General features: G+C 48.9%; 2 protein-coding genes across 2 annotated transcripts; both read left to right on the plus strand.

Annotated features, from left to right (window-relative positions):
* The first annotated feature begins 366 nt into the window (after positions 1-366).
* CAPN5 (calpain 5) lies at positions 367-53,002 on the plus strand. Its single transcript, XM_041414095.1, has 13 exons — positions 367-421; positions 15,868-16,044; positions 31,884-32,015; positions 40,557-40,765; positions 41,180-41,372; positions 42,345-42,538; positions 43,189-43,266; positions 43,825-44,020; positions 45,104-45,226; positions 45,893-46,089; positions 46,533-46,654; positions 49,262-49,398; positions 49,719-53,002. Exons 2-13 carry the CDS (start codon positions 15,883-15,885, stop codon positions 49,899-49,901), a joined length of 1,926 nt encoding a protein of 641 aa, XP_041270029.1. The 5' UTR covers positions 367-421; positions 15,868-15,882; the 3' UTR covers positions 49,902-53,002.
* Positions 35,259-35,738, plus strand: LOC121340978 (olfactory marker protein). The gene has a single exon (XM_041414096.1). It carries the CDS (start codon positions 35,259-35,261, stop codon positions 35,736-35,738), a length of 480 nt encoding a protein of 159 aa, XP_041270030.1.
* Positions 53,003-70,310: the final 17,308 nt, after the last annotated feature.

Here is a 70,310-nt window from a genome sequence, read left to right on the forward strand (position 1 = left end):
GGTAGTGCCAGTCCCCACTCCTAGTAGTGACCACAGTTCCCAGCAGTGGGAAGTGCCGGTTTCCGGTGCCTCTTCCCACTCCCAGTGAGAGTTCCCGGTGCCGGTTCGCTGTCCAGTTCCCGATCCCGTTCCCGGTTCCCATTCCCGATCGCAGCGCCGGTTCCCATTCCGGGTGCCGCTCCTCATCCCGGGTGCCATTCGCAGTCCCGGTGCCGGTTCCGTGGCGCGTCCCGGTGCCGCTGTCCCGGTGCCGGTTCCGTGGCGCGGGACCGGGCGCGGTGCCGGGCGCAGGCGCGGTCGGGGCCCGCCCGTCGGGGCGGTGCTTGCGGGAGGCGAAGCGCTGCGGGAGGCGAAGCGCTGCGGGCGGCGGCGCGCCCGGAGCGGCGGAACCGGCAGCGGGACCCGCGCCAGCCCCGGGCAGGTAAGGCGACCCCCGGCCCCGGGAGGGGGTGGCTTGTCCCTGCAGCCCCCGCCGCTGCTCTCTCCGCGGGGGGACGGCTCCGCGCCCCGCCCGGGGGTCCCGCCGCGCCCTCGGGGGATGCTCGGGGGCACCTGTGGCTTTGGGAACCGGGTAGAAGCTGCATTCCGGGCTGGGGGGCACTGTGTGTTTGTATGTCAGCGTGTATGTGCATAAAGGGTTTTTGGGGAAAACAAGCCCGAAGCAGGCACCCTGCTCCTCCCCTGCGCGGAGCACGCTGCAGCCCTTGCCTTAACAAGCGCTGCTGTGAACGCTGGCCTTTGGGGGTGCTGGAGTCGGGGTACTCGGCGTGGTGCATAGGAAAGTTGCATGCCCACAGCTTCCCCCCACTTCAGCTTGTGGAGCCAGGCTGGACTGAAACTTTGAGCACCGAGGCCTGGGCGCTGGCTGGAGAGCAGCAGGCTTTCTGCGCTGAGAAAAAATCCTGAGGTTTCAGTATTGTTCTTTGTTCCATTTTTTTGGGACGAACGCAGGGGCTTTTAGAAAGTCTCCTGGAAAGTTAAGACAAGAGCGAGCTCCTGTTCTCAAGAAAAGCAAACTTGCTGCTAGCCTGCAGGAGACTGATGGCTTTTGGCATTTCCAAGCAGTGATATGAGTCTGGATTTCCCAAATCCCAATCTTTCCTCCCTTCCCTGAAAAATGTTATTTTGAGCTTGAGACACCAGCTTGGTGCTTTCTAGTAGAGGGTGTCCCACTGGATGTGGCTCCGGTCTTCAGTCCCTCACCTCCCACGGTGCTAGCTGCAGGTGAGCGTGGGCAGCACGCTTGGCTCTGCAGATCCAGCCTGTGTCATGCTTGCCTATATTACCAGTTATTTATCTCCAGTTACCATTTCTGCCTGGATGCCGTGTTAGCGCTGAGCCTGGTGGGGAGTGCAACCACGGCAAATGGAAGCAGAGCAGGGAGCTCAGTGTGTGGTGAAGAATGCTCTTAAATCCTCAGCTGTTTATATTCTGCATCCATCAAAGACCATGCTGCAGGCTTTCCCCAGGGCACCTTTTATCTCCATCCCATCTCGTATCTTCGGGGAATCTGCCTGCCAGGGTCAGCCTGGGTTCCAAGCATGCTGTTATACAGGAGGGAAGGCAATACAGGGTCCCTGGAGCTGCATGTCTCACCCTTTTCTCTGCACATGGAAAGTGGGTAGCCCAAGGTGCAGGGAGTCTGGCTGGCCCTGCTGCTCAGGGTAGCAGTGAATTGAGGAGGAACAAATTTTGGGATACAGGTGAGAGCAGGTATCACCTGTTGGCAGCATCACTGGGGCAGCAAGTACTAGGGCAGGGAATAGCAGCAGAGTCAGGAATGGATGGAGGTGCAGAGCCTGATGCAAGTGCTTACCACTTACTCCTGCTTGGTGCAACATATTGCTACAGGCACATCTGTCCCAGTGGGTTCTATTTCCCCTGCTCTTCCCAGGAACATCAGCTGCCTCATGCTTATTTAAGCAATTCTTTCACGTGAATCACCTGGGGCTCAGCTCCAACCCATGACCCAGGCAGTGAGGTTATAAAACCCAAGAGGGGGTGAGAGATGCTCTTTCAGAAGCCCTTTCTCTACCCTTAGGAGTGGGATGTGAGGTCTGAACCCCTCCTGCAATGGGTGCATGTGTACAGGTGCTGCTGCGTGCACGGGGGCTGGCTCGCTCGGTGGCTGGTGCTTGCCAGCAGCCATGTGCTGGAACTGGTTGGGAAGAACTTTCTTGTTGGCACCAGAATTAAGGATCAAATCATGAGCAAAAGGAAAAGCAGGTTTTGAGGAAGCCAGCAGGGCTTGCTCTAGCAGGCCGTGCTGAGAGTAGAAACCAAGTCCCTTTGTCATGTTGTGAGGACACCATGATGACACGCAGAAGGCGTAATGCCATCTGCAAAGCAGTGGCGCATGAAATAGGGGCAAAGTGATGTGACCAAGGCACTCAGGTTTGTGGCAGACTCGAGCCTACCCTGCTCCCTGTCATCAGCACCCCAGTCCCTGCATGACTTAGGTGTGGCTTTGACATGGCCACAAGCCCGGGAAAATCCCTGCCCAGCTGCTGTGTCCACCATGGCATTTTCTGTTCAAGGGAGCTTTCAGCTGGTGATGGACAACTGCTGTGGGTAATCTCAAGCCTCTGAGGTGGGGGGAGATGGAAACCCAGAGCTATTACTGAAGGGGTCTGACCTGTGGCTGTGCTCTCGTTTTTAGGGGAAGGAGATGCTCCTTTACCTGGATGTGCTGGCAGTTTACATAGTGCATGTGGGAGTATGTCAGTGGAGAAGATTTCTGCGGGGGAGGGCTGGGGGAGGTGACAAAGGGCACTGCTGGACAGATTAAGCCCACGCAGCAGAGCTTAAATCTGCTTAAAGCCTTTAAGGGAGGATCTGAGCTCATTCTCATTTTTCCTGCTGGGATTTGCCTGTGAAACCAAGCTGAGAGGTGGATGAGGTGCTCAGCCAGAGGGCAACAGCTGACCTCGAGGAGGGGTTTCAGGCTGTGGGGCTGTCCCCTAAGTTGTATACCAACCTGGACAGTGGGGAGCACCGTGTCTGGACTTTGTGCTATGTTTAGAGATTGAATCATATTGGGATAGCTGAAACTGGGGGTTCAGGGCTGCTTTGGTCCCGGATGCCCCCAGGAGCATTGAAAAAAGGCGAAGGGAAATAGGCAAAGGGTGTTTGTGGGACATGGGTAGGGAAGAGTTAATGTGGAAGGACCAGGCTCTTCGATCTGGTGCTTGAGAGGGATTAACTCAGCCTGGAGCAGGTGCAGGGAAAAGGGCTCTGAAGCTGCTCAGAGGGATGGAGAGCTATTATACCAGGCTATAAAAGCCAAGCCCAGCGAAACAAAGGCAGGGAGAGGATGTGCTTGCTGACTCCAAATATATCCAAGGGGTGAACTCCAGGCAGGCAGAAAAGCAATTTAAACTGAGGGCAGTGTTGGTGCTGGGGTGTGAATTCATTCAGTTTAGCTTAAGAGGTTTGTCTAGAGGCTCTGCAACTGTGTCACATCAGAGGAGAGTAGGAGAGTGTGAATTAGAGCACATCGCCTCTCTTGCAAGGTGCTTGGCTGCGATATAAGGAAGTCTTAGCATCTGCCAGTGTGGGAGGCCAGGACTCTGTGGTCCAGACACCCTGTCCTGGTGTCTCCTTTGGGAAGGGCTGTGTAAGCCAAGCAGGTCTCACCATCTTCCTGATGTGGGACCAGACCAGCTATGAAGCAGATGACGCCCAGCTGAGATAATTTTTTGTCTTTGATTATACCTCAAAAAAAATGAATCCATCTCTCCCTTTCCTGGTTGCTGCACGGATTAATAATAAAGCATCCATGCTTTAAGAAAGGCTTTGGCTCTGATCCCAAGAGGAATTTAGACAGTATTCGTGCTGGGGTATGACAATACGAAGAACGGGTGCATCCTCTAAATCTGCTCACGCTTGTGCATTAATTATTGGATATTTTTGGCTGTCCAGAGATGCCGAGATTCTTCTCCTAATGCTTTCTCCAAGCAGGGCAGCATCAGGTTAATGCAGAGAGAAGGAGAAGGATGCAGCTGTGCTTGAAGGCTGGGATCAGGCTCTCTCTCTCTCTTCCTCCTCACTAATCTCCAGAGTTGTCCTTTCTCTGCAGATGTCCAGAGGTGAACCCCTGTCCACAGAGAAGCCTCCTCAGCCCACCCAGAGGTGTTTTTTGTCCTCTGCTCGTGCCGTGGTGGTGCAGGGCACACTTGGGCACTGTTTACTTACTTGTGTCTTCATGTCTTCACCTTCACCTGCTCTTCTGAGGGGCTGTGGGGCACAAAGCTGTGGCAGTGGCTTGTGCTGACCTGCTCCAGGCCGGATGGTGCTCCTGCATCTCCCAGCCCTGCGGGCAGTGTCATGGGTGGGGAATGGGGGCGGTGATGGCTCCGCTCTGCTCGCTTCCAGTTGATTAGCCAGGGAGAAAGGGCCAGGCTCTGGGCACTGCAGAAAATGGACACAGACCCAGTGGCTTCATGGAAGCTACGTTTTTCACCAGTCGAGCATTTGTCTGGCCGCATTAACCCTTTACCTGCTCTGAGCTCTCCCTTTCACACCATGGAGAATTTTCATCCATAGCTTATTCCTACTAAATTTGATTACACTGTAGGAAGCACCTCTTCAGCATAGTGGTGACTTCTTGAGGTCGTGGAGGGAAATAGGAATGGTTGTCATTGAGTTTTCACCCTCTCTGGGAAAAAGTCCTTTCTGCTCCACTCTGTGGCCAAGGAGACTTCACAATTTTTGCTTTTCTGCATGATGCACTGTTTTTTCAGCCAATATTGCAGATCCTCATGCTTTGGGGATCTTTCTGAACTGGAGATGTGACAGATGATACCCCTGCAAAGCCGTGCTGGGAGCCCGCGGGGTTTGCAGCATCTAGGTCAGAGCCTGGCTCCTTTGGGCCTGGTCCAGCCCTTCAGAGGGGCTGGACTGAGCTCCTAAGCCCCTGCCTGCAGCTTTTGTGTCCCAGTTCAATAACACTTTGATGCATTTTGCCTTAAAATACTCTTCTGGCAGAGAAAAGCTCTCCCCGCCCCTTGGTTTGCCCTTGTGCAGAAATGACCAGTTTTAGTCATTCCACCATCCATCTGAGCATCAGATGTTCCTTCCTGTCCTGTGACTTCCAACCATTGGGAACGAAGGTTAAAGGGAGAGGGGACTATAAAGCATCCCAATCACCTTAAGTCTGCCCCATTCTGGGGGGCTGGAAACCTTAATGTGGAGCTCTGAAATGATTTGTGGGAGAGGGCTCCTTCTCCATACCATGCAGGGACTTTCCCAGCTTATCACAGCCCCCAGCAGAAGACAGATGTGTTGGAAAGACACCAGAAGAGGCCATGAGGACAGTCAGAGGGCTGGAACACCTCCACTATGAAAAGAGGCTGAGGGAGTTGGAATTCTTCAGCCTGGAGAAGAGAAGGGCTCAATGAGACCTTAGAGTAGATTCTGGAACATAAAGGGGCTGCAAGAGAGCTGAGGCTTTTTACAAGGGCATGGGGGGATAGGACAAGGGGGAATGGCTTCAAACTGAGAGAGGGCAGGTTTAGATTAGATGGTAGGAAGAAATTCTTTCCTGTGGGAATGTTAAGGCACTGGCACAGGTCGCTCAGTGAAGCTTTACCTGCCCCATCCTTGGCAGTGTTCAAGGCTGGGTTTGATGGGGCTTTGAGCAACCTGGTCTAGGGAAAGATGTCTCATGGCAGAGAGGTTGGAACTAGATCATCTGTAACGTCTTTTCCAACCCAAACCATTCTGTGGTTCCATGATTCTATGAAATGTTCTCCTTGCCTGGCTGCAGCTCATCCTTACGTGAGGGAGATTGCAGCCCTTGCTGATTCCTTCGAGGTTTATCCTGTGACCTAGACGTAGCTATCAAACAAGGCTGTGGCAGACCAGGGCAGGGCCAAGCTTTTACCATCAGGAAAGGTACCCAGAATATTGCTCCCTATGTAGCTCAGCATGACAGGCAGCAGCAGGTCTCTCTGAGCTCCTGGTGAAAAGGGCAAAGCTCCAGCTCTGCTTCTGCATTGCCTTCCCTTAAACCATGGTGCACTGTGTTTTTGTGCTTGTTGCTGGAGTCTTTTTGTTACATCTCCAAATAATCCATAGAGTGATTTCTCTAGGTGACAAAAGGCATCCCTCTCTTGCAGCAAGCACCCTCCATCCTAGTTTTCATCACATTTCCAATGGTTTGAGCTCCCCTGACTCCAGGGTGCAGGATGCAGGTGGCTTTGCTTGACTCCATCCCTTCACAGCCCCTCCTGGGCTGTTCCACCATTTCCTCCATCCTATACAGAGACGAAGGATGCATGTCTGTTTGTCTCTCTGGGTTTGGGGTTCATTTGTTTTATTTTTACTGAGGCACACCCTGGTAATCAAAAGCTTCCTATGAAATGTTTGCAGGCTTGTTGCTCCCAAATCCTTGAAGAGCTGGTCCTACCAGTTGTCTGAGCATGTGTAAATACTGTGAGAATTGCTTAGGGGTGATTAAGGGAGGTGATTTCTCTGCTGAGCAAAGGGAAGCTCTGATTTGATAAAAGCTGCAGCTGCAAACTCTACCTTTTCAGAGCCAGACTGAGGTGATTTCTCTGCTGAGCAAAGGGAAGCTCTGATTTGATAAAAGCTGCTCTGATTTGATAAAAGCTGCATGAGTGCAGGATGGGGATGGTGGCTGCTGGCTGCCTGCCCAGCAAGTGTTGCCTTTGGATCCTGGCAGGTCTTCATGCAGGAGCAGGAGAGTGGTGATTTATTGCATCTAACACGGGGCTGTGTCAGGGTCCTGTCCCATGCAAGGGAGTGAAACTCCTCCCTCTGTCACAGGGTACATCTCTCTCGGGATCTCCTCTGGTCAGGATGATCCCGAGGTGTGTTAGAAGTCTCTTTTCCCCAAGACTCACTGCTCCAGCTTGGAGCTGCTGCAACATCAGAGTGTCTAAAGAGATGCAGATCAAGGGCTTGTGGCAACGTAGTGTCTGGGAGAGGAGGAGGAGGCTTAGTCCTGATCCCAGAGCACTGTGCTCAGCCCACACTTGCCTGCTTGCTGCTCAGCATGGGTTAGGAACATGCTCTGAGCCTCCTCCTGAAGACAAGCCAGGCTGTGCAGAGAATCCAGACAGTCCTCAGAGCAGTGGTGGGCATCTTTGTTTGGGTGAGAGCAGGGTGATAGATCTGGCTGCCAGCCATGGTAGCAGGAGCAAGCACCAGCCTTGCTGGCCTGCAGCAAAGCAATAGGTCTTCCTAAGAGGAGGAATCCTCATCTGGAAAGTGAGAGGTGTACCTGTCCATGGCAAAAGGTGTTGGACTTCATGACATTTAAGATCCCTTCCCACCCAAACCATTCCATTACTCTGTGATCTGGAACACAGAGTGGATGCAGTGCCCAGCATCCTGACCTGTATCCATCTCCCTGAAGGAGGGGGAAAACTTATGTCCAGTCCCTGCCAGGAGAAAGCAGCAGCCTTTCTGCTCCAAGGGTTGTATGGCAAACTCTTACCTCTGTATTTAGAGAAGGGCAGCACTGCTGAAATGAAGGAATAATGGGGGGAAAAGCTGGCTGGAGGTTGGGGGAGTAGCAGCATCCAAGGCAGAAACAGTTTGAAGAGCTCAAATTAAGACAGGGGGAACTTACATTCAGACCTTTCAGCTTGTAAGAACTGAGTGGATCCAGTAACAAGGATTTCTAATAAATCTCACTTATTTGAAGTGGTCCAATCTGCCTAAGAGAGACCTGTTCAAAAGCAGTAGCACTCTCAGCTGCTGCAAGCCTTTAAATATTACTTTTGTGCTCATGATGCTTTAGAATAGTCACAGAAAGAAAAATTCAGTTAAGACAGAGAAGGAAAAGGAGGCAAAATTAAATTTAAAACCAGCAGATTTTGCTGGGCGATCCTGAAAATTTTACAGACAAGGAGAATGTTCTTATCAGTCAGTACCGAGGTGTGGTCTGATATTTGCTGTTGTGACTTTGGAATTTATAGGATGTGGGTTTTGGGAAGTGACTGGCAAGGGGCTTGAGGGCCTATCAAAGGGAAAACTGAGCAGGGAGGACCAAGTCTGAAGTGACTTTGTGCCTTCTTGGACTTTTTCACAGAGTGCCTTGGTGCTTTTATTCAGGGTTGGGCCAGGCAAAGAGACAATCCTAAAATGGTTTACTAGCAAAAGCTGGGAGTCTTGGCAGAGGTTTGAGACCTGACTTGAGGCCAGCAGCTGTAGGATTGGGGTGAAACCTGTGGTGTGGAGCCTGTTGTCAGAAGCATTTGGGGTGCCCCCATCATTGCAGGAGATGTTCCTACCCTGCTTGAAGTGGAGCAGGTCAAGGGATACATTTCTGGGAATGGCCAGGAGCTCTCAAGAGGAGACCTAAAGGACTTGGTTGTACCTCTGGGCCTCTGTGGGTATGGAATTTTGGGCTCTGCCTGCAGCAAGGTGTGAAGGTGATGGGGAGAGAAGCAATCCATTGCCTTGGGGATGGTGTTATTATGGAGTCACAGAATGGTTTGGGTTGGAAGGGTCCTTGAAGACCATCTCATTCCAGTACTCTGCCATGAGCAAGGACAAGTCCCACACACCCCTTCCATCCTCTCCTTGAACGCTCCCATAGGGAGACAGGGCGTGCCATGAAGTGGTCAGGGCTGAAGCTGCAGGAAGGATGCCCTGGATCAGCCAGAAGGACAAACATCACAGCTAGCCTGGGAGGGATGATCTTGAAGGATCCAGCTGCCTCTCCTCACTCTCCTACAGAGTAGCTGCAGCTCCGTTATCTCTTCTGCTCCTCCCAAATGCGCAGTTTGAAGTTCAATTGCTTTAATCATCCCAGAGGCTGCAGAAGCTATTGAAGGCAGAGCATTTGCATGGAGGACATGCTGCATTTTAGCTGCACTAATGATGAGTTTTCTGAATGGATTTTCCAGTTCCTCAGCCTCTTAAATAAACATCTCTGTCACCCATAATGCCCAAGAAAAAGGCTCGCATGGCTACATCAAGCAATGCCCTCTTACTCTTCCGTCCTAGTCCTTCCCTCTTTCCACCTCACAAAGGTACAGGCCTGCCTTTAGACCACAATTTTTTGCCCAGCTGGCCAGAAAACCAGTGTGATTGTATTAATGTGGTGCAAGATTCCCAGTGGAGTCAGTGTGACTGGATTTAAAAGGAGCAGGTCTAGCTGTTCAATTAGAAATGCTGAATGAATAATACAAACACGTTCTCACTCCAAACATGCAAAGATAGCATCCTCGCCCCTCCCCTTCAAAATGGATCAAAATGGATGCTGAGAAGGGCACAGCATCTCTGTAACCTTATGGGGTGTGTGGTTTGTGTTCAGCATGATCCTCATGTGGGGTGACAGCACTCCTGGGCTGAGCAGGAGCCATGTGTCTGGATGACCATCAGTGCAGGTGGCTCAATTCTGTATGCGTGAGTCTGCTCTTCCTAGGTTGTGTTTTTCCAGAACCTGAAAACCTGCTCTGCGTGAGCAGTGTCATGTACTGGAGAAGGTTCCTGCCTTCTCCTGCACAAAGGTGGTTTTTTGGAAGCTGCATGGGCTGCTGAGTGAGCTTTGGTGTTGCTGGCCCGGTGCTGCTCCTTACAATTATTAACCAGGGTCAGGGTGTGCTGAGGCGTGAGGGGTCAGTGGAGTCATGGCTGTCTCCAGGGACTTGGCATTGGCAATGCCTATTAATTCACCTTTTGTTACTTGTCTTGCAACTCCTGGTGATCTCCAAGGGTTTTTAACCCTGCTGTGGCCTGGGAAACATGCCTGACATCACACAATCAGTAATGCTGGGTAAGGAACCAAACAGCATGTGCAAGGAACCCAAAACTTATCTTCTGCATTCTCCCCAAACCACAAGTGGATCGGGGTGAGCTGGACCCGAGTGGTGAATATATTCAGCATGTCTGCTTTCCCTCAGGCTGCCTGGTGGCATGTACTGCCTTGCTCTTTCCGCTGCTTTTGGGTCTGTCTCTCTGCCACCACCTTTTGCTGTTGTTTCGTTCTTCTCCCTGCTCTTCCTGCATCCCTCCAGCCTCCTGCATTTTCTGATCCAGTAGGAGAGGCTGGCACCAGCTTTGCTTTGAGCTTGTTACTCATTCCTGTGTCAGGATGCTTTCAGACATGTGTCCTGGTCCTGTCTGATCTTAGAGCCCGTGCTGAGGGAAGGGCCGGTCTGGCTGGTGCCACAAGCCCAGTTTGTGTGCAGAGCCCTGGCCAGGCAGAGCTGGAGCCAGCACAGGGTTATGAGAGTGTTCCCAGTGTGGGGCTGCCTTTTCTCCTGCATCCAACATCTGACTGTGTTTGCAAACGGTGACTCACAGCTGCAAGGAATGAGGAACTCCCCAGCCAAAGGCCTCAGTCCCAGTGTGAGTCACCCAAGCAGAAAGGGAGCTCCTGGTCAGCACACCCGCTGGCTCCTAAAGGAGATGGGTATTCAAGGATGCCCAGACCCCCCCGTTAACCCTGGCCTTCCCAGGAAGAAAATATCCCAATCTTGCACATGCATGCAGACCTGCTGACTGGCTATGTCTCTCCCTATGCTGTCATCTTGCTGTTAAGCAATAGAGGAGTGCTGTTCTGGTGGAAAAAAAATCCAGAGGAAATAAAGCAAGTATGCTAAAGATCACTGTGCATTGCCGGAAACAGCCTCCACATGTGACATCTTATCTCAAGTGGATTTTGTGCAGATGCTGACAGCCAGGCATATTTTGGTGATATGGAGTCACTTGCAGCAGCTTTCTGCCAGGATGTGTGACCCTGCCCTTTCCCTGGCCCGGGTGCAAATGCAGTTTTTAATGAATGCTTGGTCTTGATTCATACAACCGTAGAATGGTTTGGGTTGGAAGTACCTTAAAGACCTTCCAGTTCCAACCCCCTGCCATGGGCAGGGACACCTTCCGCTAGACCAGAGTGCTCAGAGCCCCATCCAGCCTGGCCTTGAACACTTCCAGGGATTGGGCAGCCACAGCTTCTCTGGGCAATGTGAGCCAGTGCCTCACCATCTTCACATTGAAGACTTTCTTCCTGATATCAAACCTAAACCTACTCCCTTTCAGTTTAAAGCCATTCCAGATTGTCCTATCACTACATGCCCTTGTCAAAAGGATGATCTTTTTAAAGTTTATTTTCAGTAATAGCCAGCTTGTTAGACAGCAACTTCCTTTGCAGGTCTTGGAGTGCTTTACAGAAGGGACCAGGATCTCTGCAGAGGGATGCTTTTTCCTGCTGCCGGGAGGAGGAGGATTCATCAGGGAGCATTTGCTCTACTTATATGCTTGCAAAAAGCCAGAGGGTTTACTCACTTAGAAGAAACAGCCCTTGGCCCCATCAGGATGTTTTTTAGGGCTAAATCCACTGGTCTGAATTTCTGAGGGGGAGCAGCTAGTCCCTGTGGTTGCTCATGCAAAATTAACCCTCAGGCTGAAAGGTGCCATGTTAAGGTGTCCTGATTTGGATGCCACCTGTGCTGTAGGAAATCACTGATTAAAATCAGAGCTTGATATAAACCTAATTAAGAGTGAAAATTGTAATTTCACCTTTAGCCTTTAAATGAGAACAGAGATATGACCTGATGAAGAATAGATATAAAGGCCAGGAGGGGACATTGAGTGCTCTGTTCTTCAACAGTTTTGTTTGAGCAAGTAACCACTGTAAATGTTCAGTAATTTGCATTTTGGCTAAAACAGCTGCTCTGTAAAGATGTCGAACTGTGCTCAAAAACATCTGGACACGAGCTACCTGTAACTTCCCATGGGAATTAGCTTCCCTGGTTAACCACAGTCAATTTGAGAAGAAATGATGTCTTGTTTTCTAATTTCCATCAGTGCGGTTTCAGCTTCCCCTACTTGTGGCCATTGCTAATGCAGGATGCTGCGCTGTGCTGCTGGCTCTGGGCCATGCCATTTGGGGTCCAAAGCAAAACTAGGGTGCATGCACAGCTTGGAGTGGGAAAGGGCTTTGGGAATGGCGCAGGCACTGGCACAGGTTGCCCATAGGAGCTGTGTGAGGAGGGTTGGAACTTGAGGATATTGAAGGTCTCGTCCAACCCAAACCATTCTATGATTCTAAGAGCACTTGAGGCTTTTTTGTTCATGGGTGGCATAGAGTTGTTGGCCAAGAGGTGTGGAGTGCTTGTCTTATGCTCAGTGTAAACAGTGAGAGGCAATACAACTGCTTCTTCTTCTTCCCTGGGCCCTGGAGAAACAGTGTGTAAAGCTCTCCTTGCATCAACAGGGTTTCCTCTGCTGAGCTGGACTTTTGTGTTGGTAGGTGACAGGATAACCTTGGTGTTGCCACTTGTCTGTCAATAGAAACACCCAAGGAGGCTGTAAAAAGTTATTTAAATAACATATTTATAAAAAGTCTGCCTGCTCCTCTGAACACCCCACTACTACGCCCCAGAACATTGCACCTGGTTGAGGGTTGTGCAGCCACATGCCTGGTTCCTGCTTCATCTTCTCCTTGACTGATCCTGTGCTTTTGCAATGTGACATGGAAGCCCTCTCCTGTTTAGTGGGAATGGAGCTGAAGGGCAGCAAATGCTGTCCTTTGGAACAAAGTGTTTTGTCTGACCTGGAGGCAGTCAGCTGTAGGATCTACAAGAAGGAGGCTTTGCTCCTGGGCAGGCTGCAGCCTTGCATAACACAAGCTTGGTGAGCCCATGCCAGCCACCCGAGAAGCCTCTGAGCTGGAAGGCAAGGAGAGGGAGATGTTTGGAGGGGAGGAGGGAAGAGCCTTTCAGCAGGAATTTGGTCCTGGCCAGTGCAAAATGCTTTCAGTCCTTCTCCCTGTTGCTGTTCTTAGAGCCATGACTGTTACCAGCTGGCAGGAGCTGGAGCACCTGGATGATGCTGGAGGTGAAAAGGGGAATCCACAACACCCCTGAGTCATAAGTCTGGCTCAGTCTTCCAACAAAATGGTTTTTTGTTTAACTCCTTCATGTCAGGACTGAGGTTGGGATCAGACCACTGTTTATAAAAATTCGTGCTAAGAGGGGTGAGTACAGATTCCCCTCCCTGCTCACAGGCAAACACATGCATATGCAAGTGTAGAGTTGTTAATTCAAATCAGGCATGAAAACACCCAGTTCTTATGCTCCTGGAGCATCTGAGCTTGGTCCAAGAAGGCAAAGAGTAATTAGACAGCCTTTGGGCATTTTAATGTGGCAGAGGTGAAGTTCAGCCTGGTAAGCATGAAATGCTGCAAATTAGAAAGAGTAATGAATTTTAACACTGCCCTAAGAACATTCCCTCTGCCCCTTCCTTTTAATTATTTTGCAAGGTGTTTTTTTTAATTATTTGTTTGTTTTTCTAAATGAACCTGAACAGTGTCCCTTCCCCTTCTGCTTGGCATTTTCTTTGCAACTCAAATCCATCTACAGGCTGTCATGTGAGAGTAGCCCTGCAGCGAGGACAGATGGCTGGCAAGGTGACAGTCACTGTAGGGTGGCATGGCAGGGCAAATTTCAGGCAAATCTGGGCATCAGAAAGGCTGGAACTCCTTGGCTGAGATTACTGCCATCCTGTTCCCATAGGGATGGACATTGCACAGGGTGTCTTGTGAAAGTCAGTGTTGCAGGGATCACTGGAAAGCACAGCTCCAAGCTGCAGGGTGTGTAGCAGTAATTTTATGAATGAGCAGCCAAGTGCCAGCCCTTGGCCACGGTACAGGCTGCAGAGAAGCATCCAGCATCTCCTACATCAAACCCAAAACTCCTGCCTTTAACTTGAGCATGGCTTTTGGAAAGGCACCAGACCTCCCTCCTCCCCTCCCTTCCAGGCTCCCTTCCTAACCTCGCTGGTTCTTTCTGCACAACCTCCCATGGAAATATCATCTCAGTCCAGTTCATGCACCAGTCCAAGAATTCATCTTGCATGTCAGCTAACAGCATCTTCCTCCTCTCTCAGCCTGTTGTATCCCTGCAGAAGGCAGTTGCCAGCCGTCCTTTCCCAGCACTGCTGCTTTCCCCCTGTCTCTCTGTAGCAATGAGTGCTATCACTGTGAAAGTCTTGGCCTCATTGTCACCCAAAAGCAGCTTATTCAGTTCCAGGATGTCCCCATGACCTCGCTGGGTAAATCTCCCTTATTTTTCACCTCTTCCTCTCTTGGAGATCTGAAGGCCAATGCCTTCCCTGGCCCTCTTAGCAGGGTGGATTGGGCTACTGGGTGTATTCCCTGACTGCTCAATGAGGCTGTCAGCCTTTCCACAAGGAGTAAATTTGGTGTATTACTTGGGGGTTTATATCAGGCCATTTATTTTTAAGGCTTTTCTGAGGGCAGGTGATGCCCTTGGGCCTCTGTGTCATCTGGGATGCTACAAAGCATCTGGTACTGATGGGAGGGAGAAAATCCCCACAAGCTGCTTTTGCAGTTCCTCCTCAGTAGCACAGACCTGTGGAGCAGCCAGCAAGGGGATTATTTTGGGTTCACTTGAGCTCTGAGTAATGAGCACTTGTGCTGCTAATCAAGCTGATAAATGTTGTCAATTAAAACCTGTGCTTTGCTCTTCAGCTTTCCCTAAGTGAAGTGTTTTTGTCTCTCCCAGAGGAGAGAAGGCTGGCTGGGTGGGCAGTGCTCCTGTACCATCAGAATGGGCATTAGTTCAGCTCTCAGACAACTACTTTCCTTCTGCTAATCCTAGTGGTTCATTAACAGGGGATGTCACACTGCTGCTTAAATTGGTGCCAACCATAAGTGATCATATGATCCTTGGGATTTGGGGTGTTTACAAATTAGCTGCTTCTGATGAGCCATTATCGCAGCTTCATTATCCCACCATGTGTTGTGATTCCACAGCAAGCATACGGTTTCTGTATGTCTCACTAGGAGGGATGAGAGGTCAGCTTGCTGGATGCATCCAGCCACTGGATGGGGCACCCTTAGTTTTACCATGTTGGAGACTAAAGCTGGGATTATGTCACTTAGGAGCGTGCTTTAATGGTGGGCTTGGCACTGCTGGGTTGACAATTGGCAGAGGTGACCTTAGAGGTCCTTTCCGACCTGAATGATTCCATGCTTCCATGGTTATGTAGCACACACACTCCCATTTCTTTAGGAAACCACACTAGATATTTCCAGACTGAGGTCACTAATGGCCAGCTTTTGAAAAAGGACATCCCATTTTGGGGAGAGATAAGGATTGTACATGGCTGTTATAAATAAATACAGAGAAACTTTACGGAAGGAGTTCTGGAAGAAGTCTGTGATTAGGCAGTGGGGAGCTATGCAGAGCACCCCTTGTCCTGGTGCCTGAGCAAAGGGGTTGGCACCCAGTGACCAAAAGGCAGGGGTGGTGGAGCAGTGATGGAGAGGTGCTGATCTCTTTCTGGGGGGCATTTGAGCAGTGGTTTCCTGCTGTTTTCTGGATTGCTAAATTCACATCTCTGCCCTGGAAGCAAGACGCTTGTCAGGAAAGAATAATTAATACAGAAACATGCAGTGCTCTGCCAGGAGACCTTTTTTTTAATTAAAACCCTGTCTGATAAAGTCTGCTGAGAAATTGGTGTCACTAACAAAATCATGAAATGCACAGTTTTGTGAGTTGAGGCTCCGTGATGGCAGTGCTCTGGGTAGGGCTCAGCCCCCACAGCTGTGCACACCCATCTTACAGGGGGTCTATTTTCCTCCTTTGCCTCTGAGGGCTGTGTTTTCCACAGATGAGTTACAAATTTGTTGAGAAGCTGGGCACCAGTTATTATTTACTACTATGCTTGGTTTGGTGTCATTTGGCTGGCTTGGGGGATAACTGGGAGTCCCAATCCCAGGGGATCAACAAGGTACACTTGGGCTCAGAGGTGGTTGTTTTCAGCCACGATGTCTTGGTGCTGCCACCCAAGAGTGGCAGAGGAGGATTGAGTGTCACTGGACAGACTGTGTCCCGGCTCATTGCTGCTCCGCCTGTCCTCCAGAGGCGGTGGGGAAGGATGTTTTCCTCGGTGAAGCCATACGAGAACCAGCGCTACGCCTCTCTGAAGAAGGAGTGCCAGCGGCGGAAGCAGCTCTTCGAGGACCCGCTTTTCCCCGCCAACGACGACTCGCTCTTCTACAAGTCAAGGATTCAGGGCATCCAGTGGAAGCGACCCAAAGTAAGTGCACCCATCCCCTTGCCCCTCAGCACTGCTTTCCACCATCTCTGCTCTCAGGCATTCCTAAAAACGCACAGTGCACCCTTCACCAAGGCTGCCAAGCCCCAGTCGACATTTCCTCTCCCCAACAGCATTTATTTACCCAGACCTGATATTGTGAGCCTCTAGGGTGCCAGGAAGACCTGCTCCACTGAGGTCCAAGCTTTTCTGCATCCAGTGAGGTCCAGGAGCAAAGGAGCTTCTTTCTGTGACTCAGTTTCCCCATGCATAAACCAGGGAGATGGTTTGCAGCTGGGTTGGTGTTGTGTACTTCTGTAAGGCTGGTGGGTCCAGCAAGGCAGTGTTATCTCTGAATGGTTTGAGTTGGAAGGGACCTTAAAGATCTAGTTCCAGCCCTCCTGCCAGGGGCAGGGATACCTTCCACTGGAATACTCTTGGTGGTCCATTTGGAAAGGGACAAGAAGGTAAGCTTTGGGTCAGTGAGGTGGTTTTGGCATCTTTGGGGAAGAGGGTGGTCATACCCATCCTTCCTCTTCTGTGCAAAAACCATGTCCTCTGCCTCTCCTCCACGCTGCCGTGTCTGTCATGAAGGCAGGTTGTAGGAGGCTGGGGGTGACATTGGCTGTCCCCAGCATTGCCAGTCCCTCTTCTGCTGTCCTCAGTGCCAGCCCAAAGGATACACATGAGGACCTGAGGGCACTATGGGGAATGTGTATGTCTTGTTATGGCTGTCTGCTTGGAGTTGCCCGTGAGAGCAGCTCTCTGACTGCCATGAAGCACAGGGAGTCTCAGGTAGCAGTAATCATTGTGGTTGGGGAGTGGCAGTATGCCAGCATCTCACACACCTGGGTTTCCTTCCTTCCCTGTGGGGAGCAGCAGCCCTCTCTGCCCAGCCCGTGCTTTTCCACACGTGACTTGGTGGCATTTGAGTGTTGTAGGCTTGCCTGAGCTGCCAACATTGTCTTCACCCCCGCTGACAGCCCAGGAAGTCAGCTGGCCTTCCACAAGACAGTGCTGTGTCTGTCTGGGTGAGAGCAGTCTGGAGGGGGGTACACAAAAGGCTTTGTGTGAAGGGAGGGATGGAGCTGAACTGACTCTTGTTGTGTGACTGGGTCCCCCAGCACCCCACTGGGATCCTTGTGGGAGGAGACCTCACTTCCCTCTGCTCTGCCTTTGTGTCTTCCGCTCCTACTCTGCCTGGACACTGGATTTGTGCAAAGCCCTGTGTGTGTTTTAGTTTATTCCCCTTGTCTGTGGGAAGGGAAAGAAGCTTTGTGCACAGCTGCCTTCTGAAGACAGGGCTGACCATGGTTTAGTCTCACAGTGGGGGCCAACATGAACACACCGTGCACATCCATTTATACAGCACACAGGTGATGGCTGAGGCTTTCTAAACAACTTTCTCTGGGACTAAAAGGTGGGGATGTATTTGAGACCCCCTTGCTGATTTGCAGTCAGGTCACACACATTACTTCAGCCACATGTCTAAGGACAGAGGGTTGGATCCCTTTGTAGAGGGACAAAGATTGCTGCTACTGAGGGACAAAGTGTTGTGCTGAGCATCTCAGAGCTTTTCTCCATCTGCTTTTCTGCCTTTCATCTCACTTGCAGCCCTTGGTGTTCAGGCAGCTATTATCCTCTTGCTGCCTTGCTCTGTAGAGCATGAGGTCTTTCTAAGAAAGCTTTCTGAACCTCATCTGCAAGTTGTCGTGCTCACCTAGTTCAAACCCATCCTTGCTGAAACTCAGAGTGAATTCAAACTTTTTCCAGCCACCCAGCTCTGCAGTTTCTTAGGATCATAGAACTGTTTGGGTAGGAGGAGACCCTTAAAGCAATTAGCACAGAATGTTGAACCAGGGCTCTTTCTGGCATGGGCTGTCAGTGGGAATGGAGGCTGGAAGTGAGTCCCATGTGCCAACAAGGTCCTGTGGCTTAGCAAGACACAGAGGTGGTCCTTGTTTTGCTGCCTCTGCACCAGATAAAGGGAATTTTGCCAGCAGTTTGGGTGCCAGAAGGAATGCATGCTGAGCAGTGGCAGACTCATGATGTCCCTGTCTGGCAGGATTGTTTGATCAGACACACTCAGTTGCCTTGACCACAAAATCACCATTAAAAAAAGAATATGAGCTCACACCTGCCCTGTTTGCTGCTGAAGTTTCGAGAAACCTCTTTCTCAAAAGCATTTCTCTATGTTCTTTCTCTCAATTGTTCATTTCAGCAAAAGTAACTCAATTTCACAGGGAGAATTGCTTTGTGCCAGCAGAAAATGCAAAATGACTTTTTTAGTTGCTGGACGTGATTCTTCCTGACTTCATACCGGCTTTCTAAGGGAGGGAGTCCAGGAAAAATCCCAGCATCTTCTGCAAGAAAGCAATCAGTATCAGCTTTTCCAAGTTAATGCAGGATTCAGTAGAGTCCAAAATGTCCATGAAGTTTAAATCAACTGTTCTCCTTGTGTGCTATTGAATGGCATGGTGCAGTTATTAAACCACAAAAACATCTTGTTTCTATTACAACCAGCAAATCTTATCTTAGTAAATCACAGTTAAATCTCTTTCAGAAAAAGGCAAGTAGTAATACTCGCAGCTTTTGGCAGATGCTGTTCTGGGGATTTCCTTACCATGAAATGGAGTCCCCAGTCCCAGGGATACTGTTTACAGGGAAGGGATGGTGTGCACGCACTTTTATCTCTCAGGGCCGTGGCCGTGGGTTGTTCTGGAGTGTTTGAGCTAAAACTGTGATAAAACATAAGAGCTCATTGTGTCTCTAGCTTTGCTGTGAGAACAGAGTGGGTGGAGAATGGAAATAAAAGCTGTCCACTATTAAAAACAACCACTCGCTTTCTCAGAAAAGTTGTCACTTGTGATCTGTGGAAAGAAATCAGACGTAGGAGATAAATTGTGCCCTGAGAAGCTGTAGCTGCCCTATCCCTGGAAGTATTCAAGGCCAGGGTGGATGGGCTTTGAGCAATGTGGTGTAATGGAAGGTGTTGCTGGCCACAGCAGGGCAATCAGAACTAGGTGATCTTGAGGGTCCTTCTGAATGAAAACCATTCTGTGATTTTTCAGATGAAGCACTTGCATGTGAAAAGCAGCCACAGTGAACTCACTGGGGTGCTGGTAATATGCTTTGGCAGAGGCAGGATCTTATTTCCTCATACTTCCATGGTGCTAGTACAGATCTAAACAGTCCATCCTCCATGTGTGCATCTCTACCTTCCCCACTCTTCTTCCAGCATCCTCTCTGTTCCTCCATGCACTCCCAAAGCTTGAGGCTGCTTTGGCAAAAAACCCCCACCAAAACAACAAAACCCCCAATCTCTCAAGTGCTTTCCCTTTTGTTTGAGGTTTTTCTGGGCAGAGGGGAAAGAGAGAGGATGAGAAACAGCTCAGGTCCCTTCCCTTGTCAGGCTGTTTTGCTTCACCTTCCTCTTGCATCCGGCACTGCAGCCTTTCCTGGAACGGGCTCAGCCTTATTATTTCCAGCAGGGTGTCCTCCCTCCCTCCCTGCTTTCCTTGGCCTCCAGCCCTGCTCTTGATGCCAGATCTTTGCAGAGGCAGCAGCTGTTTGAGCCCTCTAATCGTGTTTTGGCTCCGGTGGTTGTTTGCTGGACGCCTTTGTGATGCGGCCCGGCGAAGCCAGAAAGCCAATTACTGGAGTGCTTATGAGGGAGGGAAACCACAGCACCAGCCTGAGCAGGGAAGGGGGTCCTGGAGAGCCCTGTTCAGTGAATCCACTTAAAAACAAAGCTGGCTGCTCGTTGCCTTGCCAAAGCAGATTTTGGAGATCACTCAGGAAGCATCAGCGGCTCCTTTTGGCAGCAGCACTAGGCTGTTACATTAGAAATTAAATAGAACTTTTGAGCTTAGCCCAAATCCCAACACCTTGCTTGAAACTTCTTTCCCTTGTGCTCTGAATGCTGCTGTGCAAGGGGGAGGGAAGCCTGTATCCAGACAGGTAGTACCACACCCAGTGGAAATCTCAGCCTGATCCTCAAGCTGAGTTTTGCTCTTCCCTTTTGGATCAGGAGTGCTGGCAGTGCACCTTGGAAGTGAGAGGTTTGGTCTGTGCGTTGGGTGAGCTGGTCTGCATGGTTGGGAGGTGGTTAAATAAGAAGGGGTGGCACAGATATGAGTAGAAGGGGATGGATGATGTGCAGGATGGATGGCAAAAATAAGGAGAGATTTGGAGCCTCTGCTGTGTCTGTTGATCCCCTGTGGAAAAAATGATGATGGTCTAAGGTAGAAGAGACTCATCGACTCTTACTGAGGAAAGAGTTAATTTCTTCTAATCATCACTGCTCTCTTCTTGGGTACAGAGTGCTTCCAGTGATGCCATGGGATTGCTACAGGCTTTGGTTAGGGTCTGTCTTTAATACCTCTGGGCCTTACCCAGGGCTTGTTTTCTCTCTGCAGCAGGAGGGCCACTTGGTTCAGGTGCAGCCTGCCAAGCTATGACCTGCTGCTGGGGTGGGTCACCAGACAGGACAAACTGGGGCATCACTGTGCCTGTGGGAAGCAAATGAAGCCTGGTGGATGTGGCATCCACAGCTTCTCAGGACAACCTGCTCCAGTGTCTCACCACACTCACAAGGAAGAATTTCTTCTTAATACCTAATCTAAATCTACCCTATTTCGCCTTAAAGCCATTCTCCTTCGTCCTGTCATGCAGGATATGTTATGCCCATTGTCATGAACTGGATGCTGTTGTCTTTGGAGGAGGTGCTGCAGGATGGGAGAGCATCTCTTAGCTTACATCATGCACAGGTGTGGTGTTGAACTACATAGAGCTGCATGCTCTGGTCCTTGAACTTTTCCCAGGGAGCAAGGTGGAGCATGGATATGGAGTTTTCCTCCCTGTTCTGGGAGGCAGGTGGGCTGCTGTGTGCTGAGTGTATTCCTGTCCAAGCAGTGTCACAGTGGTTGTGTGGCTCGAGGTGACCTGTGGTTGCTGTTGAACCTGAGCTCCATCCCTGCACTGTGAGTTCAAGCCTGGATGGTTGCAACCACCAGAGAAACTCTCTTGGATGAAGACTACACCCTCCCAATCTTCAGGGGAACAGGTTTTTTCCTCCATGCCTGTTTCTCAGTATTTTTATCTCTCTCCAGTATTTAGTTGCAAGTGCTGAATTATCTCTGCAGGAATTAATTGTCAGGGGTGATTGTCCCTGATTAATGAGCATAAAGGTAGATTCTAGCAATATGGTAATATTATTTTGCCTAGATGAGGGCAATGTCATTTGGAGGGGAAAGCCTGAGAGAGTAGTTGAGGGGGAGAGAGACAGGCCAGGTTTTTTTGGGAAAAGTTATGGAAGCAGGAGATCTTAGGGCGCCAGGACCATGGCATTTTAAGCCCTACTGTGGAACTAGGGAGAGATGCTCTCAGTCACAGCCTTGAGGTTTTTTCCCAGACAGAGAAATCTTGTTTTAGAAACCAAGAAAATAGGATTTTTCAATAGCCATTCCCTGCCTTCCTGGTATATATCTGCTGTGACATGTATAGGGGTTTCACAGAATGATTCACAGAATCATAGAATGGTTTGGGTTAGAAGGGATCCTAAATATCCTCTAGTTCCTTGGGCAGGGATACCTTCCACTAGACCAAGGTGCTCAGAGCCCCATCCAGCCTGCCTTCAATGCTTCCAGGGATGGGGCATCCACGGCTTCTTAGGAGAACCTGGTCCAGTGTCTCACCACCCTCACAGGGAAGAATTTTTTCTTAGTATCTAATCTAAATCTACCCTATTTCACCTTAAAGCCACTCTCCCTTGTCCTGCCGTGCAGGATACATTATGTCCATTGTCTCCTGAACTGGATGCTGTTGTCTTTGGAGGAGGTGCTGCAGGATGGGAGAGCATCTCAGCTCCACTCTTCTTTACATTATTAAGCACTTAGCTCTTTTCTCTTGCTGTATGAGGATTACACAGCCAATCCCCTTGGTGGTTTTCTGGAAGGGGAAAGGAGTCAATGAACTAATTCACTAAAAGCAGGACCAGCGCTTCCCTGCCCACAAGTTTCTGCATTAAAGGGTCGTTTCCCCAGTGTGTAGTGCAGGCTGGGAAGCTGGCAAAAACACAAGAGTGAAGATAATGGGGAGGACAGAGGTTAGGTTCTTGCAGTTCTTTGCTCTCCAAAGTTCACCAAGAGTTTAGCAGGGAGGCACTTACACTGGCAATGGCAACTGGGTGCAAAAATGTTCTGGTGTCCCACTTGGAGGTGTTTCTTCCAGAAAGACTAAAATACTAAATTCTGTTCTCCAGGTGTCTTTATTGAGCTTTTTGCAGTGTCTTGGCCTGTCTCTCTCAGTTGTGGTCTCTCCCAAAGAATGCTTGGGGTTAGTCTTGACACTGGGGCTCCTCTGTGCTGCTGGATTGGCTGAGGGATCATCTCGTCTGAACAGTCAACAGACTCTGCCTGGGGTCCATCACAGGGCTTAAAATCCTTCCAGACCTTTGCATTTCTCGTCTTAAGAATTTATGAGCCACTTGCCTGTTAATTTATCTGCTGTTTTCAGTAAAACTGGAGCTGATTGCCAGTCTGGCTGTTCCTTTGCCAGGAAAGGATTTGGTCATCATTTAATGCAATCTCTGAATTGACCTTGTTTTTACATTTTTAAGCCATTCATAGGCTACTCCATCCCTCAAGGATGAACAAGAGATTCATTGTTACTATTTGCACTTCTTTTGAAAGGTCTCTACTCCCATTAGATGCGATGCTGACCCTGGCTGCATTCCAGCAGGTCTCGCCAGATCCTCCCAGGGCCATGGCCTCGTGGTGCCAGGCAAGCACACTTTCCCCCTTAGCCCCAGTGAGGACTGGAGTTGATAAGCTGCTTGGCACTAGTGCAGCCTTTGATAAGAAATTTCTAGCCAGTCTGCTCTGTCCTCAGCATCAGAAAGACATGGCCTTAAAAGCGAAAGCGACGGTAAAATCCCTGGATTAGATTCATGGCGTGCTTCTTTGTGCAGCTGCGTGTTGGTGACAAGAAATTATTGTACTGGTAATGAGAAAGAGCAGAACAATAGCAGAGGGTGTTGCAGAAAAGAGTCCTGAGCATCCACTGCCTCTGAGCTCCATGGCAGGGAATGTGCAAATCCTCCCTCACAGGCTGGGCTCTGAGGTCCTGGAGGGGCACATTCGTCCTATGGAGCAATTACAGAGCTGCTTATCACAGAGCCACAGAGTGGTTTGGTTTCAAGATCACCTTGTTCCAATCTCCCTGCCATGGGAGAGGTACCTTCCACTAGACCTGGTTGCTCAGTGTTAAGGAAACTTCCCTGTCCAGCCATCCAGGAGCCGCTCTGGCAGTCACACTCGCACCCGCTGAGCTGGGACCAAAATCCCTTTGTAGCTTCAGGGAGACAGTGGGTGCCCCACTTGGCTCTCTACACTCACAGTCAGAGCAGGTTTCCTTACAGTGACCCCAGCTTTCCCAGAATAGTCTCAGAGGTCTGGATCATTAAAATTATTTCATCTTGGTGGAGTGATAGAAAAATGGCCCGAGTTGGTACCTCTGAGGAGAGACCCCGAACACAGGAAACCTTAGGTTTTTATCCTCTCACAGTCCGAGCATGGGAAAGCCTGGAGAGTCTCCTGGTGTCTCCTAGGTCACTTGGGTGGGACACAGGTGCCCTTTGTTCCTTGGTCAGCAGTTCACAGCCTTGTGTCTCAGGCTTGGGCTCCCGCCCCCCAGAGCTCAAACTGCAGCTGCTCACCGAGATACCTCCACTGATAATGTTCCTCACCACTCAAAGCCCTATCCAACCTGTCCCGGGGATGGGGCATCCACAGCTTGTCTGGGAAACTTATGCCAGTACCTCACCATCCTCACAGGAAAGAATTTCTTTCTATTATTTAACTTAAACCTGATTTTGTTCAGTTTAAAGCCATTCAAGCAGTTCCTTCTTGTCCTGTTACTTCATGCACTTGTCAAAAGTCCCTCTCCAGCTCTCTTGTACCTTCTTCAGGCACTGGTAGGAGCTCTAAGGTCTCCTTGGATCCTTCCTGTCTTTGGACTGCACAACCCCAACTCTCTCAGCCTGTTTTCATAGCAGAGCTGCTTCAGCATTCCACGCTTCTTTGTGGTCTCCTCTGGACTTACTCCAGCAAGCAAGGTCCATGTCCTCCTTATGGTGGGCTTCCCAGAGTTGGATGCACGCTCTGAATCAGCCAAGGCTTTTAATCTTGGTGCAGGCTGGGAGTTTCTGCACTGCCTGTGAGCTCTAATCTTTGAGCCCTCAGAGAGGATGGCATTTTGGGGTGATTTGCCTGTGTTAAGGGCAGGTGTTCCTGCTGGAGCAAGTCTTTCACCGAAGCCCTTGAAAAGACTTGATCAGGCGTGGTGCTGCCTCTTGCAGAAGGAAAATAAAATACAAAGAGTGTGACTGTGTGTGTGAATGTGCAAATATGTGAGTTTGTGAGTGAGTTGTGTGAGTGGAAATATAAAACAACGCTTGTTCAATATTTCTGGATCTTTGTGAAGAAACCACTGCTCAGTGATGCATTCCTCCCAGTCCCCATCCAAGAAGGAAAAGGGTGAACAAGCCATCTTGATGGAGAGTGGTTATGGATGGTTAAATTTTGACTGTGGTCTGATGTGAATGCCACTGACAGAGTTACATAAGAATTAATGTCCCTTCTCCCAGTTAGCAGAAGCTCATGACTCCCCATCTCTAGAGGGTGGTTTTCTCATAAAGCAGGATTCTGTTTGTAAAGCTACACCCAGTGTATGAATAACCAGAATAGGCGTGGGCTGGAAGTAGTTTCTTTAAATGGCTTAAACTCGTGATAACCTCATTTTTCATCATCTTTGCATAGTCAGGGATTAATTTAGGTTGTGGTGAGGTCAAGTCCTGTTTTTGAATGGAGGTGCTATGAATGGAACACAATCACAAACCAAAGAGTATTTCTTTGCCCTGCGTGAAGGAAATGGAGAGAGTATGTCTCAAGGGGTCATGGGAGGTGTCCCCACAGAAAAGCAGTTTGGAGATTTTGATTTGAGATATGCACAATGGAGCATGGAAGCAGTTTTCCTTTGCAGCTTCCAGTTCTTCTTTTCCCATCAATAACTTGACTGTTAGGTTAATTAAAAACAAACAAACAAAACCAGCAGAAAACCCCTGCACAATTTAGATTTCTAAATCCTGTTTTAGAAGATTGGCTTTCAGTGGGACACAGGATTTGGGATTCAGGCAGGGCAGCTGCTGAATTATGTTGCTTAGAGGCAGAAACAGTGCAGCTTGCTCCAGGATTTCACTGGCTGGGTTTGGACCATTCCTCCTGAAATACTGTAGTTTTTCACAGCAGGACTTACTCGGATAGGCTCCTCCCTTTCCACCAGCATGGCCCCACCTCTGCATCCTCCAGGGTGGGGGCTGATGGCTCAAAAGCAGTGCAAGATGTGGAGCATCCTCAGGGCTCCTGCCTGTGGTTTGTGGTCCCTCACTTGTACCTGCATGACCGTGATCCTCCAGGTCTGGGGCTTCATGCTTATAGTTTCAAGCCAAAGTAGTTCCCCTGTTTGAGGTTAAACCTCACAACTAAAAATGTTGGAGCAACTGAGAGCGTGGTGTGCCCTGTGGGAGGACAGGCTTTGGAGTGTGGGTGTATTTTAAACTCACAATACTGCCAAACCAGGGTTGGTTCACCCTGCAAGTCCTTCCCAGGGGAAGGTGGTCAAAGGAGGTTTGTAGGAGAGCTCAAGTCTGGGATGTGGTGGAGGATGGGGGAACTTGGATGAAGGTAGCCAGCAGCACTGTGCTGAGTCAGAGAGGTGTATCTGTCACAGGGTGTTAAACAGCCGTGAGAGCTTACTTCTTTCCTCTTCCTTGCATGACCGCTCACTGCTCTGAGCACCCCATCCCCCAGTTTGTCAGTGAGCCATGTGAAGACTTTCCTGCTTTGGCAGTGACTTCTGCAGACCTCAGGGCTCTTGGTATCCAGGGAATATTTTTTTTTTCTTAGTGGCTTTGCTACCAGACAAAAGCACTTGCTGTGGGAGAGATGGCATGGGGAGGGCTGTGTCTGGATGTGTGGTGATGCTAAAAGCCAAGCTGTGCCAGCCTCTGCATCAGTCTTGGCTGGATAGAGGCTGAAGAAGTCCTGGGTGGAGTAATGGTTAGACTTCCCAACAGTGTATCCCTGGAAAGGGCATGTGGGGGGAATGACAGGTGTGGGGTCTCTGTAGTTGTGCCATTCTCTTTCCAATCCCTCTACACTGCTCCTGGGGAAGTGCAGTACTCTCACAGCTTCTTGTCTCTCCACCTCTCATTGCTTTATCTTTTTTTGGGTGCCTTTGTACTTTGGATACCCGGAAGATAAAACTGCAGAGGGACCTGACAAGGTCCTGCAAACTGACCTTTAGATCTTGTTTGCCTCTGTCCCCGCTCTTCCTCGTGCCAAAACAAACACTGTCCCCACTCTTCCTGGTGCCAGAACAAACGCCATTGCATGATGCTGTTGTACACAAACTGAGTGAAGCAGGTTGCTGGGAGCGTGGTTTTTGGATGCCTCCCTTCGCAAGCAAGTCCTGTTTGCTGTGGGTGGAGTGTCCAGTGCCCTCTGCATGGTGTGGGAGCTGATAACAATACAAATGTGTACACACTGAGATACTGAGAGTGGATTAGCATTAGGGATGCCTGACTGAGGCAATACAAACCCCTACAAACTGTTCTGTAGGGTGTAGATATTCCCACCCAAGCCTACCCTCCTTCCATGTGTCTGAAGCTGATCTGCCAAGTATATATTTTTTAGTAGAGCCTGTAGTGACAGGACAAGGGATAATGGTTTAAAACTGAAAAAGAATGGATTAAAAGTAGATATAACAACACAATTTTTTCTTATAGTGAGGGTGGTGAGATGCTGTCACAGTCACTTCCCTGTTGCCCAGAGAAGCTGTGGCTGCCACATCCCTGAAAGTGTTCAAGGCCAGTTTGGATGGGGTTTCAGGAACCTGGTCTAATGGAAGGTGTCCCTGCCTATGGCAGGGGGTTGGAGAGAGATGATCTTCAAGGTCCCTTCCAATCCAAACCACTCCATGATTCTAGAATCGTATATTAATCCATCTGAAAGCATAGACACCTGGTATTCTAAATTCACCCCGTTTCCCTTTCCTTTGTCTCCCTGGTGCAAATTTTATTAATCCCCTTTTTGCAAAATCACACCCCAGTTGCAGATACCTGCAGCAGGGCAACGCAGGGACCTTTGTGTCTGCTGTGTCACCATTGCTTGCCATGCCTGGGGGCCTCTTGCTCTCTTGTCTGTGGGAGTGACATTTAAGACAGGATCCTTTCAGTTCCCAGTTGCTCAGAAGGGAGGGAGGGAATGCAGCCATGCTAATAGATTATTTTGCTGATTTTGCAAGTCTCAGTGAAGGCATTGTTCTGAAACAGCCAGGCTCTGCAATGAAATTAGACTAGTCTGTTCCTTACAAAATCTTGTTAGCAAACAATGGTCCTGGCATGCAGCAGATGTTGTATCTCCCGTGGTTATTCCTCCTCCTGCCGGAGCTTTTTCCTCCCCACATCTGTTTGGACATGATCTAGATCCCCAGTGAATCTGAATCTCAGAAACCTGCACCAGGAAACATTTTTTGTAAAACATTCACCAATTCTAAAGTAAATTAGAGAGTGTTTTTCTCCTTACAACCCTGTGTGGAATTGGACTGGCTGGAGAAGGTGAGAAAGATATTTTCTGCTTTAAATGTATTTGGGAGAAAATTGTGTGTGTTTTGGGAAAGTATCCCAAAAGGGAGAGCAGAGAGAAAGACCATGTGCTTTTGGGTGGGAAGCAAAAACCACAAGATAATTGCTCTGATTGTTTGGGGATTTTTCCCCCCTTAATGAGCTTCAAAAATCCAAAGCCAGAGGGAGCAAACTGTCCCAATCTGGGCTCCCATAAGCCAGACCTGTGCAATCAGCCCCTCATTGACAGGGACCTGCTCTGGCTCTGATTTCCACCTCTGTTCCACATCCATTGGAGGAGGGAGGATATGAATCACCAGAATTTTAAATCACTATTTTGGCCCTCTCCGTGTTATCAGCCTGAATCTTTCCATGGAACCATCCGCACAGGCTTTCTCTAAATTGTGTTTTGTTGCCTGGAGCTCAGCAGGCATTTCAGCAGACAATTTTAGGGAGGGCAGATCATCTCTGATGGTGCTTAGGATCCTTGTAATAACCATCTCCAGAAGTGTTCAAAGAGTATGTGGGTGTGGCGCTTGGCAACATGATCTAGTGGTGAACATGGAAATGTTGGATTAATGGTTGGACTTGGTGATTTTAAGGGCTTTTCCAGCCTTAATGATTTGTTGATTCTTGGAATCTTCCAAGACAGGTTCTCCTTAGGGGTAAAGAGACATGGATGACTCCCTTGGCCAAGGTAGTGTTAAGAACCACATATTAAAACCATAGCTTCCCTGCAGCCGCAGCTTTTGGCTTCCCTTCCCTGTTCCTTCCTGCTCTCCATCTGTGTCCAGACTAGGAGCAACCAGGACCCAGGATCTGGCTGTGACAAATGAAAGACAGGATGGACTTCCTGTCTGCTGAAGCCTCAAGTGGCAAGAGGCAGTTTGAGCTGGTTCTGTGGTGGCTGAAGCCTGAACCCAGAAAGCCCCAGGGTGTGTGCAGGTGTAGATGTTGGTGTGCTGCCCTCCTCTCTCAGGGTCATGGTGCTGGGAGGGTGACATGGTGTTTGGATAAATGTAATTGCTCACCTGGATTGTCTGCTGCATGGTAGGGAGGAGAGGAAGGTCACGACCTTCTCTGGTCTGGGAATCTCTGCTCCTCTCCTCCCTTTGCACATGCAAATCCCAGGCCCTGTAATTCCATCTGGCTGGAGAACAAGCTCCTTATCACTTCCAGCACTTTTCACAGGAAAAGGAGCACTGTTCCAAATGTTCCAAAGCTTTTCTTGGCTTTTTGACCTAGTTCCCATTGGTATCTTGTTCATCAACCACCTCTGGTGCTCCATGGCTCTGAGTGTGCTTTGCATCACACACCAGGGCTCCACTGTGCTCCATGCAATCCTGGAGCATTGCAGCCTGGCTGAAGCAGTGCCTTGGTCCTTGGCTCCCACGTCAGTACAGCCAGAGAATACAGGGAATGTCATCCCAGTGGACTGAGGCCACACAGTGTAGACAGGAAACTCAGCATCTTCCATAGGGACTGAAGAATCCAAGTAATTTAATATTGGTAAGCTCCAGTCTAAGGTTTGCCTGGGAAGGCAAACACTGACCCATGGATGAGACTCAGCCTGATAGAATCTGTTCCACAGCATTAGAACAAGGAGGCAATGCTACCTTCCCCTTTACAAGGATTGGATATTAGAAAACATTTTGTCACTGAAGGGGTGTTCCAGCATTGGAACAGACTGCTCGGGGAAGCAGTGGAATCACCATCTCTAGAAATATTCAGGAAAAGTATGGACGTAGTGCTGAGAGACATGGTTTAGTGGTGGACTTGGCAGTGCTGGGTTAATGGCTGCATTCCATGATCTTGGAGGTCTTCTTAATGATTCTGTGATTCTTCACTCTGGAGAAGAGAAGGCTCAGGGGAATCTTGACAATGTCCATAAATACCAGATAGCTGGGAATGAAGGAGACAAAGCCATACTTCTCAGTGGTGCCCAGTGACAGTACAAGAGACAGTGTGTGCACACTGAAAATCAGGAAATTCCATTTAAGCATGAGAAAAGACTTTCTACTGTGAGGGTGGTCCAAAAACTGGCACAGGCTTCCCAGAGAGGTTGCAAAGTCTCCATTCCTGGAGATACTCGAAACCTGACTGAACACAGTCCTGAGCAACATGCTGTACCTGACCCTGCTTTGATTAGGGAGTGTGGACTGGATGATATCCAGAAATTCCTTATAACCACATGGAGTTGGTGATTCTGTGCTTAGGATCACTGGGAGTCCACTGGGACCAGGCGCAGTCCCAGGGCTTGAGCGTGGTGTGTGTGCCTTCCACAGGGAAGCGTGGCAGCTCCGCTCTGCACTTCAGGGCAGACCTTCCTCCAGCTTCTCAGTACTTGAAACTGGCTTACGAGAAAGATGGGGATAAACTTTTTAGCAGGGCTTGTTGAGATAGGACAAGGAGTAGTGGTTTTAAACTGAAGGACAGTTGATTTAGACTACCTGTATGGAAGAAGTTTTTTACAGTGGTGGTGGTCAGACACTGGCACAGCGTGCCCCAAGAGGTGATCAATGTCCCAGCCCCAGGAAACATTCAAGGTCAGGTTGGACTGGGCTCTGAGCAACCTGATCCAGTTGATGATGTCCCCATTTGTTGTAGGGACTTGGACTAGATGGGCTTTAAAAGATCTGTTCCAACCCAAACCATTTTGCGGGTCTGTGTTTCTCATGATTTCGTGTTCTCACCTGTCTGCGTAATACCAAACAGCTCCTTTATTGTAATCTGCATATCTCCCCAAGGGACAGCTGTGGTCCTCAGATGGGATAAAGAGCCTCTGTTCCCCAGAGCAGGATCACAAAGAGCTGATCTTACAGACACCCCCACCCCCAGACACACCCGCCCTGCTGGGTGCTTCCCGTGCCGTGAAACCGGGGCTGAACCGCTCCTCTCCCATCCCGGTGTGCGCCCAGCGATGCTGAGCCGCAGGTGGCTCCTGCCCTTGCTGCTGTCAGCTTGCCTCCCCCTAGCGCTCATCCCAGCATCCTGCAACGCCAGCTTCGGGGGATTAGTCCTTTTCCTTTTGGGTCTCATCCTGGCCAGTTTGTGTCAGGTTAATTTGGAGGTGTTTGGTGCTGGCTGGGCTGGGTGGGAATAGCAGGGGGCGCTTATGGTTCCTTTTCCTCCCTGTGATGGGGCCTTAGGCAACAATCTAGTGGATGGGGTCTGTGCCTAGAGTGCAGGGTTTGGAGCTAGATGATCTTTAGAGTCCCTTCCAACCCAAACCCTTCCACGAATCTATGGGTAGATGTAGCACAAGTCCTCATATGCAAAGTTGCGGGGGGAGGGCATATTATTCTGGGTACAACCAGCCTGAAAAATTGGGAGGTGTGGGGGAAGAAGAATAATCTGCTTTTCCTTTTTTCCTCTTGAAATTAAATGTAATAACAAAGGGGAAATGGTTCTTTCAGCTCTTTGTCTGTTCTATCTGCTCCCAGCCTCCAGCTGGACGTGAACTTACAAATGGGATTGAGCAGGAGAAAAAAAAAAATTAAAAAAGCAGTGTGTCACCTGGAGCTTGCTCAACACCCTCTATTATTTGTTTTCTTGGCCAGGCTCTAAGTGGGAGTGGGGAGCAGGGAGGGCAGCCTGGAGAGGAGTCAGGCAGAGAAAAGCCGATGGTGTTGGTGCATGGCTGGAGGGATAAGCTTACCTCCCAGCTGCCTCCTACCCAAGTTTCTCCATTCATGGTGTCTATGCACAATCCACCATCCTGGCAGAATGAGTATTTAGTCCTTCTAGCCCAGCTACAAAGCTGGCTCACTGAATTTTTTTTATCTGCTGTGCTAGGATCTGGAAGACCAGATCCCTCACCCTTCGTAAAAGAGTCACAGAGTAGAGGCATCTGAAAGAGGAGACTTACAAGGGCTGTAATTGTGTGAAACGATACCATTATCAACAGGGATAATTATAACAAAGCTGCACTGGTGCTGGGACAGAACAGGGAGTAGGTCTTGTGATGCTGCCCATGATGAGAGCAGAAGGCAGGACAGGTCCTTCTGCCACCAGCCTGATGAGCGAGGCCAGCAAAAAGCTGCAGGTCAGCTTTATGTGGAGTCTGAGGAAGAGATTAAGTGATTTTCCTTTGCCAAGAAGGCCTGATTTCCCTGTCTGCTCACTGAGCCAGTGTGTCTGTTTTTCTCCTGTCCCACAGGAAATCTGCAATGATCCACGTCTCTTTGTGGATGGGATCAGCTCCCATGATTTGCACCAGGGCCAGGTTGGGAACTGCTGGTTTGTGGCTGCCTGCTCCTCCCTGGCATCTCGGGAGTCTCTGTGGCAGAAGGTAAGTGGTTCCCTGTGCCAGGGGAGAGCCTGTCAACACCTTGGCTTTGCATTGTGTTTGTCCAGGTCAAAAACTGGTTCTCAGAGATGCCTCATGTCCTGAAAAGCTGATAATGTGCAAAAAATCTCCCTTAAAAGACTGACTTGCAAAGGGCATTAGTCATCATGACTGCAGTCACCACACTCCAGCCAAACCCTTGGCCAGTTTCTCCTTAACCAAGTGGATCAAATCCCATCCTGTTTTTCAGATCCCATATTCGATCCTTCAAATACCAAAATAATCCAAAAATTAACAAGAAGAACAAAATTCAGGACGCTCAGCTGCAGCATTAGGCCCCGTTTCCCTCGTTCCCATGGTGTCCCCTCTCTTTGGCTGTTTACTGTGTTCCACTTTGGCAGTGAGACACCTCATGCTGGGGCAGGAAGGTTGATTTCAGGGTGTTAGCATCTCTCCCAAGTCACTGCTTGCTCAAAGCATCCATCCCTGGCGTGTCCATGGCTGGATGGCACCATGTGGCAGTGTTCCTTCAAAGTGTGGGGTCAAAGGGGAATGTACTGTGTGCCAGAAAGGCACCAGGGAGCTGCACCAGGGCGAGGGGCTGCAGGCCTGGGGAGCAAGCAGAGAGGTACAGGGGGAAGGAGGTGCTCAGGGCCACATCCTTGGACAGACTGTGCCCATCTCCACCATGGCCTCAGCTGTGCAATATGTCAGCCCTGTGGAAGCCAAGGCAGGGGGACTTCAGCCTCCGGTGCAGGTGTGCATCAATGTAGGGCAAGAGACCAGCAAGTTGTAAGCAACTTTTCCCAGATTTTGCTGTAAAAGGCAGGCAGGGGGTGCAGGCTGCACCACCTCCTTCACCCACAGCCTCCTACAGCCGGGGGCCTGAGACGGTTTCCTTCACCCCACATCTTTACATCTGCTCTGTGTGCTGTGGTTCTTCCAGTCTCTGCTTCCTGTGGTGAGCATGAACACCAAGCTCAGGGATTTCTTGCAGCATCTCAATTCTTTGTTAAGATTGAGGTTTTTGTTTATATGGGAACAGGATGGCTGTTGTTGCCTTCTAGATAAGCAGTAAGGCTTCCTGCCATGGTGGCTGCGGTGACTGCTGTGGCTCTCATCACAAGGGTGATGCACAGGGTTGTTTAGCTTGTTCCTCACCATCAGCATCCCCCAAGGGTGAGTGGGCAAGTTGTCATCCTTCCTCACCATTCACTTCCAGCTCTGCCCTGGGAAATGCCAACCAAACAGAGGCTGGGTCCCTTTGGACACTTCATTATTTCAGTTTGCGGGGCATTGCTTTTTCTCCCTTGGCAATTTGGCTGTGTGTGTTTGTGACTTGTCATTTTCCATTGCTTTAACTCTCAGAGGTTTTTTTTTTACCTGCCCTCTCTTTTCTTTCAGAAGGGCTTGATTTATAGAGTTATGTAAGTTGGAAGGGACCCTAATGACAATTTAATTCCAGCTCCCCTGCCACAGGCAGGGACACCTTTCACTAGACCAGGTCATTCAAAGCCCCATCCAGCCTGGCCTTGAACACTTCCAGGGATGGGGTATTCACAAATTCTCTGAGCAACTTGTGTCAGTGTCTCACCTTGCTCACAGTAAATTTCTTATTTGCTGAAGATTTCAGAGACAGAAATAATGAGCCCACGTCCGTAAGTGTGGTTACACATGCAATTGTGATAACATTGCTGGACACCAAAATGTCTCTATTTGTGGTCTGGCAAGAGCTGAGAGATGCTGATGCAGGCTTTAGTATCTCTGAATGTCAGCCCAGGAATCATGGCCCAGATCAGCCATGGCTACTAGAAAATGTGTTCCTGGTGTACACCAGGATGTAACACAGGATCTGCATGTCCCGTGCTCCATTTCACACAGTGAAACTCTCTCTCTTAAGTGTGGGGAAGGGAATACCTTCAAGCAAACAAGGCAGGCCAGCACATCCCTATGGATCCCAGGAGGTTATTTTATTCAAACATTTTCTTCCACTTTGCTTTCTCCATGTCCCTGCTCCCCATTATGTCTGTGTGGTGTGAATCACTGAGTGGGAATGGGGTACTAGAATTTAGTTGAGAGCTGTTTTCTAAATTCCTGAGTCTTGGATACCCCTACATGGCTCTAGGTGTGATCTGGCTCTGTAATACCCTTTCAATGACCCTTCAGATGTGTTTAGCTTTTATGAAAAAAAATTGAGATGCTAAAATGGGGGGCAAAACCATGCCAGGATGCTGGTGCCGATTTGCTGCTGCAGGAGCAGTGTGGCATCTGACTCCTGCCAGCTGTGCCATCCAGACAAGGGCACGATGGTCATGTTAGTTTGTTATTCATTGGCTTATAGTCACTTTGTCCCTTGGGACCCTCGTGTCCTTTACTGGATGGCACAGCCTGATGGAGGCCACCAAAATGGTCAGGAGGAAAGTAGGTTTGTACATCCGGGAGGACAGAAGGTAAAAGGGGAGCTTATTGCTGTAGGCAGCTACTTAACCATAGAATCTCAGAATGGTTTGTTTGGAAGGAACCTTTAAAGGTCATCTAGTTCCAGCCCTCCTGCTATGGGCAGAAACACCTGCCACTGGACCTTGTTGCTCAGAGCCCCATCCTGCCTGGATAGGGGAGTGTGGACAAGATGGAGCCAGGCTCTGGTGGGGATGCACAGTCAGATGACAAAGGACAGGAGCAGAAGCTGCAGCTCATCTTCTGCATGAGCTCAGTCAGACCCTGGAACAGGACCCAGAGAGGCTGTGGGACCTCTGTCCATGGAGACATTCAAAGATGGACTGGATGAAGCCTGGAGAAACGTGATTTAACCCTGAAGTGAGTCCTTCTTTGAGCAGTAGGTTGGACCAGACTCCTCCAGAGTCTCATTCTAGCCTGAATTAGCCATGAACCTACACTCAGAGAAAGCCACTGCCACTCATCCCTCCCAAGGTGGCATCCCTGGCTTTGTTTTGGGATAATGAGCCATGGTTGTCAGGCAGGTTGCCGGGCAGGCTGACATGAGACATCCCTTCCCTATAGATTATCGTGCACAGCGGCACCAGCAGTTCTGAATCTGCAAATGAGTGGGGAGGGCACTCAGGGGAAGCCCCAGAGGTGTTTTGCGTCACTGGCCCAGGTTGCCTAGCACTGCTGCAGCTGTGGAGAAGGGACACCAGCTCCAGGGGCCTGTCTGATCTTCCCCCCTGCGTGTCCTGTTTGAGAGCCACGCGCTGCTGAGGACGGGGCAGAGGAGCAGCCGAGGTAATGGCAGCCGAGGCAGGGGTGCTTGAGCTGCCCCTCACCTGCGATGAGCAGCTCACCCAGCGCATGCGGCTGCGATTCCAGAGCCTGCAGCAGAGAAACATGAGGCCCCAGGATGGTGAGAAGCTGCTGCGTCCCAACGAGCACATCTACCGAGTGGATTTCATCCAGCAGCACAAACTGCGCTTCCTCCGCTGGAACGTGCAGCTGGAGAGCCCTGGGAAGGTCACGGTGACTGGCACCTCCCAGCACTGGACTCCTGATCTCACCCACCTGATGAACCGGCAGCTGCTGGAGCCGGTGGGCATCTTCTGGAAGAAGCTGGGGGCCGAGGAGGTGGAGTGCAATGAGGCAGATGCCCAGGAATTTGGGGAGCGGATAGCAGAATTAGCCCAGATCCGCAAGGTGATGTATTTTCTCCTCACTTTCACTGGCAGCCTCGAACCAGCTCAGCTGAAAGGCTCCATTGTTTTTAAAGCCTGATCCCCTCTTGCTCAGCTTTTCTCGCTCCAGCTATGCTTCTTTCAGTTCAGTTCTGTGTTCCATTTTTACATCTGGTTTTTTCTTTTTTTCTTTTTAATGAGAGACAGCACTGTGGTAAAGCAGAGAACAGCTCAGTGCTTCTGGAGCCCCTCAGCCCTGGGAAATATTCCCCAAATGTGGGAATGAGGAGGAGAAGGGAACCATGAGCTTGCTGCTGCATTTGCCTGGAGTATAAGACTGTGTGCTTGTGAATTCATCAGGGATTCACACAGGGTCTTACTGGCTTGGAAATACGAGGCTGCCCTAAGTCATCTCACTGCACACCAAAAACCCACTGGAAAAATAAGTAATTGCCATACCAGAAAACAGCAGGGACCCCTGGAGAGAGCCCTGCTTTCCAGTTTCCATCCTAGGCATTAAAAAGGGATGACCTGTTTGTGGTGGAGCTCCTCTCCTTGCAAGGTGCTGAGTGCTTGCAGGCTCTGATGACTTGTGCTGCTGCTGTGGCTGCTTGGAGTCTCTGAAGACCAGTCCCATGGAGAATCCACCTTGCTGTGAAGCTGAAGTACCCTTGGACTCGCTGTGTTCTGCAGATTGTAAACCCACTGGACTAGTGGGGAGGTTGGACCAGCCTTTTCTGACCACTGCCACCATTTCTTGCTGGAGGGAGCGTGGAATTTGTTGGTCCAAGATGGGTTGGAGCTGATGTGTTGGGGGGCGGGGCAGAGCCAGCAGCTCAGAGCAGCCTAGGCCAGCAGTGAGTCTTCTGCAGCAGAGCTAATTTGTGCTTTGTTCTGTCCTTAAAGCACCCATGAAGATATTTACTCTGAAGTGTGTACAGAGAGCCATGAGGCTGCAGAGCACTTTGCAAGCCACAGAGCAGGAACCTGCTGCTTCTGTCCCTGAAAAGCAGTGTCTTCTGCCCTCTAAAACACAGGGAAGGGTGTCTGGGTGACCATGGGAGCAGAGAGGAGTGGTACATTTATAAGTATTGGAACAGCAGGGTGTTTTGTGACTAGTTTGCCCCATGACTGCAAGTAAACTACTACGTTTGGATGTTTCCTTTTCCTCCACCAAAAAGTGGAGAGTACTTCAAAGAAGCTTCTGAGACACACAGATAGAAAAGTCCCTTGAAAGAGCTAAGTATTATTACAGTTGGTCCTCTGCTTAGACTGCACTCAGGTGTGTGTGAGTACTCCTCAAGGGGCAGCCTGACATCTTCCCAAGATGAGTAAGGAGAGAGCAGTGATGGGAAAGCCAGGGCAAGGTGACTTTGTACCTGTGGCCTGCAAACTTATGCAGACCAGCCCCAAAAGAGTCCAACATCTTCTCCAAAACCTTCAGAGATGCAGACCAGCCCCAAAAGAGTCCAACATCTTCTCCAAAACCTCCAGAGATGCAGACCCTATGCCTTCCCCAGCCCAACAACAGTGTATAAAATGACATGGACAAGTTATGCCAGGCAGAGAGGAGAAAGAAAACAGATCAGCTACTGGCTGGAGAGATGGTGGGAGCACTGAGTCTTGCCCAAAACAAATGCCCAGTAACCACCAAATCCTACAGCCTTGCCACGGCCATTGCCAGACAAGTTGGTATCTTTGTTTAGGCCCCAAGAAATGCTGGACTCGGTGAGTAGAGAGAAAAGTGGATGCATCCCTGCTTGGCCAAACACACCTCTAGGGTCCTAGCAGACTGCCATAGAAAACCCCTCCTTGTACATCCTAGAGCAGAGTTCCTGACTACAAACCACTTTAGACCAAATAACAGGTGCCACTGGCAACATCCAAAGGGGTTATTGCATGCCAAGTCTCACAATATGCCATTGCTGCATTGCTAGGGTAGAGTTCTTGCTGCAGATATCTCGCTGGGTGTTGGTGTACCACAGTAAATAAAAAGTAGTAAATAAAAGTAAATAGAAAATAAAAGCCTAGACAATGGGTTCCCCTTAAGGACTGAGGCTGTTTGTGTCTTCTTCGTGCTCCCTTTGGAAGCTGCCCTAATCCTGCATGCAATAAAGCACCAAATTTCAATTTGGCATTCTTGAGCCTCTTTTAACTTCCTCTAAAATGTAAGATGAACATTTGCTTTTTTCTCTCTTGGTGTGAAAGACTTCATGGAATATTGAGTAGGTTTTTTGTGGTCAAGAGGGGGTTGAAGCTGGGCATAGAAGGGGAAATGATTCTCAGGTGGATCCTTGTTTCCTTCAGAACTGGGAAGGGAGGTGAGGGGACCAGTGTGATCTCTCTCTGCTGCAGGGAAGATGAGCCTCTTTTTACCAGTCACTGAAACTATCCCTGCACAGTTTCAGCATCCCATAACGACTTTCAGGTACATCACCCTGTCCCATCTCCCAGTCTGTACCACAGCTCAGTAAATTGGAACAGCTGGGTGCCTCTCTCCTTATTCTGAACTGGCAAGTTCTCAGCAGAAGACTTGGACAACTTGACATGTACCAATTTCTCCTTCTAATCAGGGAGGTTTTATTTCCAGGGTCACAGGTACATTTTCTCTTAATTAGCCACTCTTAAGAAAATTGTAAAAAGCCCTAAATCAGCTTAGGGAGGTCAGCCTGGCAGTTCTGAGCTCCCAATTTACCTGTCTCTGAATCCTTTCACTGTAAATTTGTCATACTAAATGGTGTTGCAGGTCCAGATTTTGTGAACCCCTCAGGAAAAAGCAGCACAGCTGGGTGAAGGAGGAGAATGTGGTTTCCCCAGTGCCCCAGTGTCACACAGCCAAGCTGAGTGCAGGTCTTGTGGGATCCTGGGATGGGTGGTCCGTGGCATACTCTCCAGCAGGGAACACCTGTGGAGATCAGACTCCTCTCATTTCCTCCTGGGTCAGTGTAGAGAACGGCCAGTCCTTGCTCCTGAGTCTGCTCTGGATGAAAGCTGACCATTTTTGCTGCCTTCAGTGGTGGAAGCTGCTCCCAGAGCTGTCCCCAAGTGGGGAAATGAGGAGGATGGTGGGGACCTGTGTGTCCTGCCACCAGTGACAGCAGGAGCAAGTCTCAAACCCAGCCAGCTGGAAGCTGTCACTACCAGCTCTGGCAGACAAGCTGCCTCTAATCAATGCTGGGATCATCTCTAAGCCCACATTAATAGCGAGTTGATTACCACAATGGCCCTCTATGACAATTCATTAGGATGAGCTCCAGTCAGGAGGGAATCAATGGGCACTGATGGAGGGCTGGCTGACCTCTCCTGGCAGGCTCCAGTGAGGACTCTGGGACACAGTTGTTAGCACTCCTATAAAACACCAAAGCCTCCAAATGTGGCTCTTTTTCATGGCTTTGTCTGCTCTGCCTGTATTGATCCAGATGACTCCAGAGTGCCTGTGAGCTTGCAGGGCTGATGGCATCATTAATATTTCAGTGTAGGAGCAATAAGAGCCCTGGGCTGGATCATTGCTGGTAGCTAAGGAGTGGGGGGGGCTCTTCAGAGGGAATTCTCTCTGTACAATTCCTGCTCTGTGACAGCAGGCCAAAAAAATAAAAAGAAGAAAAGCAGCTCTGTCAGTGGACAAGGGTGCACAGTAAAGGTGGTTAGGTGTGTTTCACCATGTCACTTCTTGAAGAGGCTCTTTCCATGCAATGTAGCTGTGTCCTCTCCTATCCCACCCCAACACGCTCAGCTCTACACAGGAAAGTATTATTTGGTGTATTGGAACATAATAACATAACATAATGTATGCTTGCATGGACACCTTGGGGTTTTTATCACTGAGCTCATGATCCTTTGGGAGCAGATGAGTGGAGTAGCAGGGGTGTGGGCAGTCAGTCACATTGCTGCTGCTGCGTAAGTCAGTCCTTGTCAGCCATCAATTGCAGTAACCACATGTGGCCTCACGCCCGCCCTGGCCCGGCAGTAAAACCACATTGCCTCCAGCCCCAGCAAAGGCTAAATTGCAGTGTGGTAGTTCCTTACTGTGTGCCTCTGCGTCCTGATCCAAACAAGATGCAGATCCCCCTACATGTAGCATCTGTGCCTGGCTCTGCCCTTTTCTGTCCCAGTTGTTGGGTGAATTTTCCTTCCAAAGCAGAGCTGGTGGTGCCTGCAGCTATGACGGGCTGTGGACTTTGGCAGTTCCCCTTTGCTTGTGCCTGTCCTGCTGGCAGTGACACCAAACCTGTGACTCCTCTGACCCCTCAGCTGCTCTAGGGCTTCTTTCAACTCAGGCCTTCTTTTCCACCTTTCATCAAATCATCTCCCTGTGCTTGCCTGGGTGAGTGTGGCAGTTCTTGACAGAGAAGAATGGAGACCTTGAGGGAATAGGGATCCTGTTTTTCCCACTTTTACTTAGCAGAGTAGGCTCATGCAGAGTATCTGCTGCCTGTGCATTTCCACCACGTAGATGAATACCACACTTGCTCTTGGGCCAGTCAAGTCACACCAGAATCAAGCAGGAGAATCAAAGAAGGTGCCCTTTATTGTCAGTGGTACCCTACTGACACTAAAAAAACAAAAGACATGGTCATAAAAATAACCATACCTGGTTCACCAAAGAACTCATCTGCTCCAATAGCCTGTCTACAGAAGTAGATGGCAGCAGATGTCCAGGGTAGGGTTATAAGAAAGAGGACAAAAGTCTTTAACTCCACCTTCCAAGGGACAGTGAAGTCTAAGCTGTTCCAGTGCATGTTAATCTAGTCTATATTGGCAGAACCAGGTCTAAAATCTGGCCTCAGAAGACTGTAAGCAAGTCTATCCCCTTCATATTCTTCCTTGTCTTTGATATTGTCTGCATTAGTTTCGGGATGCGAGTCAATCCCAGGAAAAAAAAGGAATAATTTGGATATATGTGCCTCTTCTTTTGCAGGTCATCCCAGACTGGAAGGAGCAGGAGTGGAACCCTGAGAAACCCGAGAGCTACGTGGGGATCTTCCACTTCCAGTTCTGGCGTTTTGGTCAGTGGCTGGATGTGGTGATCGATGACCGCCTGCCCACCCTCCACAATCAGCTCATCTACTGCCACTCCAACTCCAGGAATGAGTTCTGGTGTGCCTTGGTGGAGAAAGCTTATGCCAAGTAGGTACCCAGGCAGTTGTAGGATAAAGTGGGACCCCTGGGCACTCTGTTTTTCCTCTCTGTTCATTCACCAGCTGGTTTGCAGCAGTGGAAACATCTTTCCTGTGGAGAAGTAGTACATGACTCAAACAGACAAACATTAAGGAAAAAACCCATTCTCCAGCCCTAATTTACCCTCAAAGCAAAACACCCTTCAGTGTTTCTTTAAGTAACACATATTCTTCCTTTTACATTCTTCCTATGACAGCAATAGTGCAGCATGGAATGTGGGTCCTATTTTTTCACCCTAGTTTGCTGTCCTCTCCCACTTGAAGTTCAACTGCAAATCTCCTTTCTTGAGGTTGCCCCAAAAATCGTCCCCCACCCGTTAAAATGCCAGGCCATTGTTGTGCCATCCCTGCCACCCTCTTTCAGATTGTCAGGCTGTTACGAGGCCCTGGATGGAGGCAACACAGCTGATGCCCTGGTGGATTTCACTGGTGGGGTCTCGGAACCTATCGACCTGACCGAAGGGGACTACATCGCTGATGAAGCCAAGCGAAACCTCCTCTTTGAGCGCGTGCTGAAGGTGCACAACAGGGGAGGCCTCATCAGCTGCTCCATCAAAGTAAGCAACATTACCAGTATGGTCACAGTGCCATGGGAATGGCGTTTTAGGATGCAGTTGTCTTACGCAGTCATAAACTTCTAAAATAGATCAGATAAATTGTGGCCAAGGGTTCCGACTTCTGGATTGTGGTTGCGTTCGAGGGTCCCAGGATGAGGGAAGAGATGAGAATCTTTACTCCATGTTTCAGAAGGCTGATTTATTCTATTATGATATTATATTATATTAAAATTCTATACTAAAACTATACTACAAAGAGTAGAGAAAAAGGATCCATCAGAAAGCTAGAAAGGAATGGAATGGAATGATAACAAAAGCTCGTGACTCTCAGAGAGTCTGACACAGCTGGATCTTTGATTGGTTATTAAGTAGAAACAACTCACACGGACCAATCAAAGATGCACCTGTTGATAAACAATTCCACAGACCACATTCAACAGCCATCAGATAGCTAATTGTTCACATTTCTTTTCTGAGGCTTCTCAGCTCCTCAGGAGAAAATCCTAGCAAAGGGATTTTCATAAAATATCATGGTGACACTGGATGTGGCAAAAGGAGTGAATCCTGAATGTCGAACCTCTTTATTCTTTGTTGCTATGTCCGAGAGCCCAGATTCATCCTAGCACTTTTTAAAGGCTAGGAGGGGATCCACTCCAGAGAAAGGCATTTTGTTGTCTGCATCTGGGCATTTTACAAATGCTGGTTTCCAGACCTCCCAGTATAACCAATATATGAGCTTTATCAGTTGCCAGTATGAGAGCTCAGAGACCTCATGAAGCAAATGAAGAAAAGAAGGGATGCAGCATAGAAAATGGGATCTGAGACATGCCACCTGGCTTTCTCCCTGACTACTGATGCTCTTCTTTTTGGCTTAAAGAAACCTGCAGGGACATCTGAGTTGCTTTCTTTCCCAGCCCCCGCAGAGGTGGTCATGTCTCCCTGGTCTGAGCGCTGTCTGTGTCCCCCTGCCAGGCCACGTCAGCAGCTGACATGGAGGCTCGCCTGGCCTGCGGGCTGGTGAAGGGCCACGCATACGCGGTGACGGACGTGAGGAAGGTCCGTCTGGGCCACGGCCTTCTGTCCTTCTTCAAGTCGGAGAAGCTGGACATGATCCGCATGCGCAACCCGTGGGGCGAGCGGGAGTGGAACGGCCCTTGGAGTGACACGTGAGTTGGGATGGACAGCTTGTTTCAGTGGGAAATTCTGCCCTGTGAGGGTGGTGAGGGACTGGCACAGCTCCTCAGAGAAGCTGCGTATGTCCTATCCCCAGAAGTGCTCAAGGAGAAGTTGGATGGGGCTTTGAGAGACCTGATCTGGTGCTACATTCCCGTACTCATAGCAGGAGGGTTAGAATGAGATCATATTTAAGGTCCTTTCCAATTGAAACTATTCTGTGATTCTGTGATTCCATGTTCATTCATACTGGTGAAGGATGTTCAGAGGTTACCTTTGTGCTCCCAGTCTTATTCCAGCAAAATGAGCACCCAACAGAATCAGCCTCTGCCACCACTGACTGCTGTGATGGCTGGTGATGAGATGAGGAACCACAGGCTGGTGCAACCAGAGCCTTTGGCCAGAGTCAAATTTATCTTTATGGATAGGGCTGTGATTGTAAGGCCAAATAAAACCCTGCCAGACTGGATTCATCTCCACTGGTCAGGAAGGAAGTTGAAGTTCCAAGCCATGCTGCACTTCCCCTGTGTTTGGCAGAAGGCCTAACCAGAGCAGCATGGGGACTGCATTTATACAGGCCTTGTGCCTCAAATTCCTGTGTGTCCCTTACCTCTGAGTAATGATCCTGGTGTCTTCCCCACAGCTCTGAGGAGTGGCAGAAAGTGAGTAAAAGTGAGAGAGAGAAGATGGGAATGACAGTGGAAGATGATGGAGAGTTCTGGTGAGTCCCTTCTGGGTTTGTCGCTACAGGCCATGCCCACAGCATCTTCCCACCCCATGGAGCATGTACATCGTTTCTATGCATACAGCTATCCAGAGAAAACATGCTTCCAAGCCATAGGATCTCTAGTGAAGCTCCCTCCTTGAGCTCATGGGTGTTAGCTTTTGATGGCCATGGCCCTGGAATTGCAAAGTCCTCTTCCAGGGCACCACTCGGGGCCAAACCATTTCACCAGGGTACGGAGAACCTGTCATAAATGTGCTGACTTCACACAGGAATATTTCAGTACAACATTTACTCTTGTGTGGTGAAAGGGCCACTGTGCTACTTCTCCCACTCCAAAACACAGGGATCTGTTGTTTGAACTCAAGAAGTATTTACTGCAGGCATAGAGAAAGGTATCTCTATCTCTTTTGGAAATATTTGATGAATAACTTTTGTTACTCACAGCCATCAGAGACAACCCACACTCTCTAACAGGTGATCAAGAAAATCCCTGCAGTGTACCTTTCCAGGGAATGAAGCAGCATAACCCAGTTTTGCCCTTTCCTGACTCAGGATGACCTTTGAAGATTTCTGCAAATACTTCACAGACATCATCAAGTGCCGTCTGATCAACACCTCCTACCTGAGCATCCACAAGACCTGGGAGGAGGCAGTGCTACACGGGGCATGGACCAGAAGCAGTGACCCCTTGAAAAACCGCTCCGGAGGCTGCATCAACCACAAGGACACTTTCCTGCAGAACCCCCAGGTGAGTAATGGGGCAGAGGGCCTGTGGTGCCTTCATGTGTGCTTCCAGGTGTTTAACTCTCCTACAGGGACCTAGAAGGCTGAAACACTACCAGGCCTCTAATATATTTTTTGTGCTTATGGCAATTCTCTGGCACAGCACGCCCAGCATCGAGGCCAATTCTATTAACATTATCCCTCTTTCAAGGAGACTGCATCCAAGTGCTTAGTGTAGAGCATCTTGGCACAAGGAAAAAACAAACTGTGCCACAGGGTAGCAGTGTTGGCTGGCTCCAGTCAAACAGAGTCAGGAGTCATTTCCAGCAATCTGGATGTCTGAATGACCAAACTCCAATTTTTGGGCCGAAACTTTGACGCTGTTAAATTTACCAGGACAGGTGTAGCCCATAGAGCCATTTCCTTCTATCTTGAAGTTCATCTCCTGGAACAAACTTTTCTGGAGAAAAGCCGGCTCAAGGGGACCTTATGGCTCTCTACAGCTACCTGAAAGGAGAACATATCCAGATGGGATTTGGTCTCTTCTCCCAGGTAACAAGTGGTAGGAAAAGAGAAAACAGCCTCAAGTTGTGCCAGGGGAGGTTGAGATGGAATATTAGGGAAAACTTTCTTAAGGAAGGGTGAAGACATTAGGAGAGGCTGCCCAGAGCAGTGGTGTAGTCACCATTTCTGGAAGCATTCAAAAGGCGTGTGGATGTGGCACTTGGTGACGTGGTTTAGTGGTGGACTTGGCAGTGTTAGGTTAAGGGTTGGACTGGGTGATCTTAGAGGTCTTTTCCAGCATGAATGATTCTACAGTTGTCTTGTCCTCTCTGAACTAGTATTCTCACGATCATGAGCCAGGTCCTTTTGAGTCTTTCATCTAACAAGCAGTTGAAGGATGGTCAGTTCTGTTGCAGAAGTCATCAAGGATGTGGGAGAGTTGTTTCCAGCTTCCAGCTCTGTATCAGCCATTTGAAGCCAGGCTGTCCCTGCATGGAGGTGGACTGAGAGAAGCTGATGTTAGAGCTGTTAAATCCACCCCCACCCATGTCCAGAGATCCTATATTAATAAGTATTTTCCTTACGTTCCCCTCTTTGCTTCTAGTATGTGTTTGATGTGAAGAAGGCAGAAGATGAAGTGCTGATCTCCATACAGCAGAAGCCCAAAAGGACCAGTCGCAAAGAGGGCAAAGGAGAGAACTTGGCCATAGGCTTTGATATCCATAAGGTAGGCTGGGGCTCCTGCATGTTGGCCTGAATGCCACTGTAAATTTGCTGGTTGTGGAGTGGTGCACCAGTCCTGCATGACCAGATGGTTCATTTAAGCATTATCAGGGTGCTTGTGGGGTGCCATCAGCACAGCCTGCCCTCCTCTAGAGAGGAAGACGGATATCAAAGGGGACAGCATGGGCAACAGGTTGCCCAGAAAAGCTTGGATGCCCCATCCTTGGAAATGTTTGAGGCCAGGCTGGATGTGGCTTTGAGTAACCTGTTCTAGTGGGAGGTGTCCCTGCCCATGACAGGGGATTGAAACCAGACGATCTTGAAGGTCCCTTCCAACCGGAACCATTCTGTGATTCTGTGCAGTTCTTGCTAAAAGCAACAATTAGTCTTTTCTCTCCAAATGGTGAAATCTGTTAGACTAATCGTTATGTGTTGTTTGCTGGGTCCACAATGTTAAGCTGGGATGCAAGAGATGAGTCCCTGAGTCAAAAGAATTGAGCGAGTCACGTCCACACTTGTTTTCCACCCAGCACAGTTGGGACCCTTTTTCCTGGTTCTCCTATCTCCAGGTCTCCTGGCACTGTGGACTCAGTCCTTGCAATCTTTCCTCCCCCATGGTGGATCCCAGTACCTTTTCAGCCAGTGACAATCCACTGTGGTCTCTGCCCAGGTGGAGTTGAATAGGAACTACCGGATGCACACGCTGCAGCAGAAGGTGGCCAGCTCCATCTACATCAACTCCCGCAGCGTCTTCCTGAGGACAGACCTGAAGGAAGGCCGCTACGTCATCATCCCCACCACTTTTGACCCTGGTCATGAAGGCGAGTTCCTTCTCAGGATTTTCACAGACGTGCCTTCAGATTGCCGGTAAGGAGCACGAGCAGGGATGGGGAGGAGTTGGCTCTTTGGAGAGGGCCCTGTGCTTTTGATTTGTGGTTTTCCTGAGTGGTCGTAGCCTTGCCTGCAGCTACTCTTTGGCTTTCTGTTAAGGGTGGTCAAGAGACAGGACATCCTTACAGGTATCTCCACAGACATGCAGAGAAGTTCCCACTCTGCTTCTAAGCATGACATGGGAGGGCATCCCAAACGCAGGTTGAGGAGACTGGAGTGGGGAACAGAGTCTGACAGTGGACAGTGCATAGTCACAAAATCACAGAATATTCCGAGTTGGAAGAGACCAACAAGGATCAGTCAAAGATCATTGAGTCCAACACTTAAATGAATGGCCTGTACAGTCCTTCATCATGCCAGACCAAATTCTTTGGGATAAGACTGGGCACCTCTCAAAGGCTGTGTGTTTTTCCTTGCAGAGAGCTGACACTGGATGAGCCACCACACACCTGCTGGAGTGGGATGTGTGGCTACCCACAAGTAGTATCCCAGATCCATGTCCTTGCTGCAGCTGGGCTCAAGAATCAGGACTCCCAAGGAGGTATTGGTCTTTCCCTGCCTGTTGTCTGGCCCCGGAGGAGTTGGGAAGTGGTTTATGAAGCGGGACATTGCTGGATTTTATATCATCAGATTTTTTTTTTATGTGAACGTGCTTGATTCAGACATCAGAGGAGGAGAAAGTCCATGGAGAGCTAAACTCACTTCTTGCAGTGGACATGATCTGGGAGCTGTTATATTTAGGCTGTTACCTGAGACCCACCCAAAACTTCCCCGGATCCCTTAGCAGAGGTCCTGTAACAACCCAAGCTTTTCTCCCAGGTATGAGCAGCTGTAAAAGTCAGGAATTGTATTTAAAGGCTTCTTAGTTAGAAGGACAGAGAACGAGCCTGATGTGTGGTATTCATCACTGGAACCTGGATAAAAGTCTTAACAGCAGAGGGTATGCCAAATTTAGCTCACTTTGGGATAGTGTGGATCTAGATCAGTTCTGACATCCATCACTTTTCCTGCATGGAAGATGGCAGCAGGACCATACCTCCCCGTGCCCTGCAGCCACACAGAGGCTCATGGCAAGAGCCCCATGTTCTGTCTGCCTCTGGACCAGGAAACCCAGTGGCAGTGATGGCTTCTACTAGGAGATTGCTAGGGGATAAAAGGTCTAGAGGCTACGATTACAGAAGCAAATACCTTTCCACCATGGAAATAGATCAGATCCTAGCCTTTCTCCCCCATTTCCTGAGTCAAGGATATGTGGTAATTGTGGCAAGATTTAGTCAGACACTTTCAAGCTGAATTTAAAATATAAAAATTGAAAAATTAAAAACTCTAAATAAAACCAAATTAAAATTATACTTTTTTTTTGTCCAGTAATTATTATCAGGGTTGCCTATCACTATATCCCTGAAAGTAATGAGGAGGATCTTTTTTAAGCAAGGACTAGTCAAGTATGCTTATTTATCACATGCCACAAAGGGAGTCCTTATACCCTATCTGGTGTTTGGGAAGGGAATTTAACCCTAGGCAGGTGGGGGGTTTTTTGTGTTACCCACAACAGGTCACCCATAGCAGTGCAGGGAAATCTGTAGCCAAAGATCTCTGAAGTGTTCACAGAAACAAGGAGGTTGATCTTTCCTTCAGACAAGAAGACGTGTGGATTCTGGAGTCATAAAACATCTTTTCCACAAATCCCCCTTGGAAATTGCTTTCTTCCAGCTGTTTTCCAGCTGTTCAGCTCCCACCACCAACAGTGTGTTTGGTGTTTTCCAGTGCAGTGGCATCTCTCATGTGTCACAGGCCAGGCCTTATACACTACTTTGGAAATAGTGATTTACAGATAGGAATTTGGCTCTGGCTGATGGAATCTGAGTATTTAATGGGTCATCCCAAAAGACAAGGTAATTTGGAAAAACAGCTGTGAAATCCAGCAGCAGTCTCTCACCAGGGGAGCCAGGTCCTTGCAAAAAAGAAAGTTAGCAAAGAGGTGGTCTGGCAATCAAAATCCCTGGCCCTCAGAAGGGGTTTGTTTGTTCCTCCTCATTTCCACATTTCCCTTGGACAAGAAAGCTCATCCAACTGGTCTGTGTTTCCATCATAGCCACTAAAGTTCATGGTAAGAAAATGCATTCTGGCAGTTAGATTTCCATAGCAATAGCTCTTTCTCTACTGAAATTCCCAAAAGAAGCACTTGTTTGGCAAGGTGAAAGTATTCACTAATGAGAGACTCTTTCCTTCTCCTGGAAGCTCAGGTCCCCTCTAGCTGTGGGCTGGTAATATGTGAACTTCATCCTCCAACTTTATCCTCTGTCTGGTATTTCCTTGTGTGAGCCTCTTTCTCTTCTCCATGGTTTTATTTTTACCTGCCTCTAGGAGAGTAAATTCTGAAAGGAGATTTGAGTAGGATGATGTCCTCCATGAAGCATTTACTGCTGTGGTCAGAAGAGTTTGGGGTGATGAAGGAGTGTTCCTGTAGAATATGGAGACAAGAGAGGCAGCCCTTTCATAGAATCATAGAATTGTTTCAGTTGGAAAAGCTTTCTAAGATCATGGAGTCCAACTTTAACTCAGCACTGCCAAGTCCACCACTAAATCCTGTTCCCAAGTGCCACATGTACACATCTTTTAATTTCCTCCACGGATGGTGACTGTACCACTGCTCTGGGCAGCCTATTCCAGTGCTTGATAACCCTTTTCCTGATATCCAGTCTAAGCCTCCCATGGTGCAATTTGAGGCCCTTTCTTCTCATCCTGTTGCTTGTTTCCTGGGAGAAGAGACCAACCTCCTCCTCATTACATCCTCCCTTCAGGCAGTTGTAGAGAGCAATAAGGTCCCCCCAAGACTCCTTTTCTCCAGGCTGAGCCCCCCCCAGCTCCTTCAGCTGCTTCTTATCAGACTTGTGCTCCATCCAAACCCTTCCCCAGCTTCCTAGCAGTCCACCAGCACCTGCTCCCCAGAAACAATGTCACCTAATAGAATTAAACCTGAGCCAAACAGCTGAGCTCCATGGACATCATCTGGGGTGTGACAAACCCTTTGTCAGACATCCATATGGAGGCAAAGTACTGCATGACACACCTGGAAAAGAACTCCTTTTAAAAAAGGAATTACACAAGTTACAACCAAGAAAAAAATTCTCTTCTCTGTCCTCAGGAGCTGATCCTTATGTGATTATCAAGTGTGAAGGGCAAAAGGTTCGTTCTCCAGTGAAGAAGAACACAGTATCACCAGAATTCGATGTGAAAGGGCTCTTCTACCGCAAGAAGCCAGGACAACCCATCATTGTTCAGGTACCTGGCAGGCAAGCAGTGGGCTGAGGGATGGAGACCCTCTCTCACTTGGGCCCCCTGCCCTCTCCTCACACTGTCCATGGCAGATCTGTTCCCCAGGCTGCGCATCATTAGTTAATGCAGCTCAGCCTCTCACCACCACAGTGACATCTGGTAAAGGCATGTCCTTCACCCCTCTCTCTACCAGAGTGGCACCCCCACACCTCACCACCTCCCTGGCTTCAGCTCAGGGCATGTCCCCAGTAACCCCTTCTCTCCAGTTCATGGAGGTTGGCTGCATCCCTGAAGGAGCTGCCCTCATCCCTGTTTTGTTTCCACAGATCTGGAACCACAACTTGATAAGCGATGAGTTTTTGGGCCAAGTGGTGCTCACGGGGGATCCCAGCGACCGGCAGTCGGTGCACACGCTGCACCTCCAGGACAAGGGCAACAGGAGGTCAAACGATCTCCCTGGAACCATTGCTGTGATGCTGCTCAGCAGTAACATCCTCACTAATGTCTGAGTACTCAAGGGTGACTCTTCTGGTGCCACTTATGTGAATATAAACATGCACATATACATATATATATAGAGAGAGAGAAACACAGAGCCTACCTATCATCTGCAAAGTGTATATGAACCATGCATGCATTCCACTCCAAGGAGCCAATCTTGTGTTTTCAATGTTAAAAAAATGGTGCCTTTTTTTTGGGGAACCGCAATGACCCTTCTGCTGGCGTCCTCTGCAGCCTCCCTGGCTGCCACGTGCGCTGTGGGACCGCTGTGAGCACGCTGTGTGTCCTGACAGCCAGAGCACGATGCCCTGGGGCTGTTTGTTTACACAGGCTGGCACACACACGTGCCACCACGCACACGTGTGGCCACCGTGGTCCCACCAGCTGCTTCACTGCATCTTCAGCGTGTCTGCTTGGGTTAAGAGTAGTGTGCATGGAGTTGTCTCCCTTGAAATTGCCATGTAATCGCTTATCTGTGGAGGCACCACAGCAGAGGAGAAGTGGACAAACAGATGGGGCCTGTTGGATGATTTTTGGGTATGTGTTTGCCTACTGCAACTGTAAGGAACATGCACCAAGGCAGCCCAAATCCACAGGGCAGCAAGACCAAAGGCTGCATCATTTTGGGGACAAGCTGTCTCCACCCAAGTCTTGTTCAGCCCCACACAACTCTGAAGTATAGAAAGATGTCAACAGCTGTGGTGGGATAATTGTTCTCTGGGTCAAGGTTCTGAATCAGTCTGGACCCATCTCCTGTGGGTGCCTCCTGAACTCCCATGGTGCCTGCTGTCTCTGTGTCTCCATGCCGTCTCCATCCCAAGAGCTCACCCCAGGAGCTGGGGTGGGTTGTCTGCTGGGGCAGTTCAGTGTTTAGGCAAGAGAAGATTCGTTTCTCTGAAGGCCAAAGTGTCAAGTTCAGGGGATGGGGAGCTTTGCTCCATGAGCTCCATCTGTACTGCTGCCTACAGTGCATCATTTCTCAGTGCCTCGCTTTCTCAAATTCTTTTAAAAAGTAGTGGGATTTTAGCTTGTACTAGAGGAGCACTGCTCCCAGTGCATCCTGAAAATGCTGGGAATATTTAATTCATACCAGTGTCCATCTCTCACCTTTAATTTCCAGTCTCCTGTTGTGGAGGATGAGTTGCACAGTCCTAGAGCCAATCACACGAGCACAACCCCAATGCATCCTTGTGTCTGGGGCCACAGTCTGCTCCTGATTTCCATGAGAACTGGGTTAATCTTCCTTGTTCCACTGGGTGCCAGAATCTGGCTTCTTACAAACCATCCCAGATAAAGCAAACAACAACCCGTTGTCTGACCTTTCAGCAGCTGACTAGGACAAGTTTCAAACCATTTTTTTTCTCCTGTTGTTTGGGGGTTTTATTCATGTGCCTTTAAACTGGTGCAAGGGATTTTTCAGTCAGATTTTCTAAGCAAATATTTTGCAGTCACCTGCATGCAAGTGGAAATTAATACATATGATAAAATCTTTGAATCTTCCTAAATTTTGACCTGGGCAGAGTCCTTTTCCTGCAACAAAAGTGAACAGGAAAGCTTTCTTTTGCTATAGCAAAGGGTTTCTGCTTGTCCTGCTAAATAGTCATGTTTGTCCTGCAAGTTTGGGGTTTTTTTTAAAGTCCCTAAAAGTCTGCTAAGTCTTTACTTTGGTGAAGTGTTCTCCAAAGTACCTGCTAGCTCAGTTCTTGGTGCAACCAGAAGTAGATGGTGCAGCTGCACTGATTTTTGTGGGCTGCTCTTCCCCTTTCCTCCTCTTCATAGTCCTGCAGTTAAGAGTTTGCTTTTTTAACAAATTTCCTGATGTTCTTAGGTCTTGTTTTCCAGGACTTAAAGGCAAGCAGCGGTCCCCATGATGCTCTTTCCAGATCTCAATTACTCCTGGTTTGCACTGAGCACTCTCCAACTCCAGGTGCCACCACTGGGACCAAGTTTGGTTCAGTGTCTTGCAGAATTTACTTAAATACTCCTAGTTAGGTAAAGCAACTTTTTGATCCCACATTCACAGCAAATCCTTGAATTTAGGAAGACCAATTCAGAGATATTTTGATTTTATCTTGGTTTTGTTTATGAGATTCATCACTGAAAATAACTGGAAGCAGGATTGTGGGGCTAGAAGGTATGATTTGGGTCTTAGGAGAAGATCTCACAGGCTTATGTTCAGAGTGATATGTGAGAGGGATGCCCAAAGATACCTCACCTGGCAGGGGCATGAGCTGTTTGGCATTGCAGGAACATGACAGGAGCTTTGCACCATCATCAGCAGATGGAGGTGTCCAGCCTACCTGCATTAGCCTTGTTTTCTCGGGAAATCAGGCTATGGGTAGCTTCAGCAAAGGAGAGCCATTTGTCCAGGAGTGCCCTGCCATGTGCCAAATGGCACTGTGATCCCCAAGGAGCAGTGCCAAAGCTACCAAGGAGTTGTGGTGCCATGGTACCCATAGGCAATCTACTTCCTCCCTACAGAGAATCAAGCCATAAAGAGAGGAAAGGCAGCTTTTTAATAGCTTCTTAAAAAAAACCAATCACTCTATATCAGGACCAAATTGTCTTAATATCAGTAATATTTGTCCTTTTTTAAAAAAGAAAAAAAAGGTTTTGGAAAAGTTAGAGCAGAAGCCTTCTTCCCCTACATTTCCAATGGAAGAACAAAAATTACCTTTCTTACTCTTCTTTTTCTCTTATTTGTAAAGCAGATGAAGGAGGGGAATTATTGAAATGCCATTCCTATTGTTGATGCCTTTTCTCTTTGAATGAAGTAAACAAATATTCAGGGGGGTTTGGGTTTGGTTTTTTTCTTTTTTTTGAGAGGAGGGCAGGTCTGAAAAGCACTTTCCAGTCCCTCATGAGCGGGGTAGGACACATGTCTGATTATTTCACATTTCTTTTGTTAATCATTTCAATGGTTGCAAGCAGCCTGGCATTATACTCTGTGGAATCCATTTCTTTTTGACATCTGCCTGTTAAAGCAGGCTGTGACTTGTCTTCATCTCCAAAGGCACTGATGTATCGTGCTGCACAAGATCAGAGAGTGGTCCAAACAGAAAGCCAACATTGTACAGCTGTAAACCTCCTATAAATAAATTAATTGTGTATATTTTATTCAGATTCTTTGCTTTTGAACTGTTGTGTTCTTCCAGAATGCTTTTGATGGGCACAAGGTGGCTCTGCAGAGCCTTTTGAATTTGCTCGATTCACCAAACTCCATTCAAATTATTTTCTCTGTGGACTTCGAGACTGAGGCAAGGTGATCTGCATGAGTCTTTCACACAAGGTTACACTCAAATTTGCTGAGAAGATCCATGGTGGGAATGGGTGACTTCCTCTGACTATAAACCTTTGCATCCTATGCCTCAAACTCACCACAGTGCAGGGAACTTGGGGTTTTTTTGAGCCTCACCTGACTTGGAGAAGAGCTCTGTAGATTGCTGAAAAAATAGAAATGGGGAGAGAGAGTTTGTGGGCAAAGTAGAAGTAGGAAGTGGATTTTGGATGGCTTTCCCTCAGAAAACAAACCTGCACAATGCACATGGGGAGCATTTGAGAAGCCTGGCCCTGCCCATGGGAATCTCCAATCTTGCTGCTGTAACACACAGACCCAAAGCTTTGGCACTGGGATCTTGCTTCCATCTCAGCTTCCCTCCACCAGCTGCCTGTGCTCAAAGTCTTTGCAGCATGAAGGAGCTGTGTGCTTCTGCAGCCCACCCTTAAGAGCCCAGAGCAGACATCTGGAAACAGCCCTTTTATTGTGGCCTGATGGAATCTTCCCAGACTCTTCAGCTTCTGGGATCATCCTATGGGACAAAATGCGTCACCAAATAATACACAGAGAATGAGCATCCTACTCCTCAGCCTCCACCACTGAAATGGCTTGCAAGGACCTTTCTTAGGGGGAAAGCCTTACAAACACCTCAGTCCCCCAAACATCCTGATACTCTCCTGGAGGATGTCCTGAGCAGCAGACCTGGCTGGGCACCCATGGGGCTGTGATGCTTGATGCTGCACATAGCAAAGGAGCTCTGGTGTCAACCAGGTGGCTTTACTGAGTCTGGCTTTGTGCACATCCTAAAAAAAGTCTATGCAAGCCTGGGTAAGCCACAGACCATCACGTAGGCATGGAGATTGTGCATCCCCACCAACATCCACACCTCAATTTTGCTGGTACTGGGCCAGTGGGCTTAAATTGTAGGTTGCTTTGCAGCCCTGCCTGTGTCTGCTGGTGGTGCGCACCAGCATGGAAATAGGGGTTCTGGAATTGGTGTGGGACCTCAGCACGTCAGTGGGGAGATGTGCAGACTGTGCATGTTTGGAAACCAGCAGCAAATTATAGAGTAGTGTACAGCCCCAAGCACAATCCAGCCCAGGCTCACCAAGGGTCCTACAGCATCTCCTCATCCCTCCAGCATGGTCATTTCCAGGGATTTCTGCTCACGACATTAGTTTCATATGGTTCCATATTAGTTTTCATAGGGGACTTTTTAAAGGGCTTTTTGTAAGGGCATGTTTTGATAGAACAAATGGAGAATGGCTTTAAAGTAAAAGAGGGCAAGGTTAGATCAGATATCTGGAAGAAATTCTTTACTGTGAGCTTGGTGAGGCACTGGCACAGATTGCCCAGAGAAGCTGTGAATGTGATGTAATGCTGGAAGTATCCAAGGAGAGGTTGGACTGGGCTCTGATCAACCTGGTCTAGTGGAAGTTGTCCCTGCCCATGGCAGGGGGCTGAAACTACATGATCTTTAAGGTTCCTTCCAACCTAAATAATTCTGTGATTCTGTGATTCTATGGCTCCATGATTCTACAGTTCTATGATTCTATGATATATTGGAAGTTCAGGGTTGCCTTTACCTGAAAGAGCATCTTCACAGAGGAACGGACATCCATCCTACGCTTGCAAGTCGGTGCCGAAGTATTTCTTATTATACCTGGATCCCCTATAGCCATGATCTTCCCACCTTAAGCCTGTGTGCATTCCCTGCCATATGAGCTTCCTGCCGCTCAAAAGGATGAGGGATTTCCAGCAGGAAGGGCTGCAGAGATGGAAGGACCTTCAGCAATGGGATGGGTTCATTGCCTGTCCCTCAGAAGTGTTCAGGTGCTGCCACATCCTTGGCCAATAGCCCAGGTTAATACTCAGGGAATTGGAATCTGTTCTGTGCAGTTGTCCAAAGGCCCCCTGCACTCTCCAAATCCCACCTCCAAGCCCAGTTGCACAGTCAGGAAGCAAGTCCAGCCCTGTGTTGCTGGCAGAGCCTCCCTCACTGCCTTTCCATGCATGCATGGATCCTGTTGGGCACAAGGCAAGGCTGCCCAAGCCATTCCAAGCACATTGGATGCAGTCCAGAGCAAAGCCCAGACACAGCCAGAACCTGCCCTCACATCCATACCAGCTGTACTGGCAGAGTGAGGAGGGCTTGAGTGACATGGACACAGCTCCAGGTGGTCACAAATCAACTGTCCTGAGCTTAAAGTCAGCTGAGTCTGTTCACAGCTGAGGGCTGGGCATCAGCAGGGCGTTTCTAAGGGCTGGGGGAGGGGCCAGGTGACTGTGCTGTGACTTCTACATTTTGAGCAGGGTTCCCAGGTAGCTTTGAAGCAAGGAGGCTCCCTTTTATTGCTCCTTACTTCTGCAGTATCACCAAAGAACCACATTCACTCGGGTCCCCAGGAGGATTTCCAACACCCTCATTCCAAAGTAGAGCTTAGAAACAACTTTTATAATAGCACTGCAAATAAAGGGGTGTATTTTGTACCTTTCACTAGCTAAAATAACAAGCTTTACACCTAAGTGAGAAACTTCAGTGGTGTTTCGTAGCACAATTAAAATCCAACCTCACCTTTCGCAGGAAGGAAAAAAGACACTAGCCCAGATTTGGGCAGGGAGTCACTAGGACAAGAGTTAAGCTTCTAGGCAAAACCTCAGCTCTGAATTTCCTGGTCCTCAAGTGTTTTCCTGTCCCAATTTTCACATTTACAAGTGCACAAGGCTGGTGCATTCAAACAAGGATGCCTGTCAGCTCCTGGCCTCACCTCACAGGACCTCAGCAGTGTCCCTTGCACAGCCCAGAGACCTCTTTGCACAGGGCAGGAGGACCTTTCCAGCCACACTCATTCCTGGGGATCCGTCAGGGCTCTGCACAATGAGGACTTGAAACTGCAGCTAAACTTGCAGCATGGGTGCCATGAAAACATTTTACATGACCACATAGTGACAGAAAAAGGGGGTTTGGTTTTAAACTTAAAGAAGGGAGATTTAGATTAGATACTAGGAATAAATTTTTTACTGTGAGCATGGTGAGGCACTGGAACAGGTTGTGTGCCCAGAGAGGCTGCAGATGCCTATCCCTGGCAGTGTTCAAGGCCAGGCTGGATGGGACTCAGACCAACCTGGTCCGGTGGAAGGTGTCCCTGCCCATGGCAGGGGGGTTAAACCTAGGTGATCCTTCAGCTCCTTTCCATCCCAGGCCATTCTATGATTTTACGATACCATGAACCGGGGCAGACTCCAGGGCTGCGGGAGGACACCTCTTTGTTGAGCGGGGATGTTGCGGGAGCGCGGCGCTGGCGGCTCCCGGCACGGAGGTACACTCGCACACACTCGCACCCCCGGCACACCCACACCCACCCCAGGGGCTGGCTGTAGCGCGGCTCCTCCCCCGCTAAGAGGCTCAGCCGGGGCCGGCGCTGCCCTCGCTCGGTGCTGGCGGCTCCGCGCCGGACACCGCTGCCCTGTTCCCGTCCCCGTCCCCGCCGTGCCGGCCGTGCCCGCTGAGGTAAGGCGGAGCGGGGCAGGGGCTCCCGGGGCAGCCAGGGCATGCTGCGGGCGGCACAGCGGGGCGGGATGCGGGTGCGGTGGGTGGATGGGTGGGATGGGTGGCGGTGCCCCCGCCGGGGCTGCGGGCAGCGAGTGGGATCAAACCTGGGCGGGAGGCTGGGCTCGATGGGAGGGGGGAGGCGACGCGACGCAGACCTGCCAGCAGTGCCCAGCAGCCCCGAGCCAGCTCGGCTCCTGCAGCATGGATTAGCGGCTCGGTAATTTCTAGCTGCTGCTTAATTTGGCTGGGGTCACCTAGCAGGGAGCTGGAGTGAAGGGTGGAGGGCATTCCCTCGTGTGCTGGGGCGTGCAGCCCTCCACCCATTTGCTCCACAGCCCTTTCGCATCCAGGGATACCTCTGGATGCGCTTAAACATGGGGAGGGGCTTTGGGGGATGTCCCTGCTACATGGATCCACTGGCAGTGCCACAATTCCCCGGGTGTCCTCCCAGTCCATTTCACCCCCTCCCTGCTTTCACGCAGCTCCAGACACACCATTTAGGTGGATAAAGCACAACCTGTCCTCAGGCAGGTGCTGCTCTTCAGGGAACAGCACAAGTTTCCCTGGCTGCAGCACAGCACAGATTGTGCCCAGGCTGCTTTTGGGGTCTCCTGGGTCACATCGGTGCTGAAAAGCAGCACCCAGGACCTTCCAGGCTATTTAAATTATTACAAGTCTCCCTGGGGAGGGACTGAGACTTGATATGGGATAGGCAATTCCCACAAAGCAGTTTGCATTTTGCTGCCTGGTTTGGGAGTACGATGTTTTGTATGTGGGCTGTGCTGGACCAGCTGAGCACAGTACCAAAGAAAAATCCCAGGATTTCCTAGGATATTTACAATTAAGCTATCCTAAGGAAAGTGGAACAGTGGAACTGGCATATCTTGATGTCCCTGGGAAGACTGGGGTGTATGGTAGAGGACCTGCCATGTAGGCAAAATGGAGGGGGAGTTTGAAAGGCAGCACACCAGTGTGTCTGAGATTGCTGGTTGCCCCTTGCTGTTAAGTCTCCCCTGCAGAAGGAGGTGGCAGAAGCTAGAGATGGTTTTCTCACAGCCCTAGGCTGTGGTGCTGGTGTGAGTGCTTCTCTCCATAGTCTGGGCAAAAGGATGTCCCAGAACCAGCCCTGTGGGGTTATCCTATGCATTATATACAGATGGCAAGGACATGGTTGTTGCAAGCTGACTCCTCACCCATCCTTCACTGTAGGATGCTATGGGTCTTACTCTTCCCATGAGGTGAGGGACTGCAAGCCCCCAACACTGGTAGCATGAAGGTATGGAATGAATTTGCAGCTTTGACTGAGCTTTGTCAAAGCTTCAGTCAAAATCTGCATCCCTGTGAGGCCCTGTGAAGTCTCCTCCCTACCCTCTGCCTAAACTGTCCCAGGGAAAATCAAAGAGGGACAAAAAAGGGCAAAAAAATCCAGGACAGCACTTCTCTCCTGTTCATTGTCAAAATTGTTTTCACCTGTGGCTTTGCAATCTCTGAGCCCCTACAATTCCCAAATATGCGTATCTAAATTGCGTTTAACTTTTTGGTGATGGCCTGGTGACAAACTGTCCTTCTTCTCTCCCTGACCTGTTTGAAAGCGTTGCTCTTTGGAAAAACTAAGGTGTGGGGCCAAAGTCTCTTCTTGGGCTTTTTGGGGTGAGACTGGAGTAACTTCATGAAGCTACAGGATCTCCCCACGGACAGTGGCATTTATGAGATCTGAATCCTGGCCAGGGATGACCCTCTTTTCGAGGCAATACTATTTCTAACTTCTTTCCCCTCCTCAGAGCAGCCAATTCCTCTCGCTAGCTGTGGGCCAATTCCTCTCGCTTTCCCTGGGCCAAGGGTGCTGTACAGCGTTTCTGTCCTGCACTTGCTAACTTGTGACTTCGCAATCCTTGGGTTGCCATGGAAAGGATTATGCTGTGATTAATGAAGGCATTGTCAGCTAATAGTTTTTTTTCAAAGCCTTTCCTGGAGCTGCAGAGAGCAGCTTCCAAGCCTGGCAGAAAAGGGGCTGGCAGGATAGGTGGCTGCAGGCACTCAGCCCTGGGCACATTTTCAGTTGTCCACTTCAAGACCATGCTGGCTCTAATCACGGTCACATCAGTTCTGCCAGTCCCTTTTGAGGGTGAGAGGAAAAACAGGGGGGGTTATTGTTCTCTTGGAGCAGAGCCAGTGTTTTTCTCTCAAAGCAGAGTGGGACAAGTGTCACTGTACCAAGGGTTTGGCAGGATGTGGAGACAGCATGTAAGACTGTGAGAGCTTTGCACTGTGAAACCTTCCTCTCTGCTAGGCAATGTCCTGGAGGAGAACTGATATGGGATGAGCCTATGTGTTTGTGATTTTCTGGTCCCCCAGTGAAGTGCTAGGTAGAGCCAGAAAGCTTGTCAGGACAGCACTGCCCCAGCAGAGTCCATGGTTATGCTGCACCAACCCCAGGCAGACCCTCCCAATCCCTGCTGTGCCTGGAGCTGTGCACAGAGCCCCTGCTCTGACTTGTAGAACACAATGGTTGGAAAAGCCCTCTAAGATCACAAAGTCCAGCCCTCAACCCAGCACTGCCAAGTCCACCACTAAACTGTGTCCCCAAGTGCCATACTGACACGTCTTTTAAATACCTCTAGGGATGATGACTCCACTACTTCCCTGGACAGCCTGTCTGCAAAGAAATTTGTCCTAGTATCCAATATAAAACTCTCATAGTCAGACACTTGTAGAGAGCAGAGTACAGTTGTGCCCAACTGCACAATGGGAGTGCAAAATGTGAAAATCCAATGAAAAACAGGCACCTGAAGTAGATTGAGTACCAAAGAAAATAGAAAAGTTAGAAATCCATAGCCATAAATCTCTGGGTCTGAGTCTCCCTCAGACCTGCCCAGCCTGAGCGCTGGGTAGCAGCTTCTACCTCAACCCAGCTGGAATCTCAGAACTGAGTGCTTGGTCCCACTGTCAGCCTCAGAGCAGTCACAGAAAATCATTGAGCTCTTCTGAGACTGCAGTCCCAGCAAATGCCCTTCCCAGGATGTTGGTTCAGCTGCTGCCATCCCCTTTCCTGCATTTAACCTGGTGTAATGACAGAGCATTTACCCGGGGTGCAGATGACCTGAACACAGTTTTAACCCCTTTCATGCATGAAAGGGGTTAAAACTTGCACTGTGAGAGGTTTGCACTGCTGCTGTTGCTGCACAACTAGCCTGGTCTCCACCTTTGTGAGTGTGGAGGAAGGAAGATTTGCACGAGGCTATGCCTGATGTTACATGGAGCGTTGGGAGAACAGAGCCTCTGTGAATCCTGGCTTTGTCCTCTCTCCCCACCTGACACTGACTCGTACAGCGGGAGCTGTGCTTGGAAGGGGCTTCACCCCATCAGGCAAAGACACTCTCTTCAGCTGTTCCTGACTTTGGAAATGGGAAGGTAAATCTGGGACCATGGTAGCTGTCAATGTCTCCATGTAAATGCAAAGACTTTTACAGGGATACTTTCTGCTAGACCAGGTTGCTCAAAGTCCCACCCAACCTGGACTTGATCACTGAGATTTAGTCTTGTAAGGCTTGCAGGTTGCAATTGGGAAGCACCTTCCACCTGAGCAGGACTCACCTGCCCAAAACACCAGGGCACAGGGAAAAGGTGCTCTGGGCTGTGCTAGGTTGGGACCAGGACCCAGATATTGGGAACAAGCCCTTCCTGATATCTGCCATTGTTCAGAGAGCACATTCCACTCCTCTGGTGATTTTTCTTATTTCAAGTTGTCTGAAACAAAAATGGTTCCACTGGGGAGAATTCTGAGAAAGGAAAGATGGTCAAAGGTCTGGGACACCTTTCACAGGAGGAATGATTGTTTAGGCAAAGGCTCCAAGCTGAGACGAGATGGGAAGAAGATATGTTATAGATCCTGGAAGATCATGTTTGCATGGTGAATGCAAAAGAAAGATTTTCCTTATTTTTCCTTTGAAACACAAAATTAGGGAGCATCAAATAAAGTTTACAGAGACCAGGCTCAAAGATGAAAAAAGTTTGCACAATCTGGCATCTGTAGTGCTCCTTATGGCAAAACCCTGTGGATTCTCAAAGTATTGGGTTAAAAAAGCACTTGGACAAGTTTCATTTGCAAAAAGCCTCTAAAAACTGTAAAGCATGTATGTGAAAGAAAAAAGAAAACTACCCCTTTTTGGCTCTTGAGGTTCTTGAGCTGCAAATTACTAGTTTCTGGGGGAACATTGCAGAGTAATGCCACTGCATCTGCTTTTATACTGCTCCTTAGGCATCCTCTGTCAGAGAGATACAGTGGATATGGAGCCCACAGGCTGGATCCAGTGTGGGCTATTTTATGTGGAGCTCAACTCGCTAAAAAGTTGTTCATGCCCAGAGATCCTCCTTCAAAGAATTCTTCTGAGAGATCAGCCTCACTGCACTTCTTAGTAATCTTGGAGAAGATAAAGTGTCAGCACATCATTTTAGTACAAGTCTGATGTGTCATGTGGGCCAAGGAAAACACAGCAAAACCTGTTCTCTTCTTTTTTTCATTGAAAATATTTTTATTCCAGCAGATACAGAGAGGAGCTTAGTGGGATTTCTTGCAGGTTAAGTATCAGATTTCCTGAAAGCCATTAGGGAATTGCCACAAAGATATTGATCAGCTGGATCGCTGCTAGAAAAGCTGGGGTTTGCGTGTGGATTCCTGTGATTTCCAGAGCTGACCCATGCCTTTCTTGGGGTGAGACTTGCTTTGTAAGTCAGTTTTCCATGTGCCTGGCGTGTGTTGATGTACAGGAGTTTGAATTCATGCCAACAGGAGATGCTGGGAGAAGAAAGTGCTTTGCCTCTTGGTGGCATCGAATTCCCAGCCCAGGCAAAGCTCCCACGAGCTCTGTGGGCTCAAACAGCTTCCCAGCAACAGTGGGGCTGGAAGGGAAGGGGGAGCACCCACAAGCCATGCCACCTCTCATCACCAGAGCTGCGGTGATGATGGGGCTGGGGGACAGGCAGGCCTCCTGCCCTGGGACAGAGGAGTCCAGCACGTGTGTGCTGTGCTGAGGTGGAAGGAGCCCTCCAGCCCAGCTAGAGCCCATCAGAGTGCTGCCTCCCACGTCTGAGCCTTTGGGTGTTTTCCTGCATCAGTGGAGGTTGCTGTTACGTTGTGATACCCCAGCTATTTCTGTCCTGCTTCCTCTCATCCCTCAGCTTTGCTGGATCAGTGCCATCAAGGCCAGCAGATTTACCCTGGGCTGAGATGAACTCCCACAACCACACACACACACACACACACACACACTGAGTTTGTCTCTCATCCCACACAAGATTTTGGTCTGGAGAAACAAAGGAATGGTGATTTCATTTCTGTGTCAGAGCCTTCCTCAAGTCAAGTCTTCTGAAAGTTTGCATGAGTTCTCCATGGCTGGAAAAAGACTTCTAAGATCTTGGCCAAATGATGAAGTAAATCAGGACTGCAGTTGATTCAGGTTAATTTTACCAATACAAATTAGGGTGGTGGGTAACAGAGGATGAAAGCTGTTAGGACAGCCCTATTGCTCTTAGAAAAAACCCTCTAGATCTCCCCCAATGCCCAGTTATGTATATTTTTCTCCCAGGGCAGACTACTACCCTTCAGAGTAGCAAACCAGGTCCTGTCCTCCCAGCCCTGAGCTCAGCAGTCAGGGAAGATATTAAGTAAACAGGAACAAAATTCAAGCTTTTCAGGTGGAGCTGTGATGTTGACCTCAGCCAGGGAAATGAGACCTGTCTCCAGAAACCACCGACTTATTAAGTGTAGCTGAGAGCAAATGACAACTATCAACAGCCACCCCTTTCTTTGTGTGGTTATCTCAAAGTACTGCAAAGAAGGGTAGGAACAGAGCAGTTTGTTAATGCTGGAATCATTTAAGGACCTGATTAAACCTGGCTTTCTCATCTAGGCTGATTTCCATAGGAAACAAGGCTTGTGTGGACACTCTGCCTGTCCCTTTAGATGTGTCACCTAATCACAGTAGTTTGATGATCAAGTTCACTTCAAATTTGAGCTGTAACAAGGAAACAAAGTTCCTAGACACTTCCTGAAATGACACAGGTGGGCATGGGAGAAATCTGGTGCCCTGCAGCATGATGCCACTGCCTGCTGGCCTTCTCATGTGGGGTGAGAAAGCTATTATGGATGCCCCACCTGCAGGAAACTCTTCTTAGGAGGGGCTGTGCCCTACTGACCATCTAGAAATCTTATTATTTGGAATTTTGTCATTGTAAATGAGGCTTTTGTTAGCGCTGCTCCTCCACAGATAGACTTCCATCTATTTCTGGCTCTCTCTTTGCTAGGTGGGAGCTTGGCATGGAGCAAAGCTGCTTTACTTCCGGGAGATCCAGTCCTTTTGTCCATCCAGGCTGTTTCAGGATGCAATGACTTCCTTCCACTAGATCAGGCTGTTCAAAGCCCCATCCAACCTGGCCTTGAACACTTCCAGAGATGGGGCAGCCACAGCTTCTCTGGGCAACCTGTGACAGTGTCTCGCCACCCTCACATGTTTCCTCCTAATATCTAAATCTACCTTTTTATGTGCCCTTTAGTCTAACTCTCTGACCTATATGAGTGACTTCAGCTCAGCTAGATGATGCCCTTTAGAGCAGAGCATCCCATGCACTGAATAACACCCAGCAGGAGAGCAGTAGATCAGCAGCAAGCAGCCCCTGTGACTCAGAATCCCCAGCTGAAAAATTAATATGGCTTTTGCATGTGCAGCCAGTGAGTCAGGGAGTGTCTGTCCCCCTCTCATCTGGACTATTACAGGGCTGATGTCTCCCAGCTCTGCCTGATACTGCCCTGAGGGGTGTGATGGTGATTGCACCAAAGGCATCCTGAAAGGGCAGAGCAGAGTCTCCACTTAATTTTACAGTCCCTGTTCAAGCAAAACAACCTCAGCAGTCAGCAGGAGTCTCAGCGGAGAAAACAGGGTTGGTATCTTATGATTTAAACCCACTTAATCCTAGCAGCCCTTGCATTTGGAGGCCGACCCCAGTCTCTTGAAGGGCCACCCTGAATTTCTCCAGGACCATGAAAAGTAAGAGGCTAGTGTTAGGGCAGGCACAAGGAGGATTTCACTAAAAATCCCAACAAAGGGGTTCCTGCTGAGACAAAAGCCCTCAAGGATTACAGCAGCTTGCAGAAGTCCTGCTCCAGCCGGCATTAGTAGCACCAGAAGGAGAGAGCCAAGGCCAGATCATTAGGGACCTGCAAGTGTAGAGGTGAGACAGCTGCTTATTATGCCAATTTAAGAATAGAGAAGGGTAGAGGAGCTGCCTTTAATAAAGATGTTCTGATTTGGAGCCATAGGCACAGACTTGTGTGCCCTGGTTCTACTGCATGACCTCAGGGAAAGTGACATCCTCACTCCATGCCTCAGTTTCCCTCTGTGTGAAATGAGGATAGCATTAGCCCCTCCTCCATAAATAGGCTGGGATTCAAGAAGGAATAACACAGGGTAATATCTTGCTAGAGTTGTTGCTTAAACAGTGGCTGCAGTAAAGACTCCCTTTAGAGAACATTTCTATAGGTAAAAAAAACCAGAAGTGGGTTAGTAATTAATTTACTGAGCTGAGCTCAGTTCAGTAAATTACCTCTGCCATATATTGTCTGGGTGGTGGAGGGTCATCTAGAGGCTCTTGTAAAATGGAGCACCTTTCCTTAGATTTCTGGTTTCCAAACCTTTGCAACAGGCTCCCCAGGTAAGCTCTGGATGCCCTATCCCTGTTGGATGGCTTTCTGTGAGCAACCTGATCTAGTGGAAATGCTCCCTGCTCATAGCAGAGGGGATGGAGCAGGATAATGTTTAAGGGCCCACACAACAACCCAAATCCTTCTAGGATTCTGTGACCTTTACAGAGTTGTTTTCAGATAACAGACAGAGTCTTTGTAGGTGCCTGAACAATACAGCTAAAGAGTTACACATGCATCTAGGCTAAGAGCTAATGTCTGTGGTTCAGCTGCAGGGCTGGCACAGCTTGGGTGGCTCAGAAGGTTGTAGCCTCCTGAACCTGGCCCAAAACAGGATGTACCATGCATGAATCTCCTCCCAAATCCAAGCATTCAATATAAAACTCATCAGGCTGAAGTCAACCACCACATCTGTGTATATTGTTTGCTCTATAAACAGTAGGGATTTACCAGCCCATGAAGGAGCAGGTCCATGGTGATGCCACTGGCACTTGCTGGTCTGCTCAGTCCAGGCTAGTTGGGCTTCTCTGAATCACAGGTAGGCAGGTTCTGAGCTCTGGTCTTGGCACGGTGCTGTCCAGACATCTCAATTTGCTCAGGACAAGCAAGAGGGCTTCCAGTACAGCCCAGCACTGGCTATTCCAAGGAGGAGAATCTTGAGAGCATGTTCATGTCTCAGATCACCCCGAGTTTCAAACAAAGGCTTTACTCCGAATTTATTCTTGTCATGTGCTGGGCCTTGTGTGTAGGGGCAGAACTTGGGGAATTCATGTGCAGGTAAAGAGGAGATGAAAACAGTTGCAAACACCATTCAGCCAACCTGCAAGCGCAGCGTTTTCCCTAGGTCAGCTCAGCCTGCTGCGTCTGGATTATGCTGAAATTACACCTGACCTCCTTGCAAAAGGATACTTTATTTGATTAATTATTGTGGCTGTTGAAAAATACTCAGCTGGCGGTAGAGGTTGGTGCACAAAGGAAATTGCCCTCCTCGGGAGGCTGTGCTGAGTGCTCTGCGCAGAGTCGGGATCGGATGCCGCCGTGGTCCATTGTACTGCTCAGGCTGTGTGAAAGCTCAGTGAGGGAGAAAAGGTCAGGTCTTTTGTTCAGCTCCTCTACCTGCTGGACTTCTCGAGGAGATTGAATGCAGGGCAAATCTATTGAACTTCCTGCTGAAGGCTTAAAAAATTGATGCCTGTTTCCTGACCACTCTCAGATGAACAGAGGCTACTGCGTATCAATTCTCTGACTTTCCAGAGGGGGGAGTTTTCTGTGATTTCTTGCTTTAATGTAATATTTTGGCTGGGACTCGTTCAGTTAAGGTGTCTCTTTCCATGGCACTGCTACCAAAACCCTCCAGACAGAGGTTTGGGGATCAAACCCTCAGAGTCAGCTAAGTGGTCTTTTTTTTCATATTCACAGCTGCTCAGAGATGGGAGAAGGGAGGGGACACAAAAATTAAACCAGTCACTTCATGCTTCTTCTGTAGTCTATGGAGATAAATAATCCTGACAGATGGAATGGATTGGGACTTGGAAGCACTAGTGTGTCCCCATAGTCATGGAGGTCATCTTAGAGAATCTTAGAAACGTTCAGGTTGGAAAAGATATCTAAGTTCATCAATTCCAGCCATTAACCCAGCACTGCCATGTTCGCCATTAAACCATGTCACTAAATGCTCTATCCACATGCCTTTTGAACACTTATAGGGATGGTAATTCTACCACTGTCCTGAATTTCAATGAATTTTTTTTTCCCTAATATTCAATTTAATTGAATTAAATTGAATATTAGTCGTACTCCCCTGGTATGACTTGAGGCCATTTCCTCTTGTGCTGTTGCTTGTTACTAGGAAGAAGTGACTGACCCCACACCTGGCTACAATTTCCTTTCAGGGAGCTGTGAGGAGAGATAAGCTCACCCCTGAGCCTCCTTTCCTCCAGGCTAAACACCCCCAGCTGCCTTGGCTGCTCCTTATCAAACTTGTCCTCCAGACCCTTCACCCTTCCAATCTTTGTTGACTTGATCAAGCCCAGCATATAAACAGCTCAGTCCCACTCTGGGTGTCAGATGGGACTTGGAGCATGAAAAGGAAAGGTTGAGAACCACAAAGACACCTGAACGACAGCACTGTCATGGGAATGATGGATGCTGAGGTGAGGCATAAAGCCACAACAGAGAGATACGTTAATGGGCTCTCATTCTAGGATTTGCATTCTTCTGTCTTACTCCATGGTCCCCAGACTTGTGTGGATAAACAAGTATTTGCTCCCAGCTCTCCTCTGATCTGTGGCATGGCCAGGAGGAGGCAAGGAAATGTTCAGGCATTGCTTTCCACCATCCCTAGGTAGTGAGTCCATCACAAAGCAGGCTCTTGGCTTTGTGGAAACTTGCTTCTGTCTTGAGTTCTGCTTAAAATCACATCCTGAGGTCTGAAGTGTTTTGGGGTTAGTTTTTTGAGTTAGCTAGTTTGTCACCTTTTGAGACAGGGTATGTAGACTTGGAGATTTGCACTCTTGCACAGAATAACAAAATCAATTCTGTTGGAAAAACCTCTGAGATCAAGTCCAACCTGTGACTGAACACCGCCATGTCAATAGACCGTGGCACTAAGTGCCACATCCAGTCCTTCCTTAAACACCTCTGGGGATGGTGACTCCACCCCCTCCTCAGGCAGCCCATTCCTATGTCTAATCACCCTTTCTGTGAAAGAAATTCTTCCTGATATCCAAGCTGAACCTTCCCTGGTACAGCTTAAGCCTATGTCCCCTTGTCCTGCCACTGTTTGCCTGGGAGAAGGAAGAGATGGCCCACCTGGCTACATCTGAGGTAGTCATAGAGTAGAGCTCAGAATGCACCCCCAGCACAGCTAAACACACAGGGGGTGTCAGCCTCTTTGGGGAACTGTCTGTATTGTCCCCAGCTGAAATATGGAAGCGTTTGGGTAACTCTGTTAGGAGATTGGTAGGGACAAAGCAGAGGATCAAATGGACCGCAGAGGTCCACGAAGACACTCAGAGGACAGGAGCGCCTCTCCTATGAAGACAGGCTGAGAGGAGAGATTTGGGTTTGTTCAGCCTGGAGAAGAGAAGGTTCTTGGGAGAATTTACAGCTCTTTCCAATAATGAAAGGAGCTACGAGAGAGCTGGAGAGGGACTTTGGACAAGGGGATGTAGTGATAGCTCAAGGGGGAATGGCTTTCAGCTGAAGGAGAGTTTATTTAGACTAGATAAGAGAGAAATTTCTTACAATGAGGGTGGTAAGGCACTGGAACAGGCTGCCCAGAGAAGTGATCAATGCCCCAGTGCTGGAAGTATTTGATGTCAAGTTGGATGGAGCTTTTAGCAACCTGATCTAGAGGAATGTGTCTCTGCTTGTGGCAGGGGGTTTGGACCGGATGACCTTTAAAGGTCCCTTCCATCTCAAACTATTTTATGATTCTAAAAAAGCTCTGAGACCCTGCGGCTGGACAATGAGTCTCCATGGTCCTTTCGCTGACCAGTGCAGTGCTTTGCAAAAGCAAACAGTATGGCACAGCCTGGAGCTGTCACCACAGGCTCTGATTAGTGCTGCAGCTCTTGGTGGAGGGAGGCACAGAGGATCACATTGCTTTCCTTTGCTGTCTTTTCAAACCCTTCACAGTCTCAGCAGAGATCACCACCTCAGCATTTCATGGTGCCGCATTTCACAGCTTGTGGAAATCAGCACAGTTTCAACCAAAGTCATTTTATCTCAGTCATTTGATACTGCTGGGGATCTGGTTGTTGAGATTTTTAGCTTGGTCAAAAGAAACAACACTGTTTGCATTTTTAGCTGATCCATAGTCAGCCTCACCAATGAGGAAAGCTCAGCACATGGTTTACAAGTGCTCGGTTTATAAGTGCTCGGCATATTTTTCATATTGTTCATCTCTACCCAAGGGTCTGTTGAAAATCATACCCTATTTTTGGGTACTGAAATCTTTGGCTGGAAGCGCTACCTAGTGCACAGCCCCTGACGCTCGTCTGTCACTCATGTTGTGTCGATGACACCCTGTTTATTGGAGGTTTCAGTTACGAGCATCATTTCCCTGGGTTTCAGTTGCACTTGCAGAATGACAGACTGCAGTGTGCATTAACACTGCACTTTCTTCCTGGAGCTACTTGCATGGGGAAAAAAAAAGTCCTAATGTACAGGAATGCAAAGTATCTGTGTATGTAATGCAGCAAGGCTGCTCCTGTGCTGGGCTGTTCTACTACAGAAAGCTACCTTGACACCTGTGGTCTTTTCATCCTGTAGTTATTTGGCTAATTGATTAGCAGGTTCTCTGTGTTCTTTTGTGTAGGAAAGGTTGTTTTTACTCCAGGTAGCTGGGATTTTATGGATTTGGAGATTCCAGATCTGTAGGATGGCTAGTACACCCCTTTTTTGTAAAACACAAAGCAAACAAACTAGCCAAACAAAAAAACCCCACCACAATTAAAGACTACCAGATCTTCCCTGTGAACAGCATCCGCCCACGAGAAGGAGAAGCCTGACAGGGAGTACCCTCCAATCTAATTAGCACCTCATCCTGTGCCTTTCATCATTGTAAGGCTGAGTGTTGCAGGAACAGCTAGAGAAAAAGCTGCAAGTCTTCTAAAAGAGCCCTTGCAGGCTGTAGTTTAGTTGCACAGTACTGCACACCAAGGAGCCCTTTTGAGGCTCCAGGGCTTCCCAAGGGCTCTTTACCCACCCTGCTATCAGGTTTACCTTTACATCTCAGCTTCCAGCTCCCCTTGAATTTGTCTTTTTCTCTCAGTTGTCCGTGAAGATGGATCTGCAGCTGACAGGGAGGTAATTCTTTACACCAAAACACACCTCTTGTTCAAGCAGCTGTTCCTCTCCTGAGACCAGCATTCACTGGAAATCTGGTAATCACTCAAGTTCTGATGCAAAAGCTGTAGGAAAGGCTTTTCTTGACCTTCACTGAATTTGGGTCAGAGCTTTTCCAGGAAAACAGGCTCTGTGCTGATCCCAGTGCAGGCAGAGCCTGCAGGCAGGCTGTGTCATGGATGCACTGCTCACATGAGCAATGGTAATTCCAATGTTTTCTGCGGCTTCTTGCTACTGTGACCTACCTTGCTGAGGTGAGAGCTTCCTCGCATTCCTCACGTCATTTGTCAGCATGACCCCGAGCTGATCCGTCTGTGCGGAGGCGGCAATTAAGGCATAAATAAGGGAACTTTCTCAGCACCGGTGGCAGGCGATGTGTGGCCAGGTGGTGCTTGCCATGTCCCTGCCAAGAGAGTCTTGTACTGTGGGCTCACTAGCAAAAGCTCAGGGTGTTCTGTCCTGTGTGTGAAAAAAACCCCAGTGAATGCTCTGGGTGAATTCCCATTGCTTTTTATTGCCCCCCAGGCAATATCATTGCTTTCCATGGGAATGCATCTTTTCTCCACTTTAAAGGAGATAATGGGTAACAAAACCAGAAGGCTGGATTTTATTATTCTGGAGGAGTTAGAAATGACTATTTCTTCTCACAAGGATGAAGATACTGGTGCCACAGGAAGGGAAGGTGCAAGTGAATGGCTCCTGTAACACTTCAGTCCAAAACTCTCATTGGAGAAATGGGGAACATCACAGAGTCAGGGAATGGGTTGGGTTGAGAAGGACCTTAAAGATCATTTAATTTCAACCCCTTTGCCATGGGCAGGGACACCTTCCACTAGACCAGACAAAACCCTCCATGTGGGCCCATTTATGTGGTCAGTTGTAGTTGATAAGCTGTGACTGCCTCAGGTGAGAAGCTGAAGGCAAATACAGAGGATGAGACCCTAGGACAAGATACTGAGATAATTTTTAACAATGAGGATTGCTTGAGCTGGAGCTAATTACCTAGAGAAGTAGTGGGTTGTCTCTGTTGAGAGCTTGCT

The sequence above is a fragment of the Onychostruthus taczanowskii genome, unplaced genomic scaffold (assembly GCF_017590055.1).
Source record: "Onychostruthus taczanowskii isolate IOZ18803 unplaced genomic scaffold, ASM1759005v1 scaffold44, whole genome shotgun sequence".
In the NCBI taxonomy this organism is placed as follows: domain Eukaryota; kingdom Metazoa; phylum Chordata; class Aves; order Passeriformes; family Passeridae; genus Onychostruthus; species Onychostruthus taczanowskii.

Bases quoted from the DNA above. Each gene is read 5' to 3' on its own strand.
- CAPN5 (XM_041414095.1), top strand. From the start codon at position 15,883: ATGTTTTCCTCGGTGAAGCCATACGAGAACCAGCGCTACGCCTCTCTG. The intron at 32,016-40,556 runs GTAAGTGGTTCC...CTTCTTTTGCAG, and splicing joins GGGAGTCTCTGTGGCAGAAG to GTCATCCCAGACTGGAAGGA. The intron at 43,267-43,824 runs GTGAGTCCCTTC...TTCCTGACTCAG, and splicing joins GAAGATGATGGAGAGTTCTG to GATGACCTTTGAAGATTTCT.
- LOC121340978 (XM_041414096.1), top strand. From the start codon at position 35,259: ATGGCAGCCGAGGCAGGGGTGCTTGAGCTGCCCCTCACCTGCGATGAG.